The following is a 72,089-nucleotide window of genomic DNA, read 5'->3' on the forward strand; positions in this document are numbered from 1 at the left end:
CTCCAAGACGACCCATTATTAATATTTAATTCGGTCATTACCCACAGGCAAATCGCTGTTCCGGTAACGAATGTTGAACTTTTTTCGCACCATACGTAGCCAAGCGTGCTAATAGGAGGTGCTGTCACTCGGCTTTATTCACAGATCTTGGGCGGTCAGGCGGATCAGCCACCAATGATTGATTGTCAGTCAGTTTGACCGGCGCGCATTGGCCTGGCTAAGGGATTCTAAGAGGATGCAGGTGAGGGAGGGGGTGTATCAGCATCTTTATCCATTCTGGAGGAATCCGATGAACTATTCAGCGCTTTCTCACAGATGTCCAGCAGTAGGGACGGGCAGGAGAGCTGGAAATCCACTGAAGATCTCCCTGCTGGTTGACCAAGCTGAGTAAAGGCGATCGACAGAAACTCTCATCACGTCTGCTGGACTCTCCTGAACAGTTCATCTCGACTAAAGGTGCAGCTCTGCAATTGCTCTCTCACGCCACTGCTTGGAGAAGAACCTCTACTAAGAGGGCGCTGTCGAGGTGGTATTTTGGTCAGCTTGTCCACACTGACCAGACGTTTTAGAAGAGGTGGAGCTGACTTCATCCTTAGACTGTGGTGAGCCCGTTTACACTGCTGGTGGATGTACAGGAGGCGGTGGTGGTGGTGGTGAGTGGGACTTTAAGAATCGTGCCCCATCGTTAGAAATGCCGCGCCAGGACACCGAATGGCGAGGGTAGCGGCCCCTGGATCAGATGAGTGTCACCGGTGTCGAGCGGGAATCGAACTCGGGTCACCAGGTTCGTTACGCAGCGTAGCGCTAAGCGTTGCGCCACCGCTCCCGACGCACGCAAAGAAGCTGCCGTGTAACCTTCACAGACTGCAGGGGGGGCCACGTGGCGTGGGCGAGTCGCACCGATGAAGGGGGGCGGGGCCTGTGCAGAAGGGGGCGGGGCAGTGAAAGGGGGAGTGGGTGGCGGGGCAGTGGGGGGGGCAGTGAAGAGGGGAGTGGGGGGCGGGGTTCGTGTTGGGTGTGAGTGAAGGGCGGGGCCGTGGAGGGGTCGAGCGAGGGGCGGGGCCGTGGAGGGGTCGAGCGAGGGGCGGGGCCGTGGAGGGTGTGAGCGAGGGGCGGAGCCGTGGAGGGGTCGAGCGAGGGGCGGGGCTGTGGAGGGTGTGAGCGAGGGGCGGGGCCGTGGAGGGGTCGAGCGAGGGGCGGGGCCGTGGAGGGGTCGAGCGAGGGGCGGGGCCGTGGAGGGGGCGAGCGAGGGGCGGGGCCGTGGAGGGGTCGAGCGAGGGGCGGGGCTGTGGAGGGTGTGAGCGAGGGGCGGGGCCGTGGAGGGGGTGAGCGAGGGGCGGGGCCGTGGAGGGGGCGAGCGAGGGGCGGGGCGGTGGAGGGTGTGAGCGAGGGGCGGGGCCGTGGAGGGGGTGAGCGAGGGGCGGGGCGGTGGAGGGTGTGAGCGAGGGGCGGGGCCGTGGAGGGGGTGAGCGAGGGGCGGGGCTGTGGAGGGGTCGAGGGGCGGGGCCGTGGAGGGGGCGAGCGAGGGGCGGGGCTGTGGAGGGGTCGAGGGGCGGGGCCGTGGAGGGGGCGAGCGAGAGGCGGGGCTGTGGAGGGGATGAGCGAGGGGCGGGCCGTGGAGGGGGCGAGCGAGGGGCGGGGCTGTGGAGGGGATGAGCGAGGGGCGGGGCTGTGGAGTGGTCGAGCGAGGGGCGGGGCCGTGGAGGGGGCGAGCAAGGGGCGGGGCCATGAGGGTGTGAGCGAGGGGCGGGGCCGTGGAGGGAGTGCGGGGCGGGGCCATGGAGGGTGTGAGCGAGGGGCGGGGCTGTGGAGGGGGCGAGCGGGTGGCGGGGGCCGCTGCTGCTGCTGATCAACTTCCCAGTGACGCGAGGTCGCGGCGAGCGGAGTTCTCGCGCTCCCCATGAACCCAGCAGCAGCCGCAGTAGCAGCAGCAGCTGTAGCAGCAGCAGCCGGCCCAACTGCAGTTGCAGGAGTCGTACACGAAGCAGCCGCAGCTGCGTGAATAGCAGCAGAGCAGCAGCGGCCTGGAGGCGCCGAGGCCTGAGGAGTAGGCCGCGACTGTCACCCCCTCCTCCTCACACGGGCGGCTTCGCAGCTCTCAGCCGCCTCGCACGGCGCTCCGAGAGAGCTGTGGCCGACAGAACTCACAAATCCCCTCAACTCGCACAGCCTCGCACGGCGCCCGCATCCTCCTCCTCGCCACCGCCGCCCCTCAAGCCTCGCGGCGCCGCCGCCGGGGCCTGCTCCTGACCCCCCCCCCGCGCCTGGCGGCACCGCCGCTCGCTCGAGACCGCGGCCGCCGCCGCCGCGATGAGTTTCTGTCCGGACAACCCGGGGCTGGGAGCAGGTACCACGCCTCCTCTCCCCGCTCTCTCTCTCGCTGATGTCTCTCTCACTCTCTCCTCCCTCCCACCTATCGCCTTCCACTCTCCGCATCTCTCCTCCCCCCCGTCTCCCTCTCCCCCAGGCCCATCTCTCTCTCTCTCTCCCGTCCCTCCCCATCTCCTCCGTCTCTCACTTCCTCTTCTCTCCCCGGCTATTGCCTCTATCCCCCCTCCCTCTGTTACCGCTCTCTCTCTCACATCGCCTCTCTTGCTACAATTGGTCTCCCCTTTCACTCGCTCCCATCTCCCGCCGCCGTCTTCCTCCATCTCCCGGCTCTTGCCTTGAACGCCTCAACTTGACATTATATCTCTCGTGTTTATATTCACGGTGATGAAACGACAACCGGTCACCGTTTTCAAAATCCCGATACACGGTTTTCAGAGTTTAGGAACCGTTCGCCGATTCCTGTGAAAGGTCATTATGGAACGCGCTGGGTACTCCCGAGAGCTCTCGAGTGGGAGGCCCTGACGCCAGCAGTGGAGTGAGAAACTAAGCGCTTGCAGGGCTGCAACTTCACCCTTCAGCTTGGAAACGAGGGCGATGTTACCACTCAGGGCTTTAGCCCTTCGTCGGTGCGTTCATTTCTGACATTCCACAGAAATCGGTGACCAATCCCTGACTTTTGTAACCGGTCATCAATTCTGAAAACAGTTCCCGCTTTACCGATTGCATGGCCCTCTTATAGAACACACGGCTGCAGCTCCGAGCAGAGCGAATGATTCACCAGCTACATTTAGGACCTTCACTGAGCTGTTTTAGTTTCTTATTTAAACACATTTTCTGAGCGCAGACCCATAGACCCAAAGTGTCAAGTGGCCAACAACAAACAGCACTGTCAAAGTTTCAATAGATAATAATTAACGCATTTCTTGAATTGATTACGGTTAAGAGCCATCGAAAATTGAAATGGGAGGGAATTCCCAAGTGGAGCAGCACGAGGGACGAAGCAGAAAGAGAAGTGTGACCTGAAGTGAGTGGGTTGTTGTGACCTGAAGTGAGTGGGTTGTTGTGGCCTGCAGTGAGTGGGTTGTTGTGGCCTGCAGTGAGTGGGTTGTTGTGGCCTGAAGTGAGTGGGTTGTTGTGGCCTGCAGTGAGTGGGTTGTTGTGGCCTGCAGTGAGTGGGTTGTTGTGGCCTGAAGTGAGTGGGTTGTTGTGGCCTGAAGTGAGTGGGTTGTTGTGGCCTGCAGTGAGTGGGTTGTTGTGACCTGCAGTGAGTGGGTTGTTGTGATCTGCAGTGAGTGGGTTGTTGTAGCCTGCAGTGAGTGGGTTGTTGTGGCCTGAAGTGAGTGGGTTGTTGTGGCCTGCAGTGAGTGGGTTGTTGTGATCTGCAGTGAGTGGGTTGTTGTGGCCTGAAGTGAGTGGGTTGTTGTGGCCTGCAGTGAGTGGGTTGTTGTGGCCTGCAGTGAGTGGGTTGTTGTGGCCTGCAGTGAGTGGGTTGTTGTGGCCTGCAGTGAGTGGGTTGTTGTGGCCTGCAGTGAGTGGGTTGTTGTGACCTGCAGTGAGTGGGTTGTTGTGGCCTGCAGTGAGTGGGTTGTTGTGGCCTGCAGTGAGTGGGTTGTTGTGGCCTGCAGTGAGTGGGTTGTTGTGGCCTGCAGTGAGTGGGTTGTTGTGACCTGCAGTGAGTGGGTTGTTGTGGCCTGCAGTGAGTGGGTTGTTGTGGCCTGCAGTGAGTGGGTTGTTGTGGCCTGCAGTGAGTGGGTTGTTGTGACCTGCAGTGAGTGGGTTGTTGTGACCTGCAGTGAGTGGGTTGTTGTGATCTGCAGTGAGTGGGTTGTTGTGATCTGCAGTGAGTGGGTTGTTGTAGCCTGCAGTGAGTGGGTTGTTGTGGCCTGAAGTGAGTGGGTTGTTGTGGCCTGCAGTGAGTGGGTTGTTGTGATCTGCAGTGAGTGGGTTGTTGTGATCTGCAGTGAGTGGGTTGTTGTGGCCTGCAGTGAGTGGGTTGTTGTGGCCTGAAGTGAGTGGGTTGTTGTGGCCTGCAGTGAGTGGGTTGTTGTGATCTGCAGTGAGTGGGTTGTTGTGATCTGCAGTGAGTGGGTTGTTGTGGCCTGAAGTGAGTGGGTTGTTGTGGCCTGCAGTGAGTGGGTTGTTGTGGCCTGAAGTGAGTGGGTTGTTGTGGCCTGCAGTGAGTGGGTTGTTGTGGCCTGCAGTGAGTGGGTTGTTGTGATCTGCAGTGAGTGGGTTGTTGTGGCCTGCAGTGAGTGGGTTGTTGTGATCTGCAGTGAGTGGGTTGTTGTGATCTGCAGTGAGTGGGTTGTTGTGGCCTGAAGTGAGTGGGTTGTTGTGGCCTGCAGTGAGTGGGTTGTTGTGGCCTGAAGTGAGTGGGTTGTTGTGGCCTGAAGTGAGTGGGTTGTTGTGATCTGCAGTGAGTGGGTTGTTGTGGCCTGCAGTGAGTGGGTTGTTGTGGCCTGAAGTGAGTGGGTTGTTGTGATCTGCAGTGAGTGGGTTGTTGTGGCCTGCAGTGAGTGGGTTGTTGTGATCTGCAGTGAGTGGGTTGTTGTGGCCTGCAGTACAATATAATGGTTAGACAACACCAATGAGACGAAAGTCATTCTTGGTCGACTGATTCCTCAACATGGGAGAAATCGACGTGGTGGGAAACACATTTAAGCGACGTGAAACCTTAAGATTGTGCTCGCTATTCCAAGAAGCTCCTTGTGAAGTCAATGAGATGAACTAGAATATATTTAGAATACAAAAGAAGAGGGATATAGAAGCGACTGACTGCAAGTGAGTGCCTGGAGTGAATCAGTGAGTCCTGGATTGTGATATGATGTTTAACTATCGCTGTGGATTTTACCACCATATTGTTATTTTGTTTGAGTTTATGTAAAGCTCATGATTTCTCCAGATTTATAAAATGTCATGTATATTGACTAAAGCTTTTCATTCGTCTGTGTGTTTCCCCAGGCGTGTGGGGTTTGGAGATCCCAGAGCGGTCCCTCCCCCAGCTCTTCCCAGGACATTTCCACCTCCCACTGCCCCAGCAGCAGCAGCAGGTGAACATGCAGCAGCAGCCACAGCAGCAACAGCAACAGCAGCAACCACAGCAACCACAGCAGCCACAGCAGCTGCAGCTATCGGCAGAGCAGCCGGTGGCTGTGATCTCTCCACACACGGTGTCCAGTCAGCGTGCCGTCGCTGGGAAGGTCACCACGCTGCAGCTGCAGTGGACTACACTGCCGCACATACAGCAGCAGCAACAGCAGCAACAGCAGCCGCCACCTGTGCAGTTGCAGCAGCAGCAGGCACCACAGCCAACACAGCAGGTAAAGATGGCCACACTTGGTGGAGCTGAGTGGAGCGCATGGCAGCGAGAGATTGTGGTGTACGTTTTGAATGTGTTCAAGAGATCAAGATAAAGACGTTAGCGTGGCCAAAGCCGATAGACTCACAGATACGCATTTAGCTGCTCTTAACAGTATCCCATCCTCGCAGAGATCTTCCCCTTGGCCGTCAGACTCGTGGAGACCTCTCCCAGTGCCTGGTTCAGCAATTGGCCCACCCAGCACAGCCGTTTTTGCTCAGCATATCTATAATACTTAGTGACCAGTTTTCTTCTGGACACCTACATTGCTCATCAAGTCTTGCTGAAATGCCATTGAACTGATTATTTGGGGTCCAGCTCTCTGATCCATACAGATAGCACTCGCATCATATACCCTTTTCTTTACACTCAAGACTGATCTCTCTTCCGAAATAGCTTCCATATCACATCAAAAACTCTGATTGCTAAGCAAAATGCTTTTTGCCCGTCTCTCTTGACCTCCTGAATGTGCGAGTTAAATGAATGTGGTGATATGAGCATGTTGTGGGCTTGTACTGGGCAACATTGAATCAGATTTAATGGGAACAAGGATGAGAAGCATCAGATGCCTTTCATGACCTCCTTCCTAGGTTCTGGCTAAAGTGGCTCCTCGAAGTACTCATCTTGTTGGTTGACTTTTAACACCGAGTGGGTCATGATGCAGGCATTTGGGCCTCAGTGATTCGAAGTCATGGGCCAGATCTGGTCAGTAACGGTAGAAGGCTGCTCATCCTCTGTCCGGCCAGAAATCCTGGCTGATGGAAGTTTCACAGCATTCTGAGAAGCGGCAGGCTGACTCCGTCTTCAACCAACGCCCGTGAATGAGATGGCTTACCGCAGTACAGCACTGTAAGCATGAGTAGTGGTTGTGGGTTGCTGAGGAGAAGAACACTTCCTCAGCCACACCTTTTACCAGGGAAAGAGTGGCGATATGATCTCTGACCCTCAGGAGCAGGTTTGCAGATTTGTTGAACATTTCTGAGGTCTTGGGGGGGAAAAGCAACCCCTCAGCTCAGATAACATCATAGGGCAAGGTGTCCGTCAACCCTGCGAGGGCTCCAGAGCCATTTACTGAGGATTTGCAAAGAGTGATCCCAAGATTGAGAGGAGGTATAACACTGGGCAGAGATAACCTCCCAAGTAAATCGCTGGGTGGTGGTGGTGGTGATTGTGTACAGGCGGCCCTATACATCATTACAACTGCTTGGACCACAGAATGGTTTCCGCAGGATTGGAAGAATGCTTTATTTGTAAGGGGACCGCAATGATTGTAGAAAAACTTCTGGAGCATCTCCCCCAATATGCCAGGAATAGTTCTGGGAAAGATGATTTAACATCGCCTTACCGGCACTCTGAGGAGTCTTGCAGAGCCCACTGTGGTTTCAGGCCGGGATGGCCCTGCACAGATGCCATATTCCCTGTGCGTCTGCTATATAGAGGTGTAGGAAAATGTTACAGGGCCTACAGCTCTGCTTATTAAGGAGTTGGAGCCTTTTCCTGCAGCAGGGAATTCCTCTTTATTCCCTCTTGCACCTCCGATTAGCGCGGATGGCTACATACGGCATGAAAGAAGTTTAACATACATACGTCTTTTTTACCACGTTCAAGAATCTTTCCATGGCTGAACCAAGCAATTTCTATCTGGTACAGATATAATGGGTGCTTATTAATACATTGGGCATCCATATGCTGCTGATCTGGTAATTGCTGCTCACTTTGAAAAGGAATTGAAGACTACTGCTGCACCTGTAGCGTGTCACAAGTGATGCCATATCATCAGATCCAGCAAAACAAAGCACCTGCTCGGGTATTTTAAATCATTGAATCCTGCAACCGCTCAACTCCCCATAAGTGATGGGGCAGTTGTGGAGAGTGTGGAGGCGTTCCCATACCTGCGCAGTGTGCCCATGACCAGTTCCTATTCATCAGCAGAGGTTTCACTTTGAATCAGTCAAGCAGTATTCTTTGCATCGTCTGCGTAGTGTTGTGAGGAAGCTGCCTGGCCTATCGCTCAATATGAAGCTCTGGATGTTTTTGTATAGTTATGCCTTTCCTTGAAAAAAATGTGCAGATCTTTAAATGAACATCTGCGCCGACATTAAAGCTGACCTGCCTACGATCCACGCTGGGTTCGAGGGGTCTAAATAGGTGCTGTATGGGCTATACAATATCGAGCTGATTGGACTCGCTGATGACTGGTATCAGCGGTGTCAAGATTGGCCTCTGTGGTGAAGGCTCATGAAAGACGCTGTTGGACAGTTTGAATCCGTCGCCCTCCATCAATAACAGAGGGTGGAGGAGCAATGCTCACAATGTGGGGGGTGCCTAAAATGCAGTAAGTTGGTACAGTTGAGAGTACAGGTGATGCATCTGTCAGTCAATCCATAAACACCTGGGCCTATCCCATGACCTGCCTGCAAGCATTGCACACTCCGTTGCCTCAAAAGTGCATCTAGCCTCGCACAAGCGATTTCACGTCAACACCACTGGTTTGCGAATAGTCACTGTTGCATGTATGTGTCTTTGTCTCGTATTTTACTTGTGCGTTTGTAGTCATTCATTTGCTGTGTATCATTGAGTATGTGTGCGAGTGAACGTGTGTTTGTGTTGAGTGCATATGTATGTTTGTATATGAGTTATGTGTTTGCTATGTCTGAGTTGACATCCTGGACACCCTTGCAAATGAAACGTTCCATCTCGAGAGTTTTGCAAGTGAAATATTTAAATAAATATAGTAGCCAGGTTACTTGAGTTTTGCAGCAGCAATAGAGGCAGTGCTCATCTTCTGTTTACAGCCCTGAGCCAGTGGTGTGAATTCCACATTCCTATGGCAGGGGTGAATCTATCCATAGGCCAACCACTGTTGGCTTCCCTATGAAGTGATACTATTTTATTGACCAGGGAAGTATGATTGGTTGAGTCAACTCCCAACCAGGATTTGAACTCGCAACAATACCGCTTGCTCTACTGCTGAGCCACCTGGCTGACTATGTTGAGAACTGCCTCAGTGGCCAGTGCATGGACAAAAAGGCCACACTTAAATAAATGGTAATTTTTTGTTTTTGTCAGATGCAAGTTGTGCCACAGCTTGAGTGCGGGAGTGTTATGGCAACGCAGCAACCACAACCGCAACTACAGCAACAACCGCAGCAGCAGCTACAGAGAATTGACCAGGCGTTCAAGTGTGAGGGTTGCTGGAAGGAGTTGGTCTTCTCGTCCTACTTGATACAGCAACACCACCACCACCACAACCACCACCAGCAGCCGCAGCAACAGCCACAGAAGCAGCCACAGCTACAACAACAGGACGAGCAACAGCAGCAGAGCACAGTTTCTGAGAGTAAAACCGCGCGCCGCCCCCACGGAAGCAAACGCAAGAGGGTGGCCACCACCAAGGAGGAGGAGGGTGCCAACGACGCCATCGTGGGCACGACGGGCAGCGCCACGATGGGAGAAGACGTCCTGGAGAGCGTCGTGCGCGAGACCATTGACTGCGCCGGGCTGGCGGCGTCGCAGGCCATGGAGGGCATCTCGGACGGCGGCGTCGGCGAGGACGCGACGGTGGCCGTCGGCGCCGGCGACGACCCCCTGCAGCTGCCGCTGGCGTGCGAGCGCTGCGGGAAGCGCTTCGCTCAGGCCCCGCGGCTCGCGCGGCACCGGCGCACGCACGACGCGCCGAGGCCCCACGGCTGCCCGCAGTGCGGCGCGCGCTTCAAGCAGCGGCAGCACCTGGCGGCCCACGCGCGGCTGCACACGGGCGAGCGCCCGTACGCGTGCGGGGACTGCGGGAGGCGGTTTGCGCGCGGCGCCAACGCGGCGCGGCACCGGCGCGTGCACACGGGCGAACGGCCGTACGCGTGCACGGCCTGCGGCCGCCGCTTCCGGCAGAAGCCCCACCTGGCAGCGCACACGCGGCTGCACACGGGGGAGCGGCCGTACGCGTGCGCCGCCTGCGGCCGCCGCTTTGCCAAACCCTACAGCCTCACGCGGCACCTGCGCTCGGCTGCGCATGCGCGTAGGACGCAGCAGCAGCAGGATGCACAACAGCAGCAACAGCAGCAGCAACAGCAGCAACAGCAGCAACAGCAGCAACAACAGCAGCAACAGCAGCAGCAGCAACAACAGCAGCCAACGCAGTAACCTGACAGTTTGCATGCGTTAATGTCTGTGTTAACGTTTTTGTGCATCGGTGGCAGTGATTAAGGCGCTGTACTATGAGGTGACGACCCAAGTTAGATTCCAGATCACGACCAACACCAGTGACAATTATCTGAACCGGTCCTGGACCTCCTCTAGGTCGACTCGGCCTCAAATAAGTATTTGGTGTAGTGTGTAAAACATCGTCACGAGGGAGACAAAGGCGGCTGGGCGTGGTGCTGGCCACCCACTCCATCGTGTGCTGTGCCAGCTTTCAGAGGTGCTTGCAAACAGCACTTGTCCCAAAAGTATATTGTGGATTTCTGGGGGAGCTTGGTTTGCCCATTCTCTCAGACGACCTATAGCACCTGGGTCTGTTGGCGTATGTGTAAACACCTATAAAGGACTACACATCACACAAAGGGGCAGTGTGGCCCACACCTACATATCCAATGGAATACATTCAAAGTCTTGTGGGTGTTTTCCCAGGAGTGACTCAAAAAATGATATGAATGTGAAATAAGTTGGCAAGTTCACACTTACCACGGGCCTGTAATTGACGTTAGTGGAGCTGACACAAAGCTAAATATAAGATGCCCATCTGCAGCGATGGGAGCACACGGTGAGTTGCTAAACATTCTGGAAAGTCTCTGTTATGTTACACTAAAAATACTCGCCAGGTATGATGAACTCGGGTTGTTAAAACCGTGTTTTGGTATTACCAGTCGTCACGTGAAAAAGGATGGTAAAATATTGGTTACTGCTTTTCTGCACTTATACAAATCTCTCTGGCAATGAACATAAAACACGTTTACCTTTGTTCAACTAAGAAATGAATGGAGCTGCCAGTGGTGAAATGGAATTTCCATTTAGACTTTCCAGTTGAATCCCATCTCCTGGTGCCGTAGTTGAAACAATGGGGCAGCGTAAAAGGGTACGCCGCGGTTAGTCGATCTGCAGGTCACGCGAAATGTGGGTATGCCCACTTCTTCCAAGACGTCTGAAGCATGTACCAGTACTTGCTGTTTTGTATCGCGACCTATGTAACCATGCTTGTGTCACTAAGACCTGTACAGTATACCATCTGGGCGATCATATGACACCCATGAAGTCGAGCCTAACAGTTCATTGGGCCCTTCCTGCTGAAATAAATTAAATCTTGGAGTTGACCAAATACCCCCGAGAGCTCCCCTCCATTGGAGATCCTTGCGCCAGGGCTGCACTTTTATCTTTTAACTGAGAAACGAGGGAAAGTGGACAACGTACGCTGACTGAGGCCACGGTGCAGTTTGTACATTCGCCCGTGCCAATCGGTGCTTTCACGACTGACATTCCAGTGGAAACTTTGCGGTTTGTGGCTTTCGGAACCGATTTTTGAAAACGGTTACCGGTCCGCTTTTAACACCCCGAGTACGAATTGGTGAAACATCTGAAGCAGAGCAGACATCAAAAACCTCGACGCACCTTTGCTTTGGAAGGCATTGTTACATTATACAATACGTTACCCAAATGTGGTCAATGAACTGATGTAAATGGTAATATTTTTAGTTGCAAAGTATTTTATTAAAACTTAACCTTTACATTGATATTTTTTAACATCTGTTAAGATAACTGCAAATGATGCTAAGTTACTTTTAAGCCGTGTAAATATATGCTGTATAAATGCGTCTACCTGTACGGCCACTTGATAATGCCATGCATGTCTATGGTGGTGATATGGCCTAGTGATAGCGCGCTCGCCAATTGTTGCAGAGGTTTGCGGTTCGCATGCGGCAGGCTGCCCTGGTTATTACTCCAGGTGCAATCACCATAAAACATTCTCCGCTCTGCTTCACGGTGGACATTAAAGATCCCTTGATAGCATTCAAAATTAGTAGGCCATTGTGTGCCTACTTTACAACCCAAATTTCACATGTTTTAAATCACAACGCAAATTACTCAATTGGGATGACAAATGGGCAATCGATCATCACCCCCTACTGGAAGATGAATCCCCGCTTGGAGGCTGTTGCCGAGTTACTTTATGCAGCATAGGTACAGCTTCCTGGAGTGGAGCACACATTTCCTGGAGCACCCAGCACATAGCCAACCGATTAGCAGTTGGCTACGTATCGTGCAAAAGAAGTTCCAAGTAGATACTTAGTAGAGTTCAATATATAACAATTGGGGTGATCGATGATCGAGCACTTATTCACTTCATTCGCTCACGGTAATAATCAGCCTCCTTATAGCTTTGTCGTTGCTGATTACCATGGTTACCGTTTCCGTGAATTTCACTTATTGATTCCTTCACCCGTGTTAAGGAGTCTGTCTACCTGGCTGACTGTTTTGTCTCATCCATGCTGTGTCCGACCACCACACTGCAGGAGACCTCACTTTCTACATCTACCCTTGCACTGCTCTAGTTTGGCACCCCCAACACATCTTCCCGGGTTCGTATATAATGATCTTGCTCAATGCAAGAAACAAGCTCACTCTGACCCAATACAACTTTGAAAGTGCTTTTTTTTCTGGCTGCTTGACGTTTTGGGCCTCTCGGCCTATGCTCATCACCTGTGCTTGATTATAAAATACCAGTTTGAAAAAATAGAATTCTAAATGTACTGAATCCGACTGGCTTTCAGAAGAATGAATTCTGATTGGCGTTGTCAATATCATATCCTTTTTGTATGATGTCGCTTGGAATAGGGTTTAACTAAAACGCTGATGTACAAACTTGTTAATACTATATTTCCATCTCCAAGTCTATTGTCATTCTTTATATGGTGATGTTGATGACGATGATGGTATTTATGGTGCTGTTTATTGATGGTTTTTGTGATGAATGATGGTGTTGAAGATGGTGGAAGTGGTGTTGATGATGACTAAAAGGAATGACAGACAATGTAATGCCCAAAGACGAAGTACTGTAATGGTAAGTGCAAAGCCCTTACGACTAATGTACAATGGTTTGGTCATAGATAACAGAAAACGGAATGACAGTTCATATCTTCAAACCCCTTGTACTAATATGAAAAGCCAATTATCAGGTAATTTGTTAATGTACAAAATAAAAGTGGAATGGCATGAAATGACCGCTCCTTTCCTTACGACAGGCCTGGAATACCGTAAACAAACCCCTTTAAGATGTGGGTGTGACCTCGCAACTGAAAAACGAATATACAAATCGACACCCCTTACCACTGGTTAACATGTTTAACTGCCTTGTTGGGGCGAAGAGGATGTAGTGCCTTGCACACCTGAGTGGCTGTAATGGATCGGGGCACCTGTACAAGTCAGCTACTCGGCAAGAGATGAGATTTATGAATGTTGAACTTATTTCGCACTGTACGTAGCCAACTCTGCTAATCAGAGGTGTGGAGCCAATGTGCTCCTTACAACCCACTGCGGCCAGCATGGTGAACCTTGGGACACATTGTGCTGCGGCACACCGCGTGTGAAGCCGTCCCCTCGGCCATGCGGGCCTCCTGCACAATCGGCAAATTGGTTGAGCCCTGCGGGCCTTCTGCTGCCGGGGAAGAACTAAGATGGGGCCATTTCGCGTTTAAACATTGGCGCCAAAAACGACTTACACGACGTTAAAACACTTCAAATAAACATCTCACGTCTGCAAGAGACCGCATCAAGCCACACGCCACAACCCCCCTGAAGACGGAATGGAGCAGTGGTTGTATTCCTCTCAGCCACCGCTGAAATTGCCACAGCTACACATTACGCTATCAAACCGATTAGCACGGTTGGTAATGTACGGCGCGAAAGAAGTTCAGAATACATTATCAAAATCAAGTTTACCACCAAATCTAAACATACACATTCATCACCAGTACTGTATTCAATGAATCAATTGACATTCATTTGAAGCTAAATAAACATAGAATGCTACAATTAGCAACACGTGGTTTACCAGTCTCCTACGGAGCAAGCATTGCAGAGAGCTCCTTGGTCGTGGACTGTCCAGCTGCCGTGTGCCCGTGGCCTCACGTGGACGCGTGTCTGAGGGGGACCAATCCTCGACTCACGATGCAGTTGTGGGGCCCGTCGTCCGCCGATTCCGCTCCCTCCTCCACCGCGTCGGTCGGCTCCCGTCGGGCTCCCGCCGGGCCCCCGCCGATCGAGTGATGGGGCCCCCCGCACTGGAGCCCTCTGAGGGACATGCTCGTGCTGCTGGCTCACAGCCGCACGGAGTTCACCCACACGCCCGCGCACACCACAGCTATTGCTCGCACCACGAGTGGCTATCTCGACGCGTGCGCACGCCGCGGCTCCGCGTTCACTCTCGCCGCGCGTTCTCTCACGCAGTGGCTCCACACAGGAATCGCAGACACCACGCCGATGCCCTGTACGAACTTTCATTGTCGGCGCAAACCCCGCACCGCCCGGAGGGAATATTTGGCAAGAAGAGCCCCGAGCCTACGGCTGCCCAAGTCCCCATATATTCAGACGCCCTACCACGTTCCTCGCAGCCGTCCTCACGGACGAGAGAAAACTTCACCTATCCTCCCTGCCTCGTGGCGGCACTCGCTGGTGTCACACGGATGCTGCGAGCGGCTCGAGAAGGCAGGACGCCAGGGGGTGGATCTTGGCGGCCAAGAGGTTGAAGAAAGAAGATCTGCCCTGAACGGTCCCAGGCTCCTCTTTTTATCCCCCCGACTTGAAAAGCCCAGGGTCGCGTTATCCCACACGGCCAATCGTGCGTCTTCCTGTGATTATCCCTCGCTTTTATTCCCTTACATGGAGCACTGCAGCGGTTGCTTCTGCAACCCATTGTCTATCCATCCGTACTCATTAATTTCTTACTCATCCTGGTTAATCTGGGAGGACGCCCGGCTGGCGAATACGCGCCCTCCTCGTGTGTATTCAGTCTGGGGCCAGGGGAGGTCGTGGCGCTGCGATCCCCTGACCTCATGGTCTGCTCTGCTCGCTTAATATTCCACCACAGCCCCTCCCAATGTCGTGCACGACTCATTGCGGCTGGCCCGGTGAACCTGTTTGCGTCCGAACTCAGGGGCACCGCAATGTGACCTGCCCTGCGAGGGGCGGCCAGTCTCGTGGCACCGGGAAACCGCGGGACTTTCCTCCTCGGGACACTTCGAATTAAAACCCGCCGTGCCAGGCGACCCCCCGCCAGGACACTCCGTGCGTGTGCTGCGTGCGTGTGTCAGTGTGTGTGTCAGTGTGTGTGTCAGTGTGTGTGTCAGTGCGTGTGTCAGTGCGTGTGTCAGTGTGTGTGTCAGTGTGTGAGCTCAGTGTGTGTGTCAGTGTGTGTGTCAGTGCGTGTGTCAGTGTGTGTGTGTCAGTGTGTGTGCTCAGTGCGTGTGTCAGTGTGTGTGCTCAGTGCGTGTGTCAGTATGTGTGTCAGTGTGTGAGCTCAGTGTGTGTGTCAGTGTGTGTGCTCAGTGCGTGTGTCAGTGTGTGTGTCAGTGTGTGTGTTAAGTGTGAGCTCAGTGTGTGTGTTCAGTGCGTGTGTCAGTGTGTGTGCTCAGTGCGTGTGCTCAGTGCGTGTGTCAGTGTGTGTGTCAGTGTGTGTGTCAGTGTGTGTGTCAGTGTGTGTGCTCAGTGCGTGTGTCAGTGTGTGTGCTCAGTGCGTGTGTCAGTGTGTGTGTCAGTGTGTGTGTTAAGTGTGAGCTCAGTGTGTGTGCTCAGTGCGTGTGTCAGTGTGTGTGCTCAGTACGTGTGCTCAGTGCGTGTCAGTGTGTGTGTCAGTGTGTGTGTCAGTGCGTGTGTCAGTGTGTGTGCTCAGTGCGTGTGTCAGTGTGTGTGTCAGTGTGTGTGTTAAGTGTGAGCTCAGTGTGTGTGCTCAGTGCGTGTGTCAGTGTGTGTGCTCAGTGTGTGTGTTCAGTGTGTGTGCTCAGTGCGTGTGCTCAGTGCGTGTGTCAGTGTGTGTGTTCAGTGTGTGTGCTCAGTGTGTGTGTGTCAGTGCGTGTGTCAGTGTGTGTGTTCAGTGTGTGTGCTCAGTGTGTGTGTGTCAGTGCGTGTGCTCAGTGCGTGTGTCAGTGTGTGTGCTCAGTGTTTGTGTCGGTGCGTGTGCTCAGTGTGCTCAGTGTGGGGGCCGTGGGGGAGTCGCTTGCAGAGTCGCTTCGAGGCCGTGGCACCACACGGTGCAAGACGATTTGGGCATCTTGGTATACGAGCGATTCGTCACACCAGCGATACTTCACTCGGCACTCAAAGCATGAATCGAGGAGGAGAGCCACTTTGGTGCACGTTAAACATTGTTTTTGTATTCACAATCAAAGCCACTTATATACATATGCATTTCGTTCCGTTTAAGTGTGATATCCATTGTACACATGCATACTGTAGAAGTTATAAGGTGTAAGATGTGTGTTGCTCTATATCAATCAAATCGAGATTGAATCATGAATAATTTTACCTAATTCTAGATTTGAAGTTTTCGTGACTGCAAGGATCCAACCTCTTTGGTTATTTCGGTAAAGTCACGTAGATGAAATAATAATAAAACGAAAATAACTAAATTAAATCACGACGTTTCGGATGCAACACAAACTTCCATCATCAGGTGGAACCTGGAAGCTTGTGTTGCCTCCGAAACGTCGTGATTTAATTTAGTTATTTTCATTTTATTATTATTTTTCATCTACGTGACTTTACTGAAAGAACCAAAGAGTAATTTTACTTATTTATCTGGGGAAGCCACACGGAGATGTAGGACTTTCAGGAGGGCCCCGCTACGGCTACTTTGGGTTTTCATTTTAAGATGTTTATTACAAAAGTGAGAGGAGCCCAGAGCATCTGGAGAACCCTCATTGCATGCAAAGGGGGCAATATTCTAATCCCCGTACAGATGGATAGAGATGACGATTAGTCCACTTGCTATTCTGCCTTCTCAATGTAGATGTATTGAACTTCTTTCGTACTGTACGTACCGTACGTAGCCAACCTTGCTAATCGGAGGTGCGGGGGAAGGATAACAAACTAAACACAAAAGGAAACTCTAAAGAAATTAGTTTTAAAAGTGCATAGCTCCAGTGGCTTCCTAATATCGGATAGAAGAGCATTCCAGACAGCCGCAGAAGCACATCTGAAAGCGCAGAATGCAATGACCGTCTTTGTTCGATGGTTAGCCAAAAGCCGCTGCCGTGAGGATGACCGGAGTTCACGTGATGGGTGATGCTCCTTGACGACATCAGCGAGATATTCCGGTTCATTTGTGGCGAGCACTGTGTGTCGTGAGCGCGACCTCATCAATGTATTCATTCGGCAACCGAAAGCCAATGCAGCTCAGCGAACACCGGTCAGATCTCGCAGTACCATTCACAACACGTGCGTGTGTGGATCGGTATATGTGTAGTGTATATATGTGTGTTTGTATGCTTGTCACGTGTCTTTACGTGGTAGCTATTTGTGCACCAATCGACACCCTGGACACCTGTGCAAACGAGATGTTCAATCTGGAGGAGTTTTCCGGGTGAAATATTTTGCGAATTAAATAGTTAAACCACCAACAACATTTTTTCCTAATATTAATTTCCCTGCAGTACGAAACAGCGATGCCCACCGACACAGCCAATGCCATCGCCGCTGACGAGTGTCGAATTTGCCGACAGCGATGCCCGGCTACAGGTGCGTGGCTAGCGGCTTCGCCAGCAGGCGGGCCGCTTGAATGCGAAAGCAGAGACACTCGACGGCTCCTATGCCACAGCCTGCCACGATGCCCAAGACCAGGAAGATGAAGATTCCACGGAAGTCGTTCATCTCGATCTGGTCTTTGCCCGAAAGTTGGGAGACGCATTCCTGCGCCTCCTGCGCGAACCAAACGCGCTCAATCTTGTCGAGGTCGCCGGACTCCTCCAGCTCCACGATCGCACGGGACACCTGGTCTACGAGCGGCGAGTCGCGGCGGAACGGCAGGGCAAGCCGGTGCCGGTAGAAGCGGCGCTCGGAGATGGTCATGTCACAGTAATCCTTCTTGGCCGTGTAAACGGCTGACATCTCGCCGATGAAGATGAACGGCTCGTTCTCGACTCTCTTGAGACCGAGCTCTGGCGAGCTGGCCATAGTGCCATTGGACACGTGGAGCCAGACGGTGACGTAAGGCTCGCGCGACGCGTTCTTCAACAGGGAGAACACGGAGTAGCCTCCGTACGTGCCGTAGTTGGTATCCACGCGGTCTGCGAGCTCCCTGAGCGAACGCACGCCGCCGGTGCCCTCGGCCGTGAGAAACGCCGCCAGGTTGGCCGTGTACGTCGAGCAAGCCACCAGCACGAAGCACCACCAGGTGTACGAAATTATTTTGCCGGCCATCGATGCCGGCAGCGGCCCGGAGCCCTGGTTGACCATGCTGGAGAAGGCGAACCACAGGCTGTTGGGGACGCTGAAGGCCCGACCTTCGCTGGGGGTCGCGTGGCCGCGTCTGGCCAGGTGGTGCCACTCGTCCGGGTGTATCCGGGCGAGCAGCGCCAACGCGAGGCCGATGCCGGCGCAGGCCGACAGCATGGACATCCACAGGTAGGTGTTGAGAGGCTCAAGGAACTGGAAGAGTCGCACTTCCGCTCGCTCGTGGCTGCCGGAGATGATGTGGTAGCCATTCTCGAACACCATCTCCGACAAGGCTATGGCTCTGTCGCCAGGGTCGTCCATCACCGGGTAGCCAAACAGGGCAAACTCCACGGCAGTCGCATCCTGTGAACGTGTTATTAGTATTCTTAAACATGCTATTTTTGTGAGATTGTGTCGTGTTAAGTCTATTCATTTATAAATTATGACAAATTGTCCGACTTTACGTTGTGAGACCGTCCACCACCAAACATTGCTGAAAATATTCACATCGTGTTGCACAAAACATTTAAAGTGCAAATTAGTATCATTATTTCACTTCATATGCTTTGGGTTTTTCGGGAAAGCCACGTAGATAGAAAAATTATAATAAAAAATCACGACGTTTCGATCGCAACACAAGCAATCGTCATCAAGTGAAACAATATAGTGGGAGAGCTGCTGAGGAAGGATATATCTTTGCTGATAGCCAGTGCCTTTGCAGAGTACCTTCGCCACACATAGCAGGGGTGACCAAAAATATTTCCAAAATCATTAGCAAACATAAGATCCAGGTTCGATTCAACATAGTACGTACAATTCGTGATCTGATACCACCTGTGAAGGATGTGATCCCTGACATGCAATACCCCGATGTCTACAAACTGAGCTGTGTCTGCGGCAGTAGTTACATCGGGGAAACTAAGCGACATGTCTCGGACCGTGTTCGTGAGCACAAGGCGGATCTGAAACACGGTAGGACCAATACCTCGGCCGTGGCTGATCATTGTTTCAACGCTGTGGGCACACACTAAATTTATTTTTCCAAGACGAAGGTACTCTGCAAACGCACTGGCTATCAGCAAAGATTCGTTCATGAAGCCATCCAGATATATAACCGAGAAGATGGGTACAAACTGAGCAATCATTGGAAGGACGTTATTAACCAGTTTAAGTCATAACTGGCTGTGATGTTTCCATCATACCTGCCGATGTTAGCAGTTATTTTCGACTCTCTGAGTTACATTACCAGGTTCAATGTCTTTACATTAACAGGCGAAATGTCTCACTAACACAGCCACCGTTGCTCGTTTTCCTCGATGTGGCGGTGGTTTTCATGTTGTTCGTTGTTCTTACTTTGACAAATGCTAATCTCTCACAATACAATGGCCACCTCCACAGCTTCGTCGTCGTGGAGGTAGTCCAGCTCTCCGATCTTACATTTACATGCAAATTTCATCTCTAGCCCCGCCCACTTCGCTGATGACCCTTGGGCTGCACCCATCTCAAACCTTTATAACATCCTGCCTCAGCAGCTCTCCCGCCATATTTTTTCCTGCCTCAGCAGCTCTCCCGCCATTTTTTCACCTGATGACGATTGCTTGTGTTGCGATCAAAACGTCGCGATATTTGTATTATTATTATTGTTCTTCTATCTACGTGGCTTTACCGAAAGACCCAAATACTATGAATTGCTGCAATCACGAAAGCTTGGTGACTGATGACGGTTTTTGATGGTGGTGGTGTTGATGATGGTGATGGTGATGACGGTGTTCATGGTGGTGGTGTTGGTGGTAATGACGGTGTTCATGGTGGTGGTATTGATGATGGTGATGACGGTGTTGATGGTGGTGGTGGTGTTGATGATGGTGATGATCATGATGGGTCGTGGTCATGGGTGTTAGGCCACATTACGCACCGGTGATCCTGTCAGTTGCCCTTTCACGCGTTCCTGCATTGTCTCCTGAGTAGCTACCGAGTTGTCCGTCTCCTCCCAGGCTGCTGGAGGCGGGATGAGCTCCGTCTCAAACTCCAGCTTCTCTGTGATCTTGTTGAGCAAGTCCACCAGGAAGCCCGATGCCTTGGACACGTTCCCGTCTTCGTACCACACAAAGCCAGCCACCTGCAGAGCCAACCCCGGTTGACCGTGGCCGATGGTGGGGATATATTGTTTAATAGAATGCATGACAACTAAACGTACGTTCCAAAACCACATTTGTCACAAGCAGTGCTGCGATGTGCTTCACATGTCAAAGTTGCTGCTTCGGCATTTTCAGCTGACCCTGGCAATTGCACCACGAGCATGTTATTGCGGTATTAAAAAAAAGCATTCTATGAATATAGGCACCAAGGCCGAATAAGTCATGCAGCAAGCAACAAACAGCACGATCAAAGTTGTCATATAAGTCAACACGTTTCTCGAATTGAATCAAGGTTATTGAGGGCTTGGGGAAAAGAGACGATGGTAGGTCATTTCAAAGTGGAGTAGAGCGAGGGAAGAAGCAGAAATAGCGCGTTAGTGGGTGGGTGAGTGAGTGGGTGGATGGGTGAGTGGGTGAGTGAGTGGGTGAGTGAGTGGGTGAGTGAGTGGGTGGGTGGGTGAGTGAGTGAGTGGGTGAGTGAGTCGGTGGGTGGGTGGGTGGGTGGGTGAGTGGGTGAGTGAGTGGGCGAGTTACTGAGTGAGGGGTAGCGGCAGTGCAGTGGTTAGCACGCTGCGCTACGACCCCGGCGACCTGAGTTCGAATCCTGCTCATGGCCAACACTAGTGACGATTATCTGAAATGGTCCTGGGCCTCCCCTGGGTCGACTCAGCCTCAAATGAGTACCTGGTGCTATGTGTAAACATCACCACTGGGGAGACAAAGGCGGCCAGTCGTTGTGCTGGCCATCCACCCTCTCGTGTACTTTTCCGGCCTCCATAGGTACTCGCTAACAGCACTTGCCCCTACAGTCTGTTAAAGGATATATAGGGCATCTTTGTCTTTGTTACTAAGCGAGTGAGTGGGTGATTGGCGGGATGGGTCCGTGGGTAGGTATGTGAGTGGATGGCTGGGTGAGAGAGTGATTAAGTGCATTGTTGTAACCTGCAGTGTGATGGCGTGTGTGTGTGTGTGCAAGTGGCAGCTCCGTGTGAGTGGGTGTGTTGTTACCTTTGGTGCCAGCACGCGCACCTTCCTTTTGGCAAAGAAGTAGTTGGTGATAGGCAGAGGTTGGGTGGCTTCATGCCGAGAAGTTGACCAGTTTCCAACCTTGGAAGAGAGGCAGAAAATATCCCCTTCAGAACAAATGTTGAAGACTTGGCCTACTCCACTGACTGTTTCGTCTCATACACGCTGCAGGTCTGTTCCACAGTGGAATTCCCTCCCATCGTCTCTTTCCCAAGCTCTTACAACCTCACTATATTCAAGAAATGTGTTATAATTCTTATCTATTACAACTTTGAGAGGACAAACAGTTCTCCGAACTTTATCCAAAGTTGTGGTTTGTATAGCACTCATTACACACAAAGTGCTTGCCACAGATGAACCACAATACCTTCCTGATATTATCAAAGAGCATAAATCACCATCACGCGAACTCCGGTCATCATTGCAGTGGCTTTTGGCTCGTCAGCAAACAAAGACGGTCACCGCATCACGTGCTTTCAGATGCGTTTCTGCGGCCGTCTGGAATGCTCTTCCTTCCGAGGTTGAGACGCCACTGGGGCAATGCACTTGTAAATCTAGATCGAAAACTAATTTCTTTAGAACTGCTTTTTGTGTTGTGTTTGTCGTCCTTTCCCCGCACCTCCGGTTAGCACGGTTAGCTTTGTACGGCGCGAAAGAAGTTCAACATAAAAACCAATTGAGTTTCATAGCCGCTTTTGAAGTCGAACTCTGGATATCCGTAGTTGCACAGCGTGCTGTAGTTATAGATATTGGGATTCTTGAAGTGGTCTTGGTGGCTCAGAAGTCTCCATAGGTGACCAGGCTGAAACCACCGACTCGCGACAATTGTAAACCCAGTTTAATGACAGGCATATGCCCAGATTCGAACTCAGGATGTTCCACAGTGCTCCCCCAGCACTCGTGCAGTTTGGGCAGCTGCCTGTGGTCAAAGCGGGTTACACGGATTGATGGTCTCAGCCTGGTCACTAATGATGGCACACAAAGTAATAATCGTAAATTTGGTTTCTCGCTTAATTTGCATGTGCTATGAGAATTATAAACTGCATCGCTTTGCAATATAACGAACATTTATCTTTGTAGCAAGGCAGGCGAGATAGTGTTGCCCCCTAGTGTGGATAATAAGGGTCAGAGTCCGAAACGTCACTGGTTATTATCATTATTTTAAAGCAGTGAGTGTTGTTGATGGAGGAGCGCGTGGTGGAGTAACTCGTTTTGTGACCTGTGCTTTGTTCAGGTATTTGGACACGTCAGCCTCATGGCGGGACCCCGGGGTCCCATAAGCCCCCGGCTCTCGCATATAAACTGCGTTGCGACGTAATTTTATGTCTGTTGAAGGTGAACGATGCAGACATTTATTCCTCTCGACGAGCTCTACACGATGCAAAGTTTTGTTTCTTCCGCGCATTCGTCCTCGCTGCGCTTGGACGACGCGGCAATGGGCGCGGGTCGCGGCGTCGATGTGCACGTTGGGACCGACTCGTCAAAGATTAATTCATTAATTTAGATTTTAAATTCAGTTTATTCGGGACCCCGGGGTCCCGCCATAAGGTTCACATATGTAGGACGGACAACAGAAACACGTTAAAGGTGTTGTTGTTGTTGTTCGGAAACATGGAAGGAACCATAAAGAGAGGAAGATCTAACAGAGAATGGTTGATGACGACGACACGAGAGATGTGGCCACTACTTGAGAATCTTGGCACAAGACAGAGGAGAGTGGGAACACATGACGAAATGTGCAGTGGACACCTCCGGGGCGATCTGCCTATGGGTCGTGATGATGACGATGACGCTTTGTGCACCACTGACAAAGCAGCGTCGCCAAATAACAGCCGCTGCGTTGGCAGTTGTGCAAAAAGCCCGGTAACGAGTGTCTGTCACAGTCACGGAGTGTCTGTCACAGTCATGGGTGACTGTCACAGTCATGGGTGACTGTCACAGTCACGGGTGTCTATCCGCTCTGGGATCTCTCAAGTGGCGGTGTCTGCGTGGCAGGGAGACGTGCTGCCAGCACCTTGTGCGGTCCGTCTGTCCTCAGCTCGAACAGGTCGATTGTGACATTGGTGCGAGTTCCATCGCGAGCAAAGGCGACGAGGCCGGAGAAGCCCAACACCGTCGTCTGCCAGTGGAGGAGAGGGGAGGAGAGAGGAGGGTGGAGGAGGAGGAGAGACAAAGACAACGATCGCCCCGTGGAGTCGAAACAGACTCGTGGGGCAAGTGCTGTTAGCGGGTAGCACCGATGAAGGCCGGCACGGCACACGAAAAGGTGGGTGGCCACCACCACGCCCGGCCGCCTTTGTCTCCCGAGTGATGATATTTACACATTGCCCCGGGTACTCATTTGAAGCTGAGTTGCTCTTGGGGAGGCACAGGATCCCATTCCGATAATCGTCACTGGTGTTGGCCGTGAGCGGGAATCGAACTCGTGTCGCCGGGTTCATAGCGCAGCGCGCTAACCGCTGCACTATCGCTCCTCACACACATACACACACACACCTACAATACATACACACACACACAAACACGTACAACACAAGCACACACACGATCACACACATACACACACACACGATCACACACATATATACACACACATACACACGACCACACACATAATCACACACACATACACACACACACATACACACACACACGATCACACACACACTCACACACACGATCACACACATACACACACACACATATATACACACACACATACACACACACACGCGCTCGCCTGCAGCACGCCATCAGGCGAGCACACGCCGTCCCGCTCCATCTGCTTGAGGAAGGTTTGCGCGTCAAACTCCAACGCATCGAGCGGCGTGATGGAGAGAGACGTCGGGGGCGAGCGGGAGGGGGGATTGGCCGCTCCACCCGGCTCTCGGAGAGAGACCTCGAGCAGTGTGAACCGAACGCCCGTCTCGACGAACCGGCTGAGATACGTCGGTGGCAGCGTCTGTGACGAGGCAGGGGGTGGTGGGGTGGTGCGTGGTTTGGCTTAGAAGTTAGAGTGGGGGGGGGATGGGGGGGTTTGTGTAAGAGGACGTTTAGAATAAGTTACATCCACGATGGTGAGATGTTCATTTCCTGGCCTGGTTTACATTTAGAAATATGTGTTCAGAGTATTTGGCTGCAATACATCTCCACACGCTAAGCCACTTCGTTGAGCCGTCATTGGTGGCCAGGTTCATAGCTTAATGGGCCTGACCTGGTAAATTACAAATTGTAAGTATCAGATGTTTTCTCCTCTTTCGTCACGTTTGCTGACACATAGTGCACTCCAATACAGGTGGTTTCCTATAGCAGAATACCACGTCATGTAAACATCTCGTAATAATAAATAGTGTCGGGTGAAGCACGGCCCGAGATAACACGCGAGATGCGGACGCAGGCCGAGCAAAGACGGAGGCGCGTGCAGGGAGCATCTCGCAGCATCCAGCAGCATCCCGCAGCATCCAGCAGCATCCCGCAGCATCCAGCAGCATCCCGCAGCATCCAGCAGCATCCCGCAGCATCCCGCAGCATCCAGCAGCATCCCGCAGCATCCAGCAGCATCCCACAGCATCCCGCAGCATCCAGCAGCATCCCGCAGCATCCAGCAGCATCCCGCAGCATCCCACTGCCTCGTGTAATGCTACTCCCAGGCGGCTCTACAACCGCTTATTGCTACTCACACGACGTAGTTCTGTTCACTCAATCGCGTCATATCCAATTCGCGTTCTGAAAACACGCAGCGATATAGGAGAACAGACTGGAATAAACAGACTGCCTGGGATTTACAGGTCTACACGTCCTGATTTACAGAGCTCGTTGTTGGAATTTTACAGGGTTGGCAGTTTTTCTTCACCTCTGTCCACCCAGCTGTGGAAATACTGAACTAAAACTATTTTTTTACCAAGTAAGGCCCACTGAGCTATGTAGATCTTTTTCAGAAGCGATCTGGCGATCACAGATGATAGGTCAACGAAGTGGCTTATCATCATCATCACGTGGAAATGTATAGCAGCCAAATACTCTAAACGCGTGATGCTGATTCTAAATGAGGATGGAAAAACCAGAGGACCTGGAGAAAAATCCACAAGACATGCAAACTCCTAATATACAGCAGCAGGCGTCTAGGTCGGAGTCGAACCCACGTCCTCCTGTATACCAGGCGAGGTAGTGAACATCTCCTAGCCGCCGTGGCATCCCCAGGTTCACCACCACAGTCTACACATCGGTAGGTCGCGTGCAGTGGCGTGAAGTGTGGACGCATCTACCTCTTCCAAGACGTCTGTTCAGCGTGGAAGAGGAGACCAAATATCCCCTAGATCTCCCTCTAGTGGAGGCCCTTCCGACAGCAGTGGTGTGAGCCGGCAACTGCAGGGCTGCACCTTTACCTTGTATCCAGACACGAGGGGCGAATGCACCACGCGGTGACTGGGGCCTGCGCCGTGCGGTGTGTACGTTCACGTGCCAATCCGTGCGTTCATTACTGATAGTCTCAGCAATTGGTTCGCGATTTCTGACTTTTGGAACCGGTAATCAATTCTGACAACGATTACCGATCACCGTTTAATAACCGAACCAACGATTACGTTTTTCAGCTCGAGCTCAGCGGCTGTGGCCATTCCCGTGTTAACCGCACATCGGCACTGTCAACTTCTCCGGCTGAGAGGCAAGCATCGTGGGCTTGCAAGCAAGAGTATGGCGAGATTGTCAATGTGTAAGGTCGGGAACTCGGTACCTGCAGTGGCACGACCCAGTGGTAGGGCATTGCAATGAGGCCAAAGTAGATGGACTGTAGACACACACGCACCCATATAGTTTCACGCGTTAGGCTTTCACGACCAATCTTATCCATGATAAAGGTGTTTTGAATGAGATCGCGTGAACATGAATGTGTCATTAAACCCGCCACCCCCCTGACACAATAAACGAGTGAGGTTTGTCACGTAAACAGAGGGTGCCAAGGAGTTTCTACTTGAGCACACCGCCGCTGTGTTGGAGAGTCAGACGCACAACATTTACAATTTGAATACCGTGACGTTTCTGCCGGTGATTACAACCAGCTTCATAAATGTCAAGGAGAGTGAGCAGTAACAGAAATAGTGAACAATATCACCGATAGAGGTGACTGAAGTAACCGACTCGACTTTTCAGGGTAGCTCAGTGCCACCGGTGCACGCACGACGATTAGTTTGTGCGCGATGCATCTGGTGACACCCTGGACACCCTTGCAAACGAGATTTTACATCTCAAGGGATTTTCCATGTGAAGTATTTTAACTTATGTTTTGTTTTAAGTATTCTGCTGTCAATTTCATTCTTGATCACACATTACTTTTTGTATCACCTTGAAATGTATTTATTTCTGCTTTCTTCCATTTGTAATAGCAGACCACACCTGGTCTACATTTTTTTCGGAGGCCCAAGACCGGTGACGCTGATCTGAGCCGGTTTTGTGCCTCTCCTCGTGTCTGGTATGGAGGAGGTCGTGGGTTCGATCCTGACCCTGACCCCATTTGTGGACAGGTCGCTTCTGAAAAAGAGCTATATAGGTCAGTGGGCCTTGCCTGGTAAAATAAAATAGTTATAATTTAGCTCGCAGAGACTGGTCTCAAGGCTCGCAAGAGCATTGAGAGAGTGCACGTCTGGTACAGACACACAACGGGAGGCTGATCGGTGCCCGAGTTGCCGAGGCTCGAAATGCCTCAGCGAAGCGCCTTAGATCATTTCTCATTTCTGCTCGCACAATCAAAGTGCACCTCCAAGTGGCAGCTGCCCCTGTAGCAGAAATGTTGGGCCATGACACCAGTACACAATGGCCTCGTTATTTAAAATGTTGTCACGGGATCTCTAACGTCCACCGTGAGTGAAGCAAGCAGCGGTTAATACGCCGTGGTTAATACGCACCCGCAGTATTGACGCGGGCAGCCTGCCAGCTGGTAACCACGAACTCTGCAGAAAGCAGCTAATGCCCTATTGCTGGGCCATGTCACTGCTCCCAGATGTCCATTCTATACTCGATGTCACTCTTTGTGTAATTAATTTATTTACAACACTAAACACCTCGTGGCTCAGAGCAGTATGCTAGGCACCGAGCTACTGAACATCTGTCAACTCCTGGACATCTCTGAAAAAATGCTTCATAGCTCATCGGATTCCTCCAGTATGAATACATATGATTATTATTATTCTGTACCCATTCACCGCGAGGCCCTTGGGCTTACCTGATTGAGAATGTGGGGGATAAGGGAATCGCGACAGTAGAGTACGATGTTATAGACCTGGAAATAGGGATGGTATCTTAATACGTGACAGTCATTATTAGCGAGCAACACAAGCACCACGATTGTAACTAAGATCTGTACCATCACAGGTATAACCTCTCTAACGTCACAGGTATAACATCTCTAACGTCACAGGTATAACATCTCTAACGTCACAGGTATAACATCTCTAACGTCACAGGTATAACATCTCTAACGTCACAGGTATAACATCTCTAACGTCACAGGTATAACATCTCTAACGTCACAGGTATAACATCTCTAACGTCACGGGTATAACATCTCTAACGTCACGGGTATAACATCTCTAACGTCACGGGTATAACATCTCTAACGTCACGGGTATAACATCTCTAACGTCACAGGTATAACATCTCTAACGTCACAGGTATACCATCTCTAACGTCACAGGTATAACATCTCTAACGTCACAGGTATAACATCTCTAACGTCACAGGTATAACATCTCTAACGTCACAGGTATAACATCTCTAACGTCACAGGTATAACATCTCTAACGTCACAGGTATAACATCTCTAACGTCACAGGTATAACATCTCTAACGTCACAGGTATAACATCTCTAACGTCACAGGTATAACATCTCTAACGTCACAGGTATAACATCTCTAACGTCACAGGTATAACATCTCTAACGTCACAGGTATAACATCTCTAACGTCACAGGTATAACATCTCTAACGTCACAGGTATAACATCTCTAACGTCACAGGTATAACATCTCTAACGTCACAGGTATAACATCTCTAACGTCACAGGTATAACATCTCTAACGTCACAGGTATAACATCTCTAACGTCACAGGTATACCATCTCTAACGTCACAGGTATAACATCTCTAACGTCACAGGTATAACATCTCTAATGTCACAGGTATACCATCTCTAACGTCACAGGTATAACATCTCTAACGTCACAGGTATAACATCTCTAACGTCACAGGTATAACATCTCTAACGTCACAGGTATAACATCTCTAACGTCACAGGTATAACATCTCTAACGTCACAGGTATAACATCTCTAACGTCACAGGTATAACATCTCTAACGTCACAGGTATAACATCTCTAACGTCACAGGTATAACATCTCTAACGTCACAGGTATAACATCTCTAACGTCACAGGTATAACCTCTCTAACGTCACAGGTATAACATCTCTAACGTCACAGGTATAACATCTCTAACGTCACAGGTATAACCTCTCTAACGTCACAGGTATAACCTCTCTAACGTCACAGGTATAACATCTCTAACGTCACAGGTATAACCTCTCTAACGTCACAGGTATCAGATTTGAGTAGTGACATCGGGGATGTCTCTACATGGTCCCTGCCTGAAAGGGCCACGGCACGCGATGCACCGTCATCGCGTGCACCCCGTGGGCGGGTGAAGGACGTTTCGATCGCAACACGAGAGCAATCGTCATCAGGAGAATGATGACGATTGCTTGTGTTGCGATCGAAACGTCGTGATATTTTTTATATTTTTTATTCACTTTATTTTCATTTTTATTATTTTATTGTTATTATTTTTTCTATCTACGTGACTTTACCGAAAGAACCATAGAATATAAATTACGAATCGTACATTTAACAGTATAATTCCCGTGTTATTAGATCAATTTACACACAGAGTGTTTGCAACAAATGAACCACGATGCCTGGCTGATCTCGTTAAAAGTGCACGGCTCCAGTGGCTTCCAAATATCGGAAGGAAGAGCGTTCCAGACGGCCACAGAAGCACATTTGAAAGGGTGCGATGCAGTGACCGTCTCTGTTCGCTGGTTAGCCAAAAGCTGCTACTGCGAGGATGACCGGAGTTTGCGTCACGGTTGATGCTCCTTGACGAGATCAGTCAGGTATTGTGGTTCATTTGTGGCAAGCACTTTGCGGGTGACGATTGCGACCTCAGTGTATTCGTTCGGCAACGAGGGTCATGATGAGTTCACGAGCACGATGTCAAGCTTGCGGCCCCACTGAGGTGAAGGAGGGGGCCGCTCACGTGACCCACCGCCACCCTCGTCCTTACCTCCTTGCGGCGAATCTCCCGGAACATGTTGTCAAGGGCCAGGAGGTCGGGAGACTGCCCCGTGTCCTTCAGCTGTATGGTGCTCAGCGTCACGGCCATGCTGCTGCTGCTGCTGTCCTCCAGGAAGCTCGCCACTTCCTCCACAGACAGGCGCAGAGCTGGTGGGAATCGTGGGCAGTGGCGTCACAGCACCGCTCTGTTGGAATTCGTCGTTTATTGGCCTGAATACTTTTACGGTTATTTCATTGAACCAGGCGATAAGTGAAGATACAAGTACGTCTCACTTGCAAGAATGACACGGGACATCACGTTTACAAAAGTAATTACTTAAAAACAAGAACAACAGTGACGCAAATTCAGACCAAAAACAACCAAAATAAAAAAAAATTGAGCAGAGACAGTCAATTTGAAATCATCGGAAAAGCAACTGTGTTACAGGAGAGAACAAGTGCACAGACACAATGGACATTGAATCAAGTGAATTGCCACGAACAAAACTTCGCTTTTTCTACTTAGCACGGATGGCTACGGACGGTGCGAACGAAGTGCAACATACAAACATAAACAGACGACGACGCAAGTCTGAGATGAATCCCTGCCACAGCAACGCGCTGCACCTTGGTAAGAGTGAGCCCGGGCGCAAGAGAGCCGAGAGAGCAGCGGGGCAATCAGTGCCTGATCTGATGGTGGCACTTTAAAACAAACACAATCGATATGAATTTAAGAAACTTGCCCCACTTGTTTGAACTGCCGCGCCGGGAGATCCAATGGAATCAGCGACATCTGGATAACAAGGCCAGTGGGCTGAGCATTCCATCACAACAGCTCCCCCTCTCTCATTTAACAAAGAGTGGGAAGCTCACGTGAATCGCTCGACAATTCCACAGAGTGCTCATGATGCATGTAACATTAACGTCGTTTTTTATTCTCTGCATGTACAGGTGGGTTTCAACGTGGCAGACAATTGGCGAATTTACGACAGAAAAAGTAGTATGCGAGTATGTGGGTCCACGATCGTGAAAGAGACCCGACAAGCTATCAGGAAATATAAGAACTATTTTTCACAGAGATTTCAATAAAACGCGCTCCTTCACGCGACACATTAGGGGCATGGAAGTGTGCGGAACTGCTCTTACAGTTGACAGCCATCCACTTGGCGAACTTTGGCACAAACCCAGCCGCAGTGCGCCGTCGATGGATGGCAACACACGGAGTTGTTGGGATCAAGGCGCGTTTTAGTTTACACGCAAAGCGACTTTGCCGCCACGCTGTATGTGCGAGGCAAACCAGAAAAAGCGAATTCACCCAACAACCCTCGCGGCTCCTCGGTCGTGACCCCGACCCGCGGGTCAGGGCAGCGAGTCCGCACGCCGCCCGGGCCATCCCCGACCTTGCGGGTTTGTTGCGCCGAGTTTGTGTCACGTTACCTGCTGGGTTCTCCGCCTCCTCCCCCCCCTCTTTTTCTAAAATCCACTTTGTATTCTGGGTTTTTGACTGAGAGTAAAAAATATATATATAAAAATTGTAAAACAAATTCAAAAGTAACTAAAGAAATCTGATAGGTAAAAATATATTTTGCCAAAAAATAAACACAAAAAGTAAAAGAAGAAATCTCTGCCACGAACCGGGGTCGTGGAGGATGATGGCCCGGCGCCACTTTGCCTGCGACGCGAGCCACTGCGCGGCTCCCAGCACGACGCCGCCGCCGGGGTAGAGCGGGAAGGCTCGTCCAGAGCAGCAGCCGCTCCCCGCGTACAGCACCGCGCCCGGAGACGCCGGGACGATGAGTCGGGGCCGCGGGGAGCTTCTCTGCTCCCTGGGGGCGTCGGGCCGGGCCACCCACACCTCGTCGCGGCACGGCGCGGCTGCGTGCGGGAGAATGGAGGAGGACTGACTCACTCGTGCTTGTTAGAGACTGGATGAATCCGATGAGCCGTGAAGCTCTTTTTGTTCACAGGTGTCCAGCACAACGTCCACGTGGGGCAACGCGTCCGCAGAAATAGTTTAGCTTGTTGAGGCAGCTGGGTCAGGACTATTGGTCCCCACTCTTGAGCAACACAGACTTGTGTTACAAATCTAACAACATTGAAGAAAAAAGCTGTCTCGGGTGTGGACCAATCAACTTCAAGGACAGTGCACATTATCAGAGTTGTGTTTTTTGTTTGCATTATGACTGCAGGTATTGTGGTCTATGCAAACATGACTCCTTGTAAAAAGGTGTCAGTTTTGTTGCCAGATAGAAGGGTAAAAAAACAATTATCATATTTTTACTGGCAAATGAGGTTCCAATGGTGAACATTGAAGAATCACAAGACACATATATACTACGACAAATAATTAAAGTAACATTGTATACAACTTAAAGTCTCATCAGTGGTCCTTAAACTATCCAGGGCACTGTTGCGGTGCCCAGCCAGGCTGTTTCAAACACTGTGAAGTGAAAGTTATTTCCTGCTATTTGTATTTTGCCAGGCAAGACCCACTGAGCTCCATAGCTATTCTTCAGATGCGACCTGGCCACAAATGATAGCTCAACGAAGTGGCTTCTCATTATCAAGTGGAAATGTATAGCAGGAGGGATAAACCGGAAGACCTGGAGAAAAATCCACATGACCACGGGGAGAGAGAGAGAGACACGCACACTCCGAATATACAGCAGGCGTCAGGGTCGGAATCGAACCCACGGACCCACTGTATACCAGGCGAGGTAGTTAACATATCCTAGCCACCGTGGCACCCTGAAGTGAAAAGTCGTTCCATTTTGTACTCAGTCGATCCATGTGATTACTATACTTTGGTGGCTCAGTGGTAGAGCCAGCACCTCGCAATAGGAAGGTTGTGAGTTCAAATCCTGGTTGGGGGTTGATTCAGCCTATCACTCCTACAGGGTCGATACAACGAGTACCACTTTATCAAGAGGTAAACAGTGCTTGTCCAACGGATTAACTTGCTCTTGTCACGAGATTGTGGAATCCCACCACCAGGAGCTGAACCACTGCTTCAATGTTCATTTGAACAGGAAATCACGATTGTTAATCAGAAACATTATTGATACTTGTCATAGATTCGTGTTAATTGTATCAACAATGTATAGAGTAAGCAACTAGTCATGCCAGTACTAATTGACTGAACAAATGGTGAAGGCATGGGTACCCGCGTGGGTCTTGCTTCTGTGGCTGCCATTGCTATGGCCGGTTTGGAGATAACCTGCAAGAGAAGAACAACGTGAATTACAGGAGACACATGCGTTGTTGGATGTGTGCTGTTCATAGCTCAGTAGAAGCGATAGAAGCTTCCTCTCGTTTGGTCATGAATTGAAATATCAGGATCGATTCATTCCGGTTAAATAATACAAATAAAATTGCACCTCGATAGGTGGCGTAACCAACTACATTGTCAGCTCAGGGGGTGCGATAATGGGTCACGTGGGGCCGCAATATTTGATGATGCTCAGGCCGATTCCCCCCCAAGGCGGAATGATCTTCTTGTCGACCTCGTTACCCTGTGGCGGCGGTGATGATGATGCTGATGATGACAGAGAACAAACACGCGATGCGCAATTTGAGGAAGCCAAACTTTACTGCTCTAAGTTAAAATAAAATGTGGAGCGTAATCCCATTTGGGCAATTTAATTATCCGGTAATTTATGGAATATGGAAACTTTAACTGGGACGCACAATGGGTCTTTGCTCGCTTCCAATGACGTCAGCGGATCTTTAAACGTCCACTGTGAGTGAAGCAGACGGCGGGCGCGCTGCGATACGTAACGGATACACGCCACGCCAGTATTGTCCAGGGGCGGCCTGTCGGAGTTGCACCACGAGAACCTGAGACACAAGCGGTGACGTCACCACCCCTTTGTTGCTGCATTCAACATCGACCCGCTGAGTGGCGTCGGGCCGTGTTTTGACACCGCGATAGGCGCGCGAGTGCACGCAGAGGCCGCTCGCTGGTCGTTAACGTTGTTACGTTTCATGAATTATAGATTCGGGTCTCTGAGGCTCACTCTTCCAACGGATGTCCTAAGAGCTTACAGGAAATCCACATCCACGCCTTGTCACTCGAGCAGTTGCCTCTGATGCATCACCGGAATGCGACAACTTTCGTCTGTCATCGTAATCACGGAGCAATGCCCTCATGCAGTCACCAAGGTGTCCCGATGTTGCTTGATCCTTGGCTCGCTTCGAGTGGCTATAACTTAACACACTCGTAGTGAAACATCGCCTGGAGACATCACCCCCCTGGACACCGCGCCGCGCTACGAACTTGGAGACCCGAGTTCGATTCCCGCTCACGGCCACCAACACTCAGTGACGATTATCCGAACCGGTCCTGGGCCCCCTCCTCTAAGTAGACTCAGCCTCACAATGAGTCCTTGGTGTGGCGTGTAAACATCGCCACTCGGGAGACAAAGGCGACCGGGCGTGGTGACAGGTGCTACTCGCGAACAGCACCTTCCCCCAACAGTCTGTGAAGGTTACACGGGGATCTTTGTCTTTGTGTATGGAGTGAAAGAGGTTGACCAACAACCTCGACTCGCGCGGTTGGCTACGTGCGGTTCTACATCTACACACCGACAAAGACCCCACACATACACACAACATACAACATACACACATACAGCATACACACATCAAGTTCATTTATTAGGTATAGCCCTGTGAGCCATTCGGCTCTTGAATCGGGTGCAACCGCAACAAACAAAAACATGAACAAAAAAACATCTTAAAGTGAATATGTGACTGAGTGCAAACATAAAATCCAAGAAAAGATAGCAAAATATTGCAGAAAAAAACACCATACACCAACGCTGTGTGCAAAAATCCCAGTGGGATGCAAGTCAAACAACCAACAAGTAAACCCGTAAAAACAAAGTTTTTCACTATAAATCCTTTATATGCGTGGCGACTAGAGTCCTCTCGTCCTCTGACTTGAGATGGCTGCCACCTATGGGTCAGATGATTGTCTGCCACCATTAAGCAATTGGTAATTAAATATTTCATTTGTTTTCCCTAAACAGTGTAAATTTTGGAATTGTTTTTCACGAAAATTAATTGTCACACACAACGAGTCTGTGTGGAAAATGTCAGCTCGATTGGATCACGGGAAGTGGGTTAAAAAACGAGCGAAAGATTTGCACGGTCCTAAGCAAGCAAGCGAACTTAATATAAAGGATTTAAAAATATATTCGCCTGTGGAGGACGCGGGGATCGATCCCGCGACCTTTGGCATAGGAAGCGAGGGCACTACCAACTGCGCTACTCCGCCACAGCCTGTGGAGGGGTTACGTTCTGGGATTTTACACTGTGACGTTCAGCCAAAGCCACGAATGAGTTCTATTTGAATATATGTAAAATAAATTTGTTTTCCCTAAACAGTGTAAAATTTTGGGAATTTTTTTTTACGAACATTAATTGTCACGCACAACGAGTCTGTGTGTAAAATGTCAACTCGATTGGATCACGGGAAGTGGGTTAAAAAACGACCAAAAGATTTACACGGTCGTAAGCAAGCAAGCAAGCACGCAAGCAAGCAAGCGAACTTAATATAAAGGATTTAAAAATATATTCGCCTGTGGAGGACGCGGGGATCGATCCCGCGACCTTTGGCATGGGAAGCAAGGGCGCTACCAACTGCGCTACTCCGCCACGGCCTGTGGAGGGGTTACGCTCTGGGCTCTTACACTCTGACGTTCAGCCAAAGCCATGAATGCGTTCTATTTGAATATATGTAAAATATTTTTTTTTTGCCTAAAAAGTGTAAAATTTTGGGAATTTTTTTTCACGAACAATAATTGTCTGGCACAACGAGTCTGTGTGGAAAATGTCAGCTCGATTGGATCACGGGAAGTGGGTTAAAAAACGACCGAAAGATTTGCACGGTCCTAAGCAAGCAAGCAAGCACGCGAACTTAATATAAAGGATTTAACAACAACCACAAGACAACTTAAATTAAGGCCATCAGTCTAACTCTGTACTACAAAAAACAAACATGGCTAAACCAATACACTTTTCGAAATCACCTAAATAAAGCCATGAAACCAATGAAACAGTGATCATAGGAACTGTGACGGAATTTTCACAATAAATGGCATAAACAACATGTACTACCAAAACCCTGCAGCCATAATTGGCTGCATGAGTCACTCCACGGGAGCATCAATCCACAGGAGCATCAATCGGAGTATTATAATTTTTCAATGCACCTTTAAGATCCACACACTAAATCAAAACACAGGTCATACTTTGTAGCGATCATCTGGAGCGAAACATTTTATTTTAGGCCACTGAATAGCACTGGCAGCTAGGGGTGTACAACTCCTCTAGAGCAGGTTTGAGTGAGGATCTCATAGGTAGTGACTCAAGTTTCAATTTATTGGCAACATCATTCCAGACCCTGGGGGCATCAATAGCAAAGGCCCTTCCTCCAGTATATGTACGGCAATAGAGAATATGAAGCTGGTAAATGAGCGTAGACCATACAGCATACACACATATACACATACAACATACACATACAGACACGCGACAAAGATGCCACGCGCAGCCCTCACGGCCTACAGGGGCAAGCGCCGTGATTAGCGAGTAGCAGCACCGACGAAGGCCGACACGGCGCACGAGGGGGTGGGTGGACAGCACCACGCCCGCATACAAACATACAACATACACACATAGACACATACAACATACATACACACATACACACCAAGGCCGTAGCCGTGGAGTCAACATTGGGGGGGGACCAAATTTTCCAGGGGGTCTGGGGGTCCCAACCCCCCAGAAAAAAAAATTAAATTTGAAAACGAATTTCCTGCCTAAATTTTTTGTTAAATTAATTAACACATAGGATGGACTTTTTATTTATTTGTTACAATAATGTCTAATAGTGTATTGCATTACACTGCTCTGTTTTTTCTTTTTTCCCTTTTGTTTCATTGTATGTAATGGCAGAGATTAGGGATTAATAAAGTACAACCATAACCACAATAATATAAACAGAAATATATGCATTGTTACATGAAGACAAGTCCAGATATTGTGGCCAAGGTTTCGCGAATTGTTGTTTCTATTTACATAGCATAGCAATTATTTTAAAATATTTTTTATAGCAAAATATTGGGGGGGTATATTTTGAGCATATTTGAATATTGGGGGGATGTGTCCCCCAATATATATTATATATACGGCCTTGATACACACATACAACATACACACAATATACATGGCGATATCCTGATGTGTAGATTGGGTAGGGTAGGGTGTGTAGAGTGTGTATGGTGTTTATAGTGTGAAGGGTGTGTGTGGTGTGTAGAGTTTGTGGAGTGTGTATTGTGTGTAGAGTGTGTAGGGTTTGTATGGTGTGTTGGGTGTGTAGAGTCTGTAGGATGTGTATTGTGTGTAGAGTTTTTATAGAGTGTATATTGTGTGTAGAGTTTGTCGGGTTTGTATGGTGTGTTGGGTGTGTAGAGTTTGTATGGAGTCTGTGTGGTGTGTATTGTGTGTAGAGTTTGTGTGGTGTGTAGAGTGTGTTGGGTGTGTATTGTGTGTAGAGTTTGTATGGAGTCTGTGTTGGTTGTGTATTGTGTGTAGAGTTTGTGTGGTGTGTAGAGTGTTGGGTGTGTATTGTGTTTGTGGTGTGTTGGGTGTGTAGATTGTGTAGGGTGTGTAGAGTTTTATGGAGTCTGTGTGGCGTGTATTGTGTGTAGAGTTTGTGTGGTGTGTAGAGTGTGTTGGGTGTGTATTGTGTTTGTGGTGTGTTGGGTGTGTAGAGTGTGTAGGGTGTGTAGAGTTTGTATGGAGTCTGTGTGGTGCGTATGGTGTGTAGAGTTTGTGTGGTGTGTATGGTGTGTTGGGTGTGTATTGTGTGTAGAGTTTGTCGAGTTTGTACGTCTCTCTCTCTTACCTGTAGCCGAGCAAAGTGGCAGCAAGAGCGTCAACGCGTGCAGGCAGCCCATGGCTCTCTCACCGGAGAACCCTTCTCAGAGTGAACGTCTCCTCTCTCATCCCTCCACCCCTCTCAACCCACTACCCCTCTCCTCCCTGCACCCCTCTCATCCCTTCCACTCCTCTCAACACAGCACCTCACTCCTCCACGTGGACTTGCCTCCTGCTCGCTCAACACCCAACTTCTACCATCCCCATCACCGCTCCTCCACCATTATCATCCTCCACTCTACCTCATCACTTCTCCTCCCCACCATCCCCATCACCCCACCCCGCATGCATTTTCCACAGGCGCCAGAGACCGTGTCCAGGTATTAAATCAACCTGGCTGCAGGGGTGACAGGACGGATGTGTCTATCGTGGTAACACGGGCCGATGAGAGTCTATGGGCTGTTCCAATATCTGCTATTGTCAATTTGTTTGTTGTATTGAAGCGAGGCTCTTCACAGCTATTTTTCTGGACCGACTCTGCTGACGAGTCTGAACATCTGTGAAAAAGAGCTTCATATATCTCCTCGGATTCCTCCATGACGATTCTAAGTTGTGAACCCCGATGCTGTAGAGAAATCTCGAGCGAGCCGAGGCAGCGCCCGTGATGTGTATTGTTTACTCACGAGGGATATTCCACGCGGCTCACGAAACAAACAATTCTACTCGGGGAGCAGCGTGTTATTATTCCCATTATTATCCAGGCAGCTGTGCAATTCAGGAACATGTGCAAAGTCCATTGTGTAAGGAATGTAAGGCGGAGCAGACCAACTATTTGACTTGAGACTCGCTGTCAGACTCGTAGCTGGACGCTATGTGTGTACTATGTTGAACTTCTTTCGCACTGTAGACTCCCCACGCACGATGCGTCCTCCACATCCAAATGCAATCAAAGAAGCAGAGAGTATTGGATTCCTGCAGTCACGAAAGCTTAAAATGAAGATTGCAATAAAATAGTTTCACGCTGGACGCGCACGATGATTGCTAAACACGTTCCACGAGTCGCGCCAAGCAATTGACGCTGTCTGTGTAATGTGAAACACGTGCACACATACACACTGAAATCTCGTCTTAATGACCAGTTTAACACGCAGGCTTTCGCGACCAATATCATCCATAATAGAGTTTTTTTGGGGGGTTAGATCGCGTAAATTTACGCGATCAAGGGAAATTTCTGGAATACATGGGTACAGGTTGTACAAAAAAAGCTCTATGTTAATACACAACACGAAATGAAAAGTGGATCAGTGGAGAGTGCACTATGGGCTGGGGTAGCATTCAGACACCCAGATAAATAATTCACTCGGACCGTTTTGCAGGAAGAGTTTCCACAAATAGTTTAATGCGCGAAAAGCACTTAAAGCATCCACAATTATCAAGCACAATGCATTGAACAGAGGAATAACAACCGGGGACTGAGTCAGCACTTACTGAGCAAGTTCCCATTACCGTTAACCGAATCAAGCAACCGTTAAAACCCATGTTTGCCGCACATATAAACATATCTAGAGCAATAAACGTGACAGTTTCATCTTTTTGTTGTTGTTTTTAACTGACGGACGAACGGAGCTGCCGCAGCCACGGAAGGGCGCCGCGATGGCGAGGTGATGTTAGCTCCCTCGCCTTTGGTATGCAGGAGGGCGAGGATTCGATCCAGACCCTCACGCCTGTGTTAGTGCAGTTTGCTTATTATCCTTGTGATCGCGTGCATTTTTCTCCGGGTCCTCCGGGTTTCCCCTCCACATTGGAAATAAACACCAGGCGTTTAGAATATTTGGCTACTATAAATTTCCACATGGTAAGCCACTTCGTTGAGCTATCATTTGTGGCCAGGTTGCTTCTGAAAAAAAACTATATAGCTCAGGGGCCTTTCCTCGTAAAACATAAATAATATCAGATTCACGGTTATAACAGTGGACTTGCAATCCAGGGCATGTCGGCTCGATTCCAACTCTCGGCGCGGCAGTTGATCCAGAATACAAAAAATCTTCATTTATCCTGGAGAAATCCGACTAGCTAAGAAGCTCTTTTTAAGGAGGAGGAATCTCCAGTGGGGACGGATCCAAGAGCGCAAGTTTATTTAATCCCCCGACGTCACCTTGGTCCACACAGCAGGATTAACGGGTTAACGGCAAGTATCTCTTTTCCGTTCCGAGCCGCCTGCAAGTTGCAGGGTGGGTGTCCCGTTCACCGCCGAATCTTGGAGCGCCCGAGCGGTTAGCTTTAATTTATTTAGAGAGGCGTAGTGCCGTTGTTTTTAAAGACATTGCACTCACCGCAGATAACTGGAGCGACACGACCGCACTCTATGATCGCTGGCGCCAAACTGTGCCACACACCCTCCCGCATGGCATTGTGATCGATAAAGTTGTTTTATTTTTTCTTCCGATTCATAAAAAAACTATATGACATACACGTACGTCATCGGAATGCGAAAGGGGTAGTCGATCGGCAGGTGACGTGTGGAGGGGTAAAGTGTGGGTACGCCAACCTTATCCAACACGTCTGGTCTACGTGAAAGGGTTTGTAATGGAGGTTTTTCGGATCGCGAAAGGTGACGTGTTAAAGTGAAAGTGTTTGTCAAATACTCTGGGGCCCGGCCGCCAGCTGTGGCGTGAGCTAGCAGTTGTAGGACTGCACCTTTGCTTTTTATTTCCATTTGTTTTATTAACGATCGTTTTTGTTTGCTTTTGTAACTTGCTCACCCGCCCGTTCTGAATGTCTGTGGGAAAAATAGCTTCATAGCTCATCGGATTCCTCCTCCAGTCTAAATGAAGATTCGGATTCACCTGCCCCAAAGCGGGTTGTACGTTCGCGCGTGGCAATCCGTGCATTCCATTTACTGATGTTCGCAACCGGTAATCGATTCTGAAAACGGTAAAACATGTTTGACCGCTTACTCTTTAACAACATTCAAAATGATTGCGCCACCAGATATTTGCGAACGCACTCACAGCGCACTGGCATCACATGATGCTGCTGCTGCTGCTGTCAAGAGATGAATATTGATTGGTTTCGTTTCACTCTTTCAACCCGAGCCCAGTCCTCTGGGGTTGAGCCAGATCGATGCCCTGCGCACGCGCCCATTAGCCGGAACCACTTCTGTTAATTTGTCTGACAAGCGACGTTTTGATTTCTCATTGTCGTGTTCTATTCGTTTTATAAAGAATATTTCAACGATTGTCACGAAGTCCACATCGCGCTTGACTTCTCGGGTTACCGCCGTTAGTGTTTGTTTGTTCTTGATTTCCATTTGCTGCATTGTTGGCTTTTGTCAATATGGTGACCCAGACCCGACTCGTCCTTGTCTCTTGAGTTCTCGCTTGGTTCGACAAAATAAACTTTCAACTTTTCCACAGACCAAACACGCACATGTTTTCTCAGTCAGCATATGGCTATCTTAACGGTGCACTATACTGCAATAAAGTTCAACACAATACCAGTATCAGATCTTCGTACAAATTAATTCCTCTTGATTTGAAATTAATTCCTGCCACCTGACCACAGATGCCAATTCCCGGACTGTCGATATCAAACCTAACTCGCGTAACATGAGGGTATGTTTTATCCATCTGCCGATGAACACATCAGAAGAATCCTATCTATTAAATATGGATGAAGCCTGTATATAAAGGAGATGGTTACTTTCTCAGATTGCCTTTGACCAAGTCTTCCGGAATGTGTTTGATCTGATCATATCCTGGAAGCTAAGCAAATGTGATCCTGGATTGTGCTTGGCACCGGCAACCACCAGATAAAGCCCACTGAGCAATGTTTTCATAGGCGACCTGGTCACACGTGACAGCTCATTCAAATAGCTTATATCATCACGTGGGAATTTATAGCAGTAGCCAAATTATCTAAGAGCATGTTTCTAAATGTGGAGAGCAAAACCGGAGGAACCCGGAGGAGATGTTGAGAAGAGAGCTGGGTTGTTTTAAGTGTAGCGAGTTGATGGTCTCACTCCCAATGATTGCGTGAAATTACTTGAATGTTTACATTTGGTTCGTCACTTTTTAAACGTTGATTGCAAAATGTTATTTAATGTGCAAAAACCTCAGAATGGATTATTTTCTACATTGTACTGTAAATACATTGTGTGATTTACCATATGCGTATTTCAAGTGAGAAATGTTCAACTTACCTGTGTAGAGGAGTAGAGGGGGGTGGTGGCGTCGCGTGCGCTGTCCGGTGCGGTGACATCACGGGACGTGGGGTCGCACGCGCTGGGCAGTGCACGTGACGTCTCGCCTCAGAGGGTATTTAAGGGAGACCCCGTGACGTAAGCGGGGTCACTGGAGGAACGGGGATAGTGGAAGGGGTGAAGAGGGAACCCTTATAGTGATACCTGTTAATAAACCCTGGCGGAAGCCCCTAACTCACCTCCGTCTCCGAGTACCTCCGTCTACAACAGCAACAACTACTTAACACCTGTGAAGTATTGGAAATGACGGCAGGAAACTCCTTGACGGGTAACACACTTTTTATTAAATCTTGACTTGTCACGATACAACGTGTGGTCTCTATTCCTCTGACTGCACACTTCACTTAGCTCGTGTAGACTCTATGCCTCTGGCTACACTCTTCACTTAGCTCGTGTAGACTCTGTGCCTCTGGCTACACTCTTCACTTAGCTCGTGTAGACTCTGTGCCTCTGGCTACACACGCATCACTCGTCTCGTGTAGACCCTATGCCTCTGGCTACACACACATCACTCGTCTCGTGTAGACCCTATGCCTCTGGCTACACACGCTGCATGCTCACACTGCATGCTCACCCTACACTCCGCCTCTGGGTTACACAGAGTCCCGGTCCCCACAGGACAGCGGGACTGGGTACCACAGGGCCCTATCTCTTCCTCTCCGTCTTCAGTCTTCGCTGGTTACACTCTCCCCTTTACGCCTGTGTGCATCACCTTATATAGTCCCTCCTCACGGGAGACGGAGCGGATGCGGACCTCGACGTGAGCATCGCTCCTTAGTTAACCAATCACGACGCGCTATCTCTACGATCCGTTTTCCCCCAGCGCGTGTTTTCACTCGTCAACCAATCACGCCGCGCTGCCACCCGATCACTCCCTCTCAAGCGCGTCACCGGCACACAGCCAATCAGCACCACATAACCCACGACCCCGCGCTGACCCCTGATCCTTCACCGTCAGCGCGCGTCACCACACACACAGCCAATCACTACGCGCTGGCACCCGATCCCTACCCCAGCGCGTATCACCACTACATCACCCCCTCCCACATAGCTCGCAGCCGGCCCGGCTGCTAACCAACAACACAACACAACGTTAACACAACAAAAACCCCACCCCCCAGTGTGCCCCGTAACGCAACAACAACAACACAACAGCAACCTATGTACAAATTGACAACTAACACAAGAAAAGTCAACAACAACACACACAACACCTCGATAAGAAGCTATGTACAGCCCGACGAACAACACAATAAAAGCGATTTCCAGAAAATGAACGCGCCCAGCGTCTCCGTGACTAAACGCAGTGACGAGGCGCTCCAGCTTCCTCGACTCCTCACATGGTAGGTCATAAAAAGTAGCGCGACCTGGCGCGAGTCCGTCTGGCCGGTCCGTCATATGGGACGGGACGCTGACGACCGTCCGGTGGCTCCGGCTGCTCTAGACGGCGCGGATCGGGCCTGAAAGGACCGGCCCCGCCGCGAAGATCCGGCCGCCGGTGGTCGGCAGCTGTCAGTTCCGAGACACCTGGGAGGAGATCAGGCGGAACCATGTGAGGATCAGGCAGAGACATTTCCCCCTTTGGGTCGTCGGTCACGTCACATGCTCGGCCCTCACGACACAAGGGGAGGCCATATGGAGGCGAGAACGGTTTCAGTCGGGAGGGGTGGACGTACCACCGTCGCTTTCCCCATTTTATCTGAACGCACTGGGGGCGTGCAACACGCACGACCTCCACGGGTCCCCGCCATGGCTTCAACAATTTAGGCGACGTAGCCAAAGGTGCCTGAGGGCAATGCAGCCAGGCCCTGTCACCTGGTTTCCAGTCGTGCACGGACACCTTCCGTGCACGCAACCGCTCGTTTGCAATTTGGCGAGTCCGCGAATTAAGCCGTGCGGCCTCCCGTGCCTCTGTCAGCTTATGAATATTAAATTTAATATGTTCTGCCAATTTTGAATTAGTTCGTGGTGCGGACAGGCCAAGCTGCGTTTCCATGGGCGGGTCGGCTTCCCGACCGTACATCAGATAGAATGGGGAAAACCCCGTCGCTGCATGGGGGGCCATTCTATACGCGGCGAGGACCCCCGGGACCTGCAGGTCCCAATCAACATGTGCCTCACACACCCGCTGGCACAGCATAGAAGTCAAAGTCTTGTGGAGTCTCTCCACCATCCCGTCCGTCTGTGGGTGGTACGGGGAGGTACGCACCTTCTTAGTACCCAACAGATCGCACACCTCTTGCAGCAATTTACTTGAAAATTTTTTCCCTTGGTCGGTCAGCAACCGTTCGGGAGCCCCCTTGTCCAGGACGTAGCCCTGGACAAAGGCGTCCGTCACAGCCGCCGCCGACTGGTTGGCGAGTGGCCACGCCATAGGCCACCGGGTAAAATATTCGACCCCCACCAACAGGTACTTATTACCCCTAGGCGTGACTGGAAAGGGCCCCAGAATATCGAGCGCAACGAGCTCGTTAGTGCGCAAGACTTTAATAGATTGCAGCGGTGGATTAGCTGCCACGGGCGGTGGTTTTCGCCTGGCGCACTCAACGCATCCCTTTAGAATATTCACCACGTCACTCCCCATCCCCGGCCAATAATAGTCACGCTGAAGCAGGGCAAGCGTTTTGTTTACTCCCAAATGCAAGAGGCGTTCGTGTGCGGCCAAAACAACTTTCCCCCTCACAGCGGAAGGCACCACAAGTGCATGCCGCCGGGACAAACTGTCCCATCTCATTAACATGCCTTGTTTAAGTACGTAGGAGCCAGTTCGCTCCTGGTCCTCTTTGGGACCCCCCACCCTGCGGCGCAATGCTAGCAGGGAGCTGTCCGCCATTTGGAGACGGCCCCACTCACTCAGCGACAGTGAGAGCAGCGAGTCCTGACCCTGAGAGGTAGCGGGGACATCCCCGATTGGTGCGCCCGCGGTCGCAGCCAATGCCCCCATATCTTCCACAACCGGCGGTTTACAGCGCGCCGATCCCGATAGACACGCACATTTGTGACAAGGCAACAATCGCGACAGGGCATCGGCATTTGTGTGTCGCAACCCCTTACGGTATGTAGTCGTGAACTGATAGTCCTGGAGGACTTCCAACCACCGTGACAATTGGCCCGAGGGTTGGGCGACCCTCAATGAATACTGTAGCGCCGCGTGGTCCGTCCGGACCGTAAAGTGACGACCATAGAGATACGGTCTGAACTGTTGTACAAAAAAAACAATGGCAAGCCGTTCGCGACGGGTGACGCAGTAGCGCTGCTCCGCCGGAGACAACACCCTGCTACCATAAGCGACCACCCTTTCGACTCCCCCAACGACTTGGGATAGCACCCCCCCAATGCCCGTGTTGCTAGCATCCGTATCTAGCAAGAAGGGACTCGCAAAATCCGGATAGCACAAGGGTGGGGCACCCACCAAGGCGTCCCGGAGGGAGCAGAACGCGGCCTCCTCCTCCGGTCCCCATCGGAACTTCACTCCTTTCGCCGTTAGAGCGTGCAAGGGTTTTGCAATAGTGGCGAAGTGCTCAACGAATCGGCGGTAATACGAAGCAAAACCGATGAAACTGCGCACGTCCGAAACTGACGTGGGTGTCGGCCATGAACTGACACAGTCCGTCTTCGCGGGATCGGTAGAGATCCCCGAAGAGTCGACAATGTGACCCAAGTATCTAACGGACTTACGAAAAAGGTGGCATTTGCCCGTTTAAATTTTAATTTAGCCGATCGCATTCGTAAGAACACCCCTCTCAATCGCTGGAGGTGTTCCTCAAATGTTTTACTGAAAACAATGACATCGTCAAGGTAAATCAAGCACGTATCCCATTGCAAGCCCGACAAAACCAACTCCATAAGGCGCTGAAACGTCGCTGGAGAGGAGTGAAGTCCCATGGGTAACCGGTTAAACTAGAACAGGCCCCCTGGAGTCCGAAATGCTGTCTTAGGTTTAGACTCTTCGTCGAGTGGCAACTGCCAGAATCCCGATAATAAATCAAGAGTCGAAAAATATCGCGCACCAGACAATGCATCGAGGGACTCGTCCATCCTGGGGAGCGGATACGCGTCAGCCACAGAGATCTTATTCAGGCGACGGAAATCTACGCAAAATCGCAAGGACCCGTCCTGCTTCTTAACCAGCACAATAGGTGCTCCCCAAGGACTGGAGGAAGGCGAAATAATGTCGGCTTCTAGCATATCGTTAACGGCCGACTGAACATGTTCCTTCTCAGCAGGACTCAGTCGGAAGAGATTTAGCCTGACCGGTGTCGCATCGCCCGTGTCAATGTGGTGGCGTAACAAATCCGTGCACCCAATGTCATACTTATGTTTACTGAACACATCAGAAAATTCCATTAGCAACTCGCGCAGCGCACCCAACTGTACCGCTGACAAATCGTCCGAGTCCGCGCACAGCGAATGGACCCATTCAAGGTCCTCCCTCGGTTCAATGTTCTGCGTGGGGCTCGGATCAACCTGCGCAACCAGCCGCTCATCCGCAGGGACCCGTGCCGCGTGAGCCAGCACGGTGCCCTGCTGAATGACGGCTGGCCGCGACCCAGCGTTTAAAACCATCACAAACGGATCCTTGTCAGCCCGAACCAAAGTGTGAGCCACCGACAAATCGACCCCCCCGACAGCCCTGTTAGAAGGACCCAAAAGCATGCCTTGTTCCGAAGTCCCCCCCACCCATGGTTTCCGCAACCGGAGGTGAATTAACATCTGTGAACCCGGGGGCACGTGCACGGTCTGTTTCGCCAACGCTTGTATCGTAGCGCACGCCGTCCGAATTTCAGTAGGGTTCGTCAAAAATGAAATACGGCGACCCGATGGTAGTTCAATGCAACGCTGATCGATGAGAATTTTAATGGGCATTTTAGCAAAAAAATCAGTGCCCAATAGACAAGGAACCGCCAAAGAAGACGAAACGAAAACGGGTCCCGACAATTTGATATCTCCAATGCAAATGGACGCCCTAATCTGACCGATAATGCCCAACGATCCCCCATTAGCGGCGTAAAATGGCACATCCACTGGGAGCAGCGGACGGCATTGGACGGGGAGAATGTTGTAAATGAGGTCCGATATAATAGTCGCCGACGCCCCCGTGTCCACTAACACCCTGACCTCGACCCCATCAATAGATCCCGTAACGACGGATGAGCCCGCTGAAGCAGCCACAATTCTGTGCCCCAACTCCGACCATTCAATGTCTCCCCGGTCCCGGCCGAACCCCCATCGCCGAACCGAATCCCCGAACCCTAACCGGCCCTCCTCCGCCGCACCGCGACGGCCCATGCGTGTCGAGTATGTAGGCCGAGCATGTGAGGTGCCGCGACTTGCCGGGGTTTGTAGGGATGACTTGGGGCCTTGGTCGTCGTCCAGCCGAGATCCCATGGCGCGCTGACGTGGAGCGCGGCAACCTGACGCCACGTGGCCCCGGAGGCCGCAGTTATAACACGTGATGAGGGTCGTTGGAGATCTCGGTTGCTCCAGCTTGCGGGCCGATCGCAGAGGCGAACGGCCCCCCGACCTCCAGTCCCCTGGTCGTCCCGCGGTGAACGCCTCCTCTCGTGGGCTGACGACTTGGGGTTCGGTGATCACCGGACCCGGAGCTGAGGCCACGGCAGCGTTGCAGACGACCCCCTGTTTGCGTTGAAGGACCTCGTGCGCTTGTATACTCGTAGCGACCCGCAAGGAAGAAATATCGATCTCGTCGGCCGTGTTGATGGGGACCCCCAGGTCCTGCGCCAACTTAAGCAGCTGCTCCAAAACCAACGCATCTTGGCCCTCCTCGTCCATACGAGGGAACGCGGCATCGGCGAGAGCCAGCAACGCCGTGCGATAGGCGAGCGCGGTCTCCGTGTCCGCCTTCCGCCTTGCATAAAAATGATGGCGACACGCCGAGGGAGGTCCGTAGACCTTGGCCATGAGACCCAGCGCTGCCTTAAGCGTGGAGCGGTCCGACCTCCGTGCGGACATGAAAGCCGCGAGCGCGTTGTCGTCCAACATGGCAGGCAGTGCCCGCAGCGCCGTAGCGTCGGACCAGGCGGACATCTCCTGATGCGCCAAAAACCTGCGCTGAAATTGGCCCCAGTCCCCGCCTTCCGCCTTGAAGGCTGACAATGCGGGAAGGCGCTGTTGAAAAATGAAGTCGTCCTCTGCTTCGTGGTTCCTTTCCGCCGCCCCGTCGGTGTGTAAGATGGCGGCCCCAGTGGCGGGTGTCTGATGGCGGTCCGCAGCGCGTGTTGATGACGTAAGCGGGCGCGCTTGGAGAACCGCCGCCACGTGGCGGTCGCCGTTCCCGCCAAAAGTCGGCGCAGATGAAATGGCGGGAACCGCCAAGTCATTTTGGCGGGAATCTGCGGGGCGACCCTGTAGAATGTCCGCCGCCGTCCCCGCTCCTCCCGACGAGCTGATTTCCGCCAGGATGGACGCGGCGGCGAGCAGCAGCTCCGCCAGACGGGAGTGCGCCTCGCGGAGCACGGCATCGGTCCCCAGTCGCTCGCCCGGCGCCGTCGGCGGATCCTGCAGCGTGGGCAATTCTTCGTCCTCACCCCCCGATGCCAGCTGGCCCGAGTCGTCAAGGTTATCCTCGCGGTCAATCCCGTGGGTCCGACTGGTCTTCCTTGTATCCATGCTTGGAAGACTGTTTCACTTCTGATGCCAGTTGAAGTATTGGAAATGACGGCAGGAAACTCCTTGACGGGTAACACACTTTTTATTAAATCTTGACTTGTCACAATACAACGTGTGGTCTCTATTCCTCTGACTGCACACTTCACTTAGCTCGTGTAGACTCTATGCCTCTGGCTACACTCTTCACTTAGCTCGTGTAGACTCTATGCCTCTGGCTACACTCTTCACTTAGCTCGTGTAGACTCTGTGCCTCTGGCTACACACGCATCACTCGTCTCGTGTAGACCCTATGCCTCTGGCTACACACACATCACTCGTCTCGTGTAGACCCTATGCCTCTGGCTACACACACATCACTCGTCTCGTGTAGACCCTATGCCTCTGGCTACACACACTGCATGCTCACACTGCATGCTCACCCTACACTCCGCCTCTGGGTTACACAGAGTCCCGGTCCCCACAGGACAGCGGGACTGGGTACCACAGGGCCCTATCTCTTCCTCTCCGTCTTCAGTCTTCGCTGGTTACACTCTCCCCTTTATGCCTGTGTGCATCACCTTATATAGTCCCTCCTCACGGGAGACGGAGCGGATGCGGACCTCGACGTGAGCATCGCTCCTTAGTTAACCAATCACGACGCGCTATCTCTACGATCCGTTTTCCCCCAGCGCGTGTTTTCACTCGTCAACCAATCACGCTGCGCTGCCACCCGATCACTCCCTCTCAAGCGCGTCACCGGCACACAGCCAATCAGCACCACATAACCCACGACCCCGCGCTGACCCCTGATCCTTCACCGTCAGCGCGCGTCACCACACACACAGCCAATCACTACGCGCTGGCACCCGATCCCTACCCCAGCGCGTATCACCACTACATCTGTAAGTCGAAACAATAACTGGGACGTTAACCGCTTATACACGTGACAATTTAATTTGGTTTGCTATGTAAAGCGGTGGAGGGGGTTGTGATGAAAAAAATTGGCCAGATCGTTAGTTACCCACAATTAAATTATCAACCGTGATAAACGTTTTAAAAAAAACTGGGTTTGTGCGCAGCCATTGTATTACCACACGTTCACAAATGTCTAATTGTAATCAACTACATCATTACGTGGCTGAATAATTCCAATTACTCTGCTTGAGATATCTGGCGTGTACGCCAAATTAAATCACACACATCCTTTGCAGCATGTTTCAGCAATTTTATTATTCTTTTTTATATAATTTACTTTTGTAAGTTATATCTAATACATAAAGATACAGGGGCAATGTAACAACATTTTAAGTTTCGATCTACAAAGTGCACCCTTATTCACCAAAGGATGGCAGCACGATGGTTCATCGCACACTCCATCACTTTCCACACTTAGTGCTACGTGAGTCCACAACGCAGCCCATATTTTGGATAAATCTTGCTTTCCACGCCTCGAGTTGAAATCCCCCTCCACACCTGCTGAAATTCTGAAGAGCTGTATCGAATGTACACATCAGCGACTGTTTGCAATGCTGATAGGTCCCCAAAATAAGAATTTGTACGATGCTAATAATTGTTTTGTTTTGTATGGGATTTGCATTTCTGGCAGAGGATCCATTACTATAAACATCTGGCATATTAGTACAGTATTGGCTGAAGCAAGCCTCATTCTACCGATTAGACATCGAATGTCGAAGGCAATCCAGTTTACTTTTAATGAATCAATACTGCTGAAATTATGAACTCCAACAGGGCCGTTTGGCTGATGGGATGTGTTAAATATTCACAATTTTCGCGTGGAGGGACATATATTAAGGGGGTGCATCGTCTGCTTATTTCGCGACACCTGCTCAGTCGGTAAGGTCACTCAATTGCATCTTGGCGAGGTTCCGCAACTCAGCCTCATCATCAACTGCCAGGGTCAGTAAAATAGTACCACTTGACGTGGCTGCAATACGCGGTGCACAAACGTTAACTGCTGTAATTTTTTTGAGGGCACGACAGGGCCCTGTCACACGAAAATGCTCACCAATGTCTCACACCGTCTCTTACGCATGAGGACACTTATAATTGCAAATTTCACACAATGGCATTCAACCATAGCCTGCATTAAGCATACATTACACGAGGCAATATTGCAGCAGTCACAAACCGACACTTTTCATTCACACCCATGGTATAACCATGCCTCTTTCATTTATTATTTGATGAAAAAGTAGCAGTAAAAACGTGATCAAACGGATAGGCTTTCAAAATAGTCAGCTCTAGGCCAGGAATAATTTCGGAGTAGGTTAATTATCTGCAACTTTATGGTAAAACAAACTATCCCAATAAAAGGACTGCTGCCGATGTTTCAATTGGACGAGGGAAAGAATAGCACCAGGCTGCTACCTAACTCCGCCAATTGAAAGATAAATTTTCCCAGCAAATTGTTGACAAAAACGTAACATTGTTTACATGCACTCTGCATAAAATATGCAAAACAAATGTATTGAGTGCACATTTACGATATAGTCGTGGGTACTTCAAATCATTTATTAATTTCAGTATTGTGGTTTGAGAGCGCTGGGACATAAAAGTACACAGTCTTCTTAAGTGAAGGACATCGGAGGATTTTGCCAGCAGAATTACTGGGTCGCTGTGGCAGAATTTTTTTGGGATATTATTCAAACTGGTTTAGTAATTGATCACATTGTTCATCTTAGCTTATGTTAAAATAATGTATATAACGCCTTTTCTAAGGCGCTTTACACATAATTGACAATAGTAAATATGCATGTAATGGTGGAGATGAGGTTAATGAAATAGATGAGAAGAAGCAATGGCCAACCACTGGACATCATCTGATGCACAACCACTGGCTGGCTAGATCGCTCTTCCTTCCAATATGAGGAAGCCACTTGAAATTGATGACAGTAAACGATGATGAATGGATTGAATGAATGGGGAATGAGTGAAAGCCATGTGAGCATATGAAGACGGAAAAGTAACAGTGGCGGATATGAGGTGGAGATGAGGGGGTTGTTGAGTGAGCTAAGGGGAATAAGTGAGTTTTGAGTGTGGACTGGAAACGAGTGAGCGAAGGCGACTGATTAATGTGGAGGGGAAGCTTCATCCAGCGAAGGGGGGAAAGAAGAGGAAACGAGCGAAAGCGTGGATTGAGCGCAAGGAGGAGTAGGAACAGAGAAAGACCGCAAAGATTGTGAACGTAGAGGGCGAGAAGGCGAGAAGGCACGGAGAACGAAATCAGCGTGGCAAGATATGAAGGGGCAAGACCACACAACTTGCATGAACAAAACTCCATATCACCAAGGTACACATTTTCTCAGCTTGGTTATCGACGAATGTAATCTCACTTCCTGGGTTCTTTTCTGAAGATGCTTGATGCAGTTTCAAGCGAAAGGTTGGAAATATAATTACTATATTTTAACGTGAGAATTATTCGTCAACTTACAGGTTTCCTGAAAAAATAATTGGTGCATTGAAGACTTTTACAAGTGAACATTTGTTTGGCTATGTCGGGTGGAAGGTCTTACGACACAGATTTGTCCAGATTATTACAGGACCTAACCCAAAAATCTATTATGAACCACGCTGCATGTTTAAAGAGTAAATTAGACCTTAAGCACCACTGCAGGACTACACATTCACAAACTTCATTGTAACCAACTACAACATTTACAGGCGTCTGCATGAGATACGCCCGCTCACCGCATTGCGAATGTCTATCTCGTAGCAGTAGCAGCAGCTCGTGATAAACAGGCGACCAATCCAGCCACGCACCTTTGTTTCAAACAATGCAGACTCTGGAAGGGCGGATTCGCGGCAGGGATAAAAATGCAGCATTATTGCTGATTAAACAGGATTTTACAGTTAACAAGTAGGTTTTTACAGCCGATGTTAATTCATAATTGATTTTGAGTTAGGCCGCACGACTATCGCGCACATTTTTTATCGTGTAACTTTCCACCACCCGACATTTATTTTGGCTGTCAGGTGGTGGGAGGGTTCGGGGCCATCCATTTAGTCCGTACCCATGGAGGGGGGAGGGGGGGTTAACCCAAATGCGTTCGCTTGCGTATGGGAGTCTACTGACAATGTACGCAGAGGAAACGGGGGGGGGGGGGGGGTGAAGCCTCGATAATAATTTGTCTACATTGGCCTTCAAATGAGTTAGATAGTCCGGCGGTGGACTATCTGTTTGCTTAAACACGTGAATATTCATCTTCTTGGCTCTTTCACGTTAATATTATGAATCCTTGATCATTTCTGCGTGGATTAAATATCGGCCGTTCTATAGGATTCTGGGGGGGGTGGGGGGTGCGTCAAGCGTACGTACGCAGGTGGGGGGGGGGGTGTAAAAAGTACGCGTGCGTACAGGGTGGGGTCAAGTTTGACAGATGTTTGCGTACCTACTAAATGGATGGCCCTATACACTATTAATTGGCCAGTTCATTACGTGACCAAACCAAAACATTTATTTACGAATCATTATTTGACACCTTCGGGCTTTAAATACTAGGATGCACACGCTCTGCATTTGTATTTGCAATGTATTTTCCTACAATTTGCATTTTACAAGATTACAAGTTTACCCAGGCTTACATTTCTGGGCAACTAACAAGACTCTCGACCCACCGTTCACATTTATTACATGGCCAAAGCGTACGCCCTTAACTGCATTTACAAAAGTTATCCGCTGTAATGTCGCTCAATTCCACTGCGTGAACAGCGCGAGTTGTGAATGATGTCCTGGTCGCCTTTACTTCTCGATGCAGATGTGCCACAGGGCGACACGATTCCAGTAGCAAATGGAACTAAAGTTTCGATGCACAAAGGAACCACAATGGTTGTGTTCAGTCACGTAGCTATGAAGCGAGTTTTATTCTAATGCAAGTGCGTAGCTGGCCGGTCTGGAGCTGAGCATGGACTGGCTCTACCACGAGGTTTGTAAGGGGACCTCCAGACATCTGCGAAAAGAGAAGCCAATGAATTTGTGACCTCACCTAAATGTGCATAATACTTAAGTGTGCATAATACTTAAGTGTGCTTAATAAGTATTGAACGCTCAATACTTAATAACTACACTCTACAATGCGATGCTAGCGAGTAATATTCCCTTGTTTAATGATACATTGAATTGCACACACGTTGCGAAAAATCTTTGCAAAAAGAATATCGGCGGGCTCTTACAGGTGAACACAAAACAACGCATCTCAATTGGTGATCAAAATGTCAAGGACATCACTACACGAGTTCGCTTTTACAGTTATATATATCTCGTTAAAAAAAAGTTTCAACATCAAATATAGCACCCAGTTGTTACCTGACTGCACTTGACAGAATTCAAGGTACAGACGTCAGGGTGACTGATGATCCAGCGCTCACCGGCTGTACCCTCCACCTGAACAGCCAACACCTTCCTTCGAAAGTCAGTCCTGGCCTCCTGGCCTTGTCTACCAGGGCGGATGGGAAAGGTTTGTGGAAAATGCACGGACCATAGGACTTGGCGCACAGCGCTGCAGCGAGTCCTCACCGGAGCGCGTGCCTCATAGGAAGCGCTGTCCCGATATGCGTGGCCCGCTTGTATGTAACAAAACAAAAACCCACCACGTCCCTTGTACACAGGGAAAACCAGACAGCACCAGCTGTTATTCTGAATATAAATCAGCGTCTATTTTACTGGCCATCATAACCTTTAGTAAAAATCAGTTTTTTTGCTGAAAAATAGTTGACAAAATCGTTAAGTCACAAACCACAATATATTACGGCACTTCATAGACACCAAATTTATATATACATTTGCACATTTAGTTTTGTACTTTTGTCATATGGGATGTGTTTGTATGCGATTATGGTGATTTATGTTTGATAGAGCGGAAGTATCACGCGACAAGTGAATTGTATCACATCTCATCTCAACACACGTGAAGGGGCACCCCTCGTGGCAGCTGTCCACGTGCGACACACAAGGTGGTTTACCGAATTAGCACATAATGGGCTACTCATTTTGAATGACACTTGCTTTTAACATCCACTGTGAAGTAAATGGTGCATAGTATTTCATGGATAACACAGCCACACTATCACCCTGGGCAAGCCCGTCAGATTTGAACGGAACACCTCTGCATTTGTCTTCAATGTATGAACTCCGAGCTATTACAACCTTTAATTAACTTCTAACGATTACAACCTTAAGACGGAGCCGCTTGTTGACGGCCACGTGACCTTGTTAGAACACAAAAAAAGGATCGCCCGGTGTGTGCCAATGTGTTGACGCTGCTCATTATTTGTAATCGGTTAGATGTGCGTAGTCTGTGAAATTTAAATGCTGTGTATTTTGTGTTGATGTTGCGCGTGTTGTGAACGCAAACACAGAAACTCTCGCGATAACTAATACATATACGTCAAGACATTTTTAAAGTCAGAAAACACTACGTCCAAAAACGGTTCGTATGAGCAGAAATACTGTACATTATCCGATGCACACGCACAACCACTGGCCGTCTGGAACGCTCTTCCTTCCAATGTTAGGAAGCCACTTGAGCTATGCAATTTAAATCGAGATTGAAAACTCATTTCTTGAGAACGGTTTTTGTTTTTAGTTTGTTGTCCTTCTCCCACACCTTCGATTAGCACGAGTAGCCATGTACGGTGCAATATACGTTCAGCGTACACATATATATGTGTGCTCTGCAAACAAGCAGTGCAATCCGGAAAGTGGACAATTGGCACAGAGTTTACACGGGCAGCAGAACAGTTGCCCGAAGAAAAATCATTTGTGGATTCAAGTGCCCATCAGGGCCACAAGTTAAAACATTTAACCCTTTGCCATTCCGATGAAGTACGTGTACAACATCAGTTTTTCTTCCGGCTAAAACAAAATAACTTCATCCATACCGAGGCTCACACAAGGCCATGCAGTAGGACGTGCCACAGTTTGACGCCAGCTATCGTATAGCATGGTCGTGTGGCTACAGTTATATGCGACGCGTACAATAATAATTCAAATTTATAATGCACATTCCATGCTGGGATCCCAACGGATTACAAACGTCGCCTATGCCTCTCTAAATAAAATTTACGCGATCCGCTTGCACGTTCCGAGATTCAGCGGTGAACGTGATCCACCCTACAAATTGCAGACGTCTCGGAACGGGTTGACGTGACAGGGCAGCTCAACGTTGCTGAACGGAGTCCCGAACACGATGAGAAGAGTTTGGGGTTGGCGCCCCACCCCCTCCGTCTGGGTTTGAGGCAGACAGTGCAAAACTCGGCATGTGTTCGGGTGACAGCAATTGATTTGTACCGCCCTCCGATTTTTACAGACAGAGGCTGAGAAATGTCCGGATTTGGTCAATGGAAAACGGTGGCAACTTCAACCCGCAATAGTAATATTACAATCTGTACCACTGATTCTGCACTTTGAACAGATAACTGGCCAGTAATTTGAAGAGCTTGGGGACCCTTAATGACTTGTCTCTTTTAACGGGGGGGGGGGGCATGGAGTATTTTATTTATTTAAACATTTATCAAAAAATATAATTTGCGAAGGTGTTCCATGGTTACGTCTAAACAATGTTAGCATATGCGACTTATTCTGCTCAAACTATGTTAAGGATAATTTGTAAACATCAGTGTTATCATTTTGAGTACCACACAAGCTTGCGGGTGCTTACGACTGCAGCGATATCCCTATTTGGAAGAGGCCGTGTCCCAGCACTGCTGAATCAACTCTTTACATCATCTCTCTTACAAACGGAATGGCGGCTGCAATGATGCACTCCCAGAAGGCTGTGTGGAAGATGGGATGTGTAAAAAATACTTTTATTTTTACTTGGAAGATATATGAAGGCGGTGTATTGTCTGCATATCTATTTGTTAAATAATGCGTAAAGAAAGGTTAAATGTAGGTGATGCGATTGGCCCTGCCTACCCTCTGCTGCCTTGGAACTGTGTGGACCCGAGTTCTGAAGCGAAGCTGCCACCGTGTGGTCACATCTCGCGCAGTGGGGCTCGTGGATTGGTGACATCTTATAGCTCTCACTCATCTCCCCGATACACGCCGTATACACAACTACAGAAATAATAATCATTGTAAATGTTGTGGGTTTACTCTCCAACACACAGGTTTGCTGAACGAATAACGATTCGTCATGTTTTTGTTTACGTGACAAACCTAATTGGCCGTATTGGGTGGTGGCGCGTTTAACGACATCGATATTTATGCAATCTTACTCAAACACCTCTATTATGGAACTATTTCCTCTCGGCTGCCCAGTTTCCTTGCGTGTATATCCACGCACGCCTTGGTGCGCAATTATTTAAAAACACGTCGTCAGCGATAGCACAGACGATGACATGAGCTCAAGTGAGGGCAACTGTAGGGAGTGCGCACAGCATTTATTAAAATAGCCCGAGGAACTGTCGTCCTGGAGGTCATGGGTCTAAAGCAATGTGCCAACACCATTGGAATCTTGGGTTCAGATCCAGGTTTCATCTGCGATTATGTACGTATGTTGAACTTTTTTTACAACGTACGTAGCCAATCATGCTAATCGCAGCTGCGAAATTAAACTTTTGAGCACAGAGTCTGACAGAACTCGGCCACCAATGCTTGCAGGAAAAAAACCCATTCTATGACAGTTTGTACTCAAGTTGGTCAAGCTCATTTCTGAAGGGGGAAGTTGACATTGGAAATGACTGCTGATGTTAAACCACATGTACAGCATGGATACGCACCTTCCTGTGCAGGGGACTACTCAAGTGACTTGTAAAGTCGCTCTGAAGCGTCAACTTCCAGGGTCACTCCTGGATTGGAAGACATGATGCTACTGCCACTAGCACGTGTTCCATAGCGTCCAATCCATGCCTACATCCCTTTTAATATTACAACGTTTAATGCACATATATTAAAACATTAATTTTAGTAATTGAAAAAAAACTCATTTTCAGAAGGGCTTAGCCCTAGAATGAGTAGCTCACAATCACAGTTGCGAGTTCAAATCCTAATTGGAGTTGACTCATTTCTAGTGGGTCATTAAAATTTGTTTCACTTTGTGGGAAAATCAAGTGTCCAAAGGATAGATTCACCCTGCCATAGCAATGCTGAATTTTCACCACTGGCTCAGGACTGTAAACAGGAGATAATTATCACCAATGCCCATTTGAGCAGGAAATCCTATTTTTTATCTGTTGGACATTTCACCAATTCCGTGAAGAAGTTACATGCGGGAGAAAACGGGTGTCTAGAGAAAATGCACGCACAAGCCCCGCACAGGTGACGTCAGCCAACCCCTTGCTGTAGCGACTCCAAGAGAAACCTTCCTACCACACAGGGGTTCTCACACACCTCGCCAGAGCTGTTCCGAGGCTTCTCAGTGCATCACAGAGTAGAACAATACCATGAGGCCCTGTGCCAACACACTCAAAAGTAATTTATAGGGTTGTTCTAACATCGTTTTTTTGCATTACCGGTGCTGGATTTGCCACAGGTATAGAATGTCCAGCGATAAAATTAATGTTGCTTTTTCACTAAAAAGCAAAGGGCTCTGCCGTTGTGTAATGCCGGGCACACTGGAATCCAGTGTGGTTGCTGGTTCCTTTAAAACATTGGGAAACTTCCTTCAGTTGCCCCATGCCTCTGTCCATCCTGCAGTATAATGGGTCCACCAGTTGACTGACAGGTCACACGCTCAGGGGGGGGGTGTATTTGACCTATTCTTACATCTGACGAGACGTCTTGGAAGAGGTGGCTATATTCACACATTACGCCATACATACATGTGGTGGGGTAATGTGTGAATACACCCATCTCTTCTGAGACGTCTGGTCAGGATGCAAGAGTAGGCCAAATACCCCCTTCACCCCCCCCCCCCCCGAGAGCTTCCTCGAGTGAAGGCCCCTCTGCCGGCAGTGGCTTGAGCACTTTCGAAGCTACGACCTCTCAACTGAGAAACGAGGGCGAATGTACCATGCGGTGGACTTCGGCCGCCGTGCGGTTTATACATGTGCTCGTGCCAATCGGTGCATTCATTACTGACATTCCAATGGATATGGTGACCGGTTCCAGACTCAGGGAACCAGTCACCGAATATTAAAACGGTTACCAGTTAACAACTCTCGCCAGTCGTGCTCTAGTTCACGTCGTTTTTTTCTGCGACACTCGTTTTCTCCAGCACAAAAAATATACCAAAACGAATTTTAACATTCAATCTGGGATCATCCGAATTCTCAAGACCTTGGTGTGACTTGTCCTAAGGAAAACATGAAATACTGCATTATGTTAAATAGCTGACAGTTATGCAGTTCCTCATCCATCACGTTACACTTGTCTCTACAAGCAATTTGTTTTTAAATGTTGGCTCTGTGGCTCGCAATGAAAGCAATAGAAACCTACGTTGCACTTGCAAACTCCCTGCCCAGTAAAAGGAGGCAGCCTTATTAGCAATTTATAGTTTTGTAAGGAGAAAAATAAACACATTATTAAAAAAAAAACTTTAACATTACAGCTGTAGGATTCATATTACTTTGTTAAATTGGAAATGTGACCAGGTGGCTCAGTGGTAGAGTGAACGGCTCGCTATCATACAGTTGCGAATTCAAATAATAATTATAGCTAATAAAGTGCCTTTCATAAAATCTCAAGGCGCTGCACATCAATGACGATGGGGGGGGGGGGGGCAGGGAGGCATGGGTAAGAATGGCTAAGTTAAAATAGAAAACACCTTCCTGAAATAGAAATGTTTTTAGAGACTTTAAGACCCCAACCCAACCAAACTCTGACAGCCTTCGGCAGAGCATTCCACAATCCAGGTGCCACAGAAGCGAAGGCCTCAATCACCCATGATGGACTTGAGCTTCATTCTGGGGTTGCGGAAGAAATCTGAGTCCACCGACCTCAAGAGTTCTTGTTGGAATCTATGGGGGGATGGGCGCAGCAACTTCCGATTTTACGGAGGTACGAGATCATTCAGGGCCTTGAATGTGAGGAGGAGCTAGAAATCAACGTGGAATTTAACTGGCAACCAGCAAAGAGATGCAAGAACAAGTGTGGTATGTTCTGAATGAGGAGCTTGGGTCAAGACCCTAGCAGTTGCATTCTGAATGGACTGTATTCAACAAAGTACCTTACTGAAGGTACTATTAAAATAGTAAGGCATTGCAGTAGTTGATGCTTGAGAAAATAAAAGCATGAACTAATTTATCCGCATCAGTGGCTGAGAGGATGGGATGTAACCGGGCAATGTTCTATCGTATCCGCCCATACTAGACATCTGTAAAAAAAACGCTTCATAGCTCATTGGAATCTTCCAATATAAATAAATATTCGGATTCTCCCCATTCAACTGGAGGAAATTGTGCTGCATTCAAGCTCCGATTAGTTAAAGTGATTACGAGGGAACATAGAAGGCATCACTTAGACTCACTTTGCAGTGTATGTAAATTTGAGTGTCATCATGAGTGGAAATTTAGACCTAATTAATGGTGGTACCTAATGAAGATGTGTCGATACAGAAAAGAAGTGGACCCAGGACAGACATGGGGGATACGGGCTTAGAGCCACCAAGGCTAAGAAATTGCTTTCGATAAACAGGATCTAATCCAGCATAGTGCAATACTATTAACTCCCACAGGATTCTCCAATCGTTGGTAACCAAGACGCCACAAGCACAAACCAGGTTGAGTGTGTGACCAAAAGCTGGTTGGGGAGTTGTCTTGGGCCATCATCCCTCTGGGGTTGGCAAAATAGGTACCGCTTGGTAGGGAATCAAGTGGCAGTCCTATGGATAAACATGACTCAAGCAGTTTCTCTACTTGCTTACATTTGTTACATTTAATAAAATCCTTATGTTTACATAATCGTCCAATAATGACCCAAAATCTGTTGATGTTGCTCAAACTCAATTTGATTTAAAGGTTTTAAAAATTTGTCCAAACCAACATTTGTTCCTAAAAATGTATTTCATGTGTCTGCAGTGTTTTCAATGTATTCTATAATGGGGATGTTTTTGCTCCGATTTATATCTGCTTCATTGTTGTAGTTATTTTTGTATGTTATGGCTTGTCACTTTGGTGACCAAGATCATTTCTGGTCTCTTGAGTTCTCACCTGGTTAAACAAATGAACTGGAAACTCATCAAACTTGACGTTGGGTTGTGCTAAGCAACTCGTCCCTATAAATATTTTGACCAATGTCTTGAAGTAATTGCAGAGATTAAAAAAGTACTTGAAATAGGCAAACACGTAGCCACAAAAGCAGAAAACATAAGCAGCGTCCAGTAAATTATCTTGCAGAGGCAGTTGCAGCATAGTGTGTTGAGGCTTGAAGACAATCGTTCATAGATATAAACAATGAGATAACCCATGTAGCCTTTATATACTGTTAGGGTACATACTTTCAGTGACCACTTATTAAGGCCATAGCAGCACACACGAGGGGTTGGTGTGGTCACTATTATGACCACTCGCCTTTGTCTCCTCAGTGTTAAGAATTACACACAGCACCAGGTACTCATTTAAGACAGGGTCAATCTAGGGGAGGCCTAGACCTGGTTTCAGATATTCAACACTGACACACCACTCCCTCGTGCGTTGTGCTGGTCTTCATAGGTACTCCCGATAGCGTTTATCCCAACAATCTGGTAAAAGCTATGTGGGGCGTCTTTTTTTTTTTACACACACACACAACAGCCACCATTTGCCACCATGTGGCGGTGATGTGATCACAGTGCTTGTGCCAGGCTAGATGCACATTGAGGCCACGTGAAGTGTGGAAGGCTCACCGACAGGTCACAGGACAGACCCTGGTGTTATGGGTTAACTCACTGAGATGACACAAATGTACCACTTGTGCTGCCAAGTGTGCCAACTTGCTGTATTTTAGCTGCCCTGCGCTCCGCTCATTATTGAGCGTTACTCTTCCACCATATTGTTGTTGGGAGAGCGACGACTTCCAAATACCCAGAGGCCAATCTTGACTCTGCTGGTACCAGTCATCGGCAAGTATTATAATCAGCCCCAAATCCTCCCATACCACACAGCCCATCTTTTATCTAGCTCGTGCTGTGCCCGTTTAGCTTCCTTTATCCAACCAAACAGAAGCTACTTAGGCATGCAGTGGCTGGGCATGTGAGCTACAATACCCAGCTAAAGCAGCCTCACTTATCAAAAATATCAGTTATGGGACCATGTCCAGATCTTTCAATGATGAATGAGCTCCTCATACAATCCATCCTGGTTAAAACCAGGATGGATTGTAGGCAGGAAAGCCTGGATGGTTCAAGCCAGCGCAGGTGTTCCTTTAAAGGGGACTAACATTTCGAAAGCATAGAGAAAGAACGGCCTAATTGTGGCCGAGAAGACCCGGAGCTCCATATTGAGCAAGCGGCCAGGCAGCTTTCACAGAGTGGTACTTATGCAGCCGATGAAAAGATAATGCTGCTCGAATGATTGGAAGTGAGACCTCTGCTGCCAAACCGGAGTTGGTCATGAGCACACTGCTGTTATACATATACACATAAACATTAACACTCGCAAACTGTCCTCAGTCCACTCTGGGGCAGGTTATTGCGCTGGCGTTTGTTGCTGCTGTTGCTGCTGTTGCTGCTGTTGCTGCTGTTGCTCCTGCTGTTGCTGCTGCTGCGTCCTACGCGCATGCGCAGCCGAGCGCAGGTGCCGCGTGAGGCTGTAGGGTTTGGCAAAGCGGCGGCCGCAGGCTGCGCACGCGTACGGCCGCTCCCCCGTGTGCAGCCGCGTGTGCGCCGCCAGGTGGGGCTTCTGCCGGAAGCGGCGGCCGCAGGCCGTGCACGCGTACGGCCGCTCGCCCGTGTGCACGCGCCGGTGCCGCGCCGCGTTGGCGCCGCGCGCAAACCGCCTCCCGCAGTCCCCGCACGCGTACGGGCGCTCGCCCGTGTGCAGCCGCGCGTGGGCCGCCAGGTGCTGCCGCTGCTTGAAGCGCGCGCCGCACTGCGGGCAGCCGTGGGGCCTCGGCGCGTCGTGCGTGCGCCGGTGCCGCGCGAGCCGCGGGGCCTGAGCGAAGCGCTTCCCGCAGCGCTCGCACGCCAGCGGCAGCTGCAGGGGGTCGTCGCCGGCGCCGACGGCCACCGTCGCGTCCTCGCCGACGCCGCCGTCCGAGATGCCCTCCATGGCCTGCGAGGCCGCCAGCCCGGCGCAGTCGATGGTCTCGCGCACGACGCTCTCCAGGACGTCTTCTCCCATCGTGGCGCTGCCCGTCGTGCCCACGATGGTACCGTTGACGGAGCCAGGGTTCATGCTGAGCCCAGTGACGATGATGGTGCCGTTGGTGCCAACGCAGCCATCATCATCGCGGCCACCCCCCTCCTCCTCCTTGGTGGTGGTCGCCCTCTTGCGTTTGCTTCCGTGGGCGCGGCGAGCGCTTTTACTTTCAGAGCCGGTGCTCTGCTGCTGCGCGTCCTCATGCTGTGGCTGCTTCTGTGGCTGTTGCTGCTGCAGCGGCTGCTGGTGGTGATTGTGGTGATGGTGGTGCTGCTGTAACAAGTACGATGAGAAGACCAACTCCTTCCAGCAGCCCTCACACTTGAACGTCTGGTCAGCTCTCAGTTGCTGCTGCTGTTGCTGCGGCTGCTGAGGCTGTTGTGGGGTGAGATTCCCACATTCGATCTGAGGCACCACCTGCGCCTGGGAAAGGCAACCGCTGCAAGTGGCATTTACGATTCCTTACATTAAAACGGAGCCGTGTTCAACTGCTACGAAGTGGTAGCTAATGAGAGGCAGCTGAGGCTATTTAACAAAACATTATTAGTCTCGTTGTGGAGAATAGCAGTAACAAAATACATTTCTTATGTTACTTCTATTTCTGCAACGCTGCCAAATTCGAATCGCAAACCTCTGAGACAAACGCCGAACACACTACCACAGGGCCGTGTCACCGCCAATCAAAAAAATATTAATTTTGCATGTACCTGCTGTCCCTCCTGGTGGGGCTGCTGCTGTAACTGACAGCAGACACTCAGAGCGCCGGCCTCGCCCACCACAGGAACCCCGGTCGCTCCTGGCGCCCCCGCCACGATGATAGACGCCGCCACCCCATGCTGGGAAGGCACCACCTGCACGCACGTAGTGGTCATGAGTACAAAGACAAATATCCCCCCTGTTTCCTTAACAGACTGTTGGGGCAAGTGCTGTTAGCGAGCACCTATGTATAATACCTGAAACATTTATTAAAAATGTAATGATAACAATGAACAAAAATCTTATAATTTAAAATAGTTACATCTCAATAACAATATAAATTCCCACTACTCTACAGCATATTCCCCAGTCACCATCAGCATGCAGTAGAGAGGGAAGGTATGTAAAAAGCAAGCTTCAAGAAATATTTACTACCTTGAATGACCTGGATAACCAAGAGCATGGGTTTGCTGAATTCCAGACAACAGAGAAGTATATTGGGTCAGAATTGGTCGTTAACACACTGAATTTCCCACAACAAATACGTGTTTAGCTTCAGTGCAGAGTAGTACTGCTCATTAACTCCACGTGACAATACCACCTATGACCACTGCCATCACGTGATTTTTCACATACACTCCCCCTCACAGTGTGCATATGGGTACCAGTGGGTGGGCATCACTGATTTAACTCATAAGAACACATTTAGCCCATCTAGCCAGCAAACATCTGGCAATTCACTCGCCCTGGTTCGAGCAGCCTAAGACAATGAATGTTGAAACCGGTAGTTTCCTTATATTGAACCAATGCAGATGAAATTACGCAGTCCCAAAAGGCCATGGGGTTTCATGGATTTTTACATGGCTTCCGGGACTAATATGTGAAGGTTGTGTATTGTCTGCTTATTTAATTTGCTATTCATTCTGCACGAAGCTCATGATTCATTTGTGTTAAGTAAAACCAATGATGTTTCGGCACATGATAGCTGGGAATGTGGGGCTTTGTGACCCAACCAACACAACCGTGGAGCTCAATGATGGGCCAAACATGAACACATTAACAGATCTCCACTCAGCTCCACCAAGTGTGGGCCACCTGTACCTGCTGTGTTGGTTGTGCTGTCTGCTGCTGCTGTGCTGGCGGCTGCTGCTGTTGCTGCTGCTGCTGTATGTGCGGCAGTGTAGTCCACTGCAGCTGCAGCGTGGTGACCTTCCCAGTGACGGCACGCTGACCAGACACCGTGTGTGGAGAAATCACAGCCACCGGCTGCTCTGCCGATAGCTGCTGCTGCTGTTGCTGCTGCTGTTGTTGTTGTGGTTGCTGCTGCTGCGTGTTCACCTGCTGCTGCTGGGGCAGTGGGAGGTGGAAGTGTCCTGGGAAGAGCTGGGGGAGCGAACGCTCTGGGATCTCCAACCCCCACACGCCTGGGGCAGTGCACATACAGAGGCAGTGAGAGACAGAGACACAGGACACAGAGACAAAGGCAGAGACAGACACGGATATACACGAAGACAAATATCCCCCGTATAGCCTTAAAAGTGCTGCTAACGAGCACCTACGAAGGCCAGCACGACACACAAGGGGGTGAGTGGCCAGCACCATGCCCCGTCGCCTTTGTCTCCCTAGTGGCGATGTTAACACACCGCATCAGGCACTCATTTGAGGCTGAGTCGACCTAGGGCAGGCCCAGGACCAGTCCAGATAATCGTCACTGGTGTTGGCCATCGGTATAAATTGAACTCGGGTTTCTGAGTTTGTAGCGCAACGCGCTAACCATTACATTAGCGCTCCCCACACACACACGGACAGGTGATAAGTAGACGACCGAAAACCAGTGGGTGAGTGACTGAAGTGATTCTGTGAGTTCTGGATCATTAATAACCCCGTTTCGTGTTGAATTCTCAGGTGCAGTGAAGTAGGAACTTGGATACTCCACCTCAAATATACAACAGTTCTCCCAACTTTGGCCGTATGTGTGCTTTAAATAAGCTTTTGCAAAGTAAACCAAGATTTTTAGATGATGCCTCTTTATCCAGATGAGTAACAAAGCTGTTCCATAATCAGCTCATTTGAGATTGCTGCACCAAGCAGATTCATGGTTTCACTATGCATATGAATATCATTGTTAAATATAGTGGCAGTGACGGTTGAATTGAGTCTGACATATTATCATCGACCAGGGTTTTTAGTAGTGGAATGTGATGATGTTTGTTTGAATTGAAGAATGGTGATGTATGATATCTCTGTGTTGCTTGACAGTGTATTATGGTGTAATATACCGAGTTAAGTGTAAAGTAGAGCTGCCTGCATAATATTTCATGCAGTACAGTAGTATAACACAACCCAGCATTGGATGCTCTCTGTTGCAATGTATGTAAGTGTTTTTTTTTACTCTCATACACTGTACATATTTCCTCGTCTGGTTACATAATGGTACGATAATGACCCTAACTAAATTTGACTAGACTTTTTATTTTAGCAGATAAGGCTCACTGAGCTACATAGCTATTTTTCCGACGTGACCTGGTCACACATTTTAGCTCTACAAATTGGCTTATCACGTGGAAAATTTAGAACAGCCAAATACTCTAAACATTGAGGTTCCTGTAATTAAAAGTATTTTTGTCCAAGCCAACTTTTGTTACTTGAAATGTATTTCATTTCACATCGATTATGTTCGTGCAATTTTCGATTTACTCTGTAGTGCAAGCATTTTTGTACGCACTTTTATTTGACATTATTTGGTAATAAACACAAATAAAACACTAAACTTAGTGTTTTATAACTTAGTAGTCAAAAACAGTGGCCTTAAAAGGGAAAATATGTAATTGATCACATTTTGGACAATGGCAATCTTCCTAGCACATAGCCTGACTTCATTCATGTGCTTTTTAATTCTGGTTGGTTAATTTTGTTGAGATTTCTTTTGCTTAATTGAACCTTATGGCGGGAACCCCGGGGTCCCATAAGCCCCCGGCTCTCGCATAAACTGCATTGCTACGTAAATTTCTGTCTTTTGAAGGCGAACGATGCGGCAATCTATTGCTCTCGACGAGCTCTACACGATCCGCTAATCAAAGTTAATCGTTTTGTTTTTTCTGCGCATTTGTCCTCGCTGCGCTTAAGGTTCAATTGTGAATGTTATTTATATTGTCGTTTTGATGACTATGTTTGTATGTTGACATTCTTTCACACCGTACATAGCCAATCGTGCTAATCGGAGGTTCGGTGTTCTCACCAGGTTACACTAAATTAATTAACTTGAAGAGTGTGGCATAGTGCCATACATTGCTGTAGGATACCGTACTGCTGTTTTGTAGTGCTGTTGTACAGTATGTGGTGTGCATGTGTGAATGTGCGCGACCCAGCGCTGGCTATGCCCACAGCCCACACATGTACCTGCTGTCAGCGGGGGGTTGTCCTGGCAAAAGCTCATGGCTGCTGCTGCTGCTGTGTTAGCGTCCGTGATTGTCCTACACCCAGACAAGTGGAGTGAAAAACAACCCAAAATAAGGCCACAGAGATCGGGCAATTGTTGGTGTCTGTTGCCCTGCCCTTCCGCTTGTCTATGGTTCCCCACTTCTATATGTATATTGCATTTATTTTGCACCGTATGTAGTCAACATGCTAATAGGTGGATGCCTAAACAGTGCGAGTTGCAAATTATACATTTTTAGATACTAGTAACATGAATGATGCTAAAAACATAAATTATTCAAACGTAAAAAAGAGCAGATAAAGAATATGGAAAAACTGACCGTGTTAAACGACATGCACTTTCTTGAGGCAGACAAGCTCGTATACGAATTAACTCATAATGAAAATGCATATGATGTTAATCAGTAACCCACATAAATCATGAAATAATACATATTAAATTGTACTTGTTTGGCTAGGTCGGATCGTGGACAGTTTCAACAGTTGGCCAGAACATACAAAATTAAATACCTTCACCCAAAAATAAATTTTTAATCAAAAGGTAGAGAGAACATCTAATTGTCGATTAACAGCCAAGCAAGTTCCACGCAGTGTTACAGAGCTGACAAAATAATTGTGATTGACTGACAAGGAACATTGATTCAATCATCAGTGCACGCTGATAGACCAGAATGTGACATTTCATGCTGCCCTTGTTCCCTCTTTCAGGTCTAAAAGAGGAATTACCCTCAATCGACATCCTTCGCACCACGTGTTGTTTAGCTGGAAGTGTTTATTCTCTATTTACCTTGAAAATCAACCCTCTCTCTCAACGTGATTAAGGTTTTGGAGGACACATTTCCCCAAATGGATTACCACATCAGAAGCCGGGGTCGACTTGGCAACGAAACATGATCAGGTAAGGCATTGGATGTTTACTTCTTCCACATGTTGAAAACATTTATTCTGCAATTATCAGTTCATGTTCATTTGGATCATTTGGATGTCAATCTCTTCAAACGGGGATAATATATTTTGATGCTCCAAATACAAACATCCCCTGTATAGCCTTAACAGACTGTAGGAGCAAGTGCTGTTTGCGAACACCTATGAAGGCCAGCACGGCACACGAGGGGTTGGGTGGCCAGCACCACGCCCGGCCGCCTTTGTCTCCCGAGTGGCAATGTTCAAGCATGGCATCAGGTACTCATTTGAGGCTTAGTCGACTGAGGAGTGGCCCAGGACCAGTTCAGATAATCGTCACTGGTATTGGCTGTGAGCGGAAATTTGGCCGTGAGCGGGAATTTGGCCGCGGTCACCCCTACCGCTTCAGTCCCTCACACACAACCAGTTCGCAACTCCTCGGTTCAATAATTGCATCACGTTTGTGGGGTTCAAAGGGGGTTACGTCGATCACAGGCCCGAGTCATATCTGACACCATCCTTTCCTGATTAAAAATGGACATCTTAAAATAAAACTGGAAGTGGTGGACAGTGTGGATGTGATGGAGCAAAATGTATCATTTGTGCCCATTGTGAGCTTAGTCTGTGTTTCCATCACTTCTATCTTAATTTCCACTATTTTACCTCATTATTTTGAAATTGTAATAAACCAGCCCATGTGAAATTTCACCAATAATTTTCTATCACTAGGTGCTCTTGATGTCCAATTTTTGGTGGAAATCGTCACACTCCGTGAATGTTCCATGCTTGTCATGAGACCCCTGCTGCCAAACTGGCACTGGCCAATAGCACTGTCCAGCGATGAGCATTCTTCAACCTTCGCATGAAACAGAAATGTCTAGCAATACATTATTACCTTTTAAACTGATACATTAAGGGAGCTGCCATCGTGCTGTAATGGTTTGCACATTGGGCTTGCAATTGAAATGGAGGCGGGTTTCTTAATTCTTATCTGTCCACCCAGCAGTATAAATGGCTACACCACAGTCGATCAGCAGGTCGCATGTGTAGTTGGGTAAAGTGTGGGTACACTCATCTCTTACAAGGAGTTGGGCTTCACTCTTACAATTTAACTGAGAAACGAGGACAAATGTCCCACGCGGTGACTTAAAAATGCGCCTTTAAGTTTATATATTTGCGTGTGCCAATCCGTGCATTCATCACTGATATTCTACAGGAATCGGTTACCGGTTCCAGATGTTCAGAGCCAGTAACCAAATTTGAAAACTGTTACCGGTTTACTGGTTACCATTTAACAACCCTACTCATTCTTAATGGACAGGGGTGGCTAGTGAATGTGATACAAGGTACTGAAGCAGGTGTTTTGTGGGTTGTTGAAAATTACAAACCCATGCGGCTGCACATAAATCTGAGCATGATACTGTTATCGTTAAGGTGATCTGGCCCATCCATACCTTCTGATCACTCCCGTTTGTTACCATCATAACCCTCGAGGGCATTGACGTTCAATAATATTACCGATCTTGTTTTGTTCTCAATACATAACAGGCCAGGTGGTCCAGCGGTTGAGCTAGCGGCTCGCTATCAATTTCTGGTTGGAAAGTGACTGAGCCCATCACACCTACGGGGTCAATACAATTATTACCACCTTGTGGGGGAAGTCAACAGCGGTTGTCCTATGAAGATACTCGCCGCCGCCATGTGAATGCGGAATTTACACCACTGGGTCACGACTTTAAACGGGAAATGAGTAACCGCCTGAACGTTCATGTGAGCAGCAAAACTTGCTTGAACATGCATATAGACACACATCTACCATCACCCCAACAGCAATCGCTGTTCATAAATAAGTGGCGCTGACGTCGCCCCGGCGCTGTGCCATGCTCGGTGCACTCTGAAGCCACGTGAAGTGGAAGGCCACTGGCAGGTCACATGACAGGCCGAGGTGTCATGGGTTGACTGCCTGGAATGACTGAGGGTAGAGTGAGATATCACTGACCCTACTACCATCGTCACTTAGGCATAGCTTCACCCTCACAATTACCCTCACCACACTCACCACTACCGTCACCATCACTCCCCCCTATCCACCCCACCCCAGCACACTCACAGCTACCCTCACAGTCACTCAACCCTAATCCTCACCATTTTACTCACCCCTATCTTGACCATCACTCTCAACCATATCCTCACCATCACTCACCCCCTACCCTCACCATGACACTCACTCCCCTACCCTCACCGCTGCACTCACTCACCCCTTACCCTCACCATGACACTCACCCCCTACCCTCACCGCTGCACTCACTCACCCCCTACCTCACCGCTGCATTCACTCACCCCTTACCCGCACCATGACACTCACTCCCCTACCCTCACCGCTGCACTCACTCACCCCTTACCCTCACCATGACACTCACTCCCCTACCCTCACCGCTGCACTCACTCACCCCCTACCCTCACCGCTGCACTCACTCACCCCTCACCATGACACTCACTCCCCTACCCTCACCGCTGCACTCACTCACCCCTAACCCTCACCGCTGCACTCACTCACCCCTTACCCTCACCATGACACTCACTCACCCCTTACCCTCACCATGACACTCACTCCCCTACCCTCACCGCTGCACTCACTCACCACTTACCCTCACCATGACACTCACTCACCCCTTACCCTCACCATGACACTCACTCCCCTACCCTCACCGCTGCACTCACTCACCCTCACCATGACACTCACTCACCCCTTACCCTCACCATGACACTCACTCACCCCTTACCCTCACCATGACACTCACTCACCCCTTACCCTCACCATGACACTCACTCACCCCTTACCCTCACCATGACACTCACTCACCCCTTACCCTCACCATGACACTCACTCACCCCTTACCCTCAACATGACACTCACTCACCCCTTACCCTCACCATGACACTCACTCACCCCTTACCCTCACCATGACACTCACTTACCCCTTACCCTCACCATGACACTCACTCACCCCTTACCCTCACCATGACACTCACTCACCCCTTACCCTCACCATGACACTCACTCACCCCTTACCCTCACCATGACACTCACTCACCCCTTACCCTCACCATGACACTCACTCACCCCTTACCCTCACCATGACACTCACTCACCCCTTACCCTCACCATGACACTCACTCACCCCTTACCCTCACCATGACACTCACTCACCCCTTACCCTCACCATGACACTCACTCACCCCTTACCCTCACCATGACACTCACTCACCCCTTACCCTCACCATGACACTCACTCACCCCTTACCCTCACCATGACACTCACTCACCCCTTACCCTCACCATGACACTCACTCACCCCTTACCCTCACCATGACACTCACTCACCCCTTACCCTCACCATGACACTCACTCACCCCTTACCCTCACCATGACACTCACTCACCCCTTACCCTCACCATGACACTCACTCACCCCTTACCCTCACCATGACACTCACTCACCCCTTACCCTCACCATGACACTCACTCACCCCTTACCCTCACCATGACACTCACTCACCCCTTACCCTCACCATGACACTCACTCAACCCTTACCCTCACCATGACACTCACTCACCCCTTACCCTCACCATGACACTCACTCACCCCTTACCCTCACCATGACACTCACTCACCCCTTACCCTCACCATGACACTCACTCACCCCTTACCCTCACCATGACACTCACTCACCCCTTACCCTCACCATGACACTCACTCACCCCTTACCCTCACCATGACACTCACTCACCCCTTACCCTCACCATGACACTCACTCACCCCTTACCCTCACCATGACACTCACTCACCCCTTACCCTCACCATGACACTCACTCACCCCTTACCCTCACCATGACACTCACTCACCCCTTACCCTCACCATGACACTCACTCACCCCTTACCCTCACCATGACACTCACTCACCCCTTACCCTCACCATGACACTCACTCACCCCTTACCCTCACCATGACACTCACTCACCCCTTACCCTCACCATGACACTCACTCACCCCTTACCCTCACCATGACACTCACTCACCCCTTACCCTCACCATGACACTCACTCACCCCTTACCCTCACCATGACACTCACTCACCCCTTACCCTCACCATGACACTCACTCACCCCTTACCCTCACCATGACACTCACTCACCCCTTACCCTCACCATGACACTCACTCACCCCTTACCCTCACCATGACACTCACTCACCCCTTACCCTCACCATGACACTCACTCACCCCTTACCCTCACCATGACACTCACTCACCCCTTACCCTCACCATGACACTCACTCACCCCTTACCCTCACCATGACACTCACTCACCCCTTACCCTCACCATGACACTCACTCACCCCTTACCCTCACCATGACACTCACTCACCCCTTACCCTCACCATGACACTCACTCACCCCTTACCCTCACCAT

The 72,089-nt window shown here is 49.5% G+C and overlaps 2 protein-coding genes across 7 annotated transcripts in view; one reads left to right on the top strand and one right to left on the bottom strand.

Moving 5' to 3' along the window:
• Positions 1 to 1,851: 1,851 nt before the first annotated feature.
• On the top strand, positions 1,852 to 12,882 carry LOC144951577 (uncharacterized). 3 transcript variants are annotated; one of them, XM_078881846.1, is made up of 3 exons: positions 1,852 to 2,347; positions 5,293 to 5,651; positions 8,759 to 12,882. In XM_078881846.1, exons 1-3 carry the CDS (start codon positions 2,311 to 2,313, stop codon positions 9,827 to 9,829), a joined length of 1,467 nt encoding a protein of 488 aa, XP_078737972.1. In that variant the 5' UTR covers positions 1,852 to 2,310; the 3' UTR covers positions 9,830 to 12,882. The 3 variants fall into 3 exon arrangements, with proteins under 3 accessions (XP_078737972.1, XP_078737974.1, XP_078737973.1); XM_078881848.1 differs by having other exon boundaries at positions 8,921 to 12,882; XM_078881847.1 differs by lacking the exon at positions 1,852 to 2,347 and adding an exon at positions 3,298 to 3,355.
• Positions 12,883 to 49,558: 36,676 nt separating this feature from the next.
• LOC144951670 (uncharacterized) overlaps positions 49,559 to 72,089 on the bottom strand; it is a 25,740-nt gene continuing 3,209 nt past the window's right edge. Inside the window, exons 2-5 of one of the 4 annotated variants that reach the window (XM_078881964.1) lie at positions 66,674 to 66,747; positions 64,376 to 64,698; positions 63,286 to 63,429; positions 49,559 to 62,851 (exon numbers count right to left, since the gene is read on the bottom strand). In XM_078881964.1, coding sequence (XP_078738090.1) covers positions 61,907 to 62,851; positions 63,286 to 63,429; positions 64,376 to 64,698; positions 66,674 to 66,710 — 1,449 coding nt within the window. In that variant the 5' untranslated portion in view covers positions 66,711 to 66,747 and the 3' untranslated portion in view covers positions 49,559 to 61,906. Of the gene's footprint in view, positions 63,002 to 63,285; positions 63,430 to 64,375; positions 64,699 to 66,673; positions 66,748 to 72,089 lie in introns of all 4 variants that reach the window. The other 3 variants (XM_078881963.1, XM_078881962.1, XM_078881961.1) reach the window with 3 other exon arrangements.

Source organism: Lampetra fluviatilis, chromosome 63 (genome assembly GCF_964198595.1).
Source record: "Lampetra fluviatilis chromosome 63, kcLamFluv1.1, whole genome shotgun sequence".
NCBI classification, from domain to species: Eukaryota; Metazoa; Chordata; class Hyperoartia; order Petromyzontiformes; family Petromyzontidae; genus Lampetra; species Lampetra fluviatilis.

Coding starts and splice junctions, on each gene's coding strand:
- LOC144951577 (XM_078881846.1), top strand. CDS start 2,311: ATGAGTTTCTGTCCGGACAACCCGGGGCTGGGAGCAG. Junction 2,348..5,292: donor CAACCCGGGGCTGGGAGCAG/GTACCACGCCTC, acceptor GTGTTTCCCCAG/GCGTGTGGGGTTTGGAGATC. Junction 5,652..8,758: donor CACCACAGCCAACACAGCAG/GTAAAGATGGCC, acceptor TGTTTTTGTCAG/ATGCAAGTTGTGCCACAGCT.